At 34.0% G+C, this 72,089-nt stretch overlaps 4 protein-coding genes across 6 annotated transcripts; 2 read left to right on the forward strand and 2 right to left on the reverse strand.

The window, feature by feature from the left end:
- Window positions 1–20,663: 20,663 nt before the first annotated feature.
- LOC107956133 (auxin-induced in root cultures protein 12) lies at window positions 20,664–21,371 on the forward strand. Its single transcript, XM_016891869.1, has one exon. It carries the CDS (start codon window positions 20,664–20,666, stop codon window positions 21,369–21,371), a length of 708 nt encoding a protein of 235 aa, XP_016747358.1.
- Window positions 21,372–22,359: 988 nt separating this feature from the next.
- LOC107954597 (autophagy-related protein 3) lies at window positions 22,360–25,636 on the reverse strand. Of its 3 annotated transcripts, none has more exons than XM_016890199.2 (10): window positions 25,357–25,636; window positions 25,113–25,183; window positions 24,881–24,997; window positions 24,625–24,791; window positions 24,331–24,416; window positions 24,124–24,175; window positions 23,896–23,961; window positions 23,621–23,748; window positions 23,282–23,384; window positions 22,360–22,674 (listed from the first exon to the last, which is right to left on the reverse strand). In XM_016890199.2, the coding sequence occupies exons 1-9, from the start codon at window positions 25,515–25,517 to the stop codon at window positions 23,288–23,290; spliced, it is 945 nt and encodes a 314-aa protein (XP_016745688.1). In that variant the 5' UTR covers window positions 25,518–25,636; the 3' UTR covers window positions 22,360–22,674; window positions 23,282–23,287. The 3 variants fall into 3 exon arrangements, with proteins under 3 accessions (XP_016745688.1, XP_016745689.1, XP_016745690.1); XM_016890200.2 differs by having other exon boundaries at window positions 22,360–22,665; window positions 25,357–25,620; XM_016890201.2 differs by having other exon boundaries at window positions 22,657–22,851.
- A 10,319-nt stretch (window positions 25,637–35,955) lies between these two features.
- LOC107956728 (ethylene-responsive transcription factor ERF034) lies at window positions 35,956–37,199 on the reverse strand. The gene has a single exon (XM_016892279.2). The coding sequence runs from the start codon at window positions 36,901–36,903 to the stop codon at window positions 36,190–36,192; it is 714 nt and encodes a 237-aa protein (XP_016747768.1). The 5' UTR covers window positions 36,904–37,199; the 3' UTR covers window positions 35,956–36,189.
- A 7,499-nt stretch (window positions 37,200–44,698) lies between these two features.
- Window positions 44,699–46,153, forward strand: LOC121219162 (uncharacterized). The gene is made up of 3 exons (XM_041096848.1): window positions 44,699–44,770; window positions 45,281–45,460; window positions 45,656–46,153. Exons 1-3 carry the CDS (start codon window positions 44,699–44,701, stop codon window positions 46,151–46,153), a joined length of 750 nt encoding a protein of 249 aa, XP_040952782.1.
- The last annotated feature ends 25,936 nt before the right edge of the window (window positions 46,154–72,089 follow it).

Genomic DNA, 72,089 nt, shown 5'->3' on the forward strand with positions numbered 1-72,089 from the left:
TTGAAAATCATCATCATATAACATATTCATCAAACTATTTCAACTCATCAAGACTTTTATACATTAGGGTATACATTAAGACACTTATATACATGCCACAACCCTAGACCCAAAATGATCGCATAACTATTGATTTGGTGATAGTGTGAGCTTTGAGATGATCTAGCTTGATGAGTTCCGCAAGGTGACGATCTACAAGGAAAGGAAAACAAACAAGGTAAACATATAGGATGCTTGGTAAGTTCATATGTTTAGTACAAAACTTACCTTATTTTTACCTAACATTTATAAGTTATAAAAGCTTGGCAACATTTTGGCTAATCATGTCAATCAAAACACCAATATTGTAAGCACTGATTTATAATCAAAACATATGATAGCATAAGTGTTTAACATGCCAATTCATGTCACTTTAGGTAATTAATCTCAAAAACTCAATCCATCAAGGGATAATACAATCACATGCATGCCAAAGACATTACTCCAATCTTTTATTCATGCTCAATGCATTCAATATTTTTCCATTTGAAGACCAAGTTTATTTCATCCCATTTCAATTTTTCATTTCATAATTGTTTCGCTCAATGAACCCTAGTAAACAGACTTAGATACACAAGTGTCTATACTACACCAGTTGCTTGTCCGAGTTGGAATATATACATATCAGGTTACCCATCCAGGCTAAACCTTTATAACGACACATTAGGTTACTCATCTGAGCTAAACATGTTTAAAAAAACGGGTTTGGAAAACGTAACAGAAAATAGATTTGGGGAAAATTAGAGTTTTAAATTTTTTTTCCAAAAATAAGAACTTGGTTGTGATATCTAAAGTAATAAACACTTGATCAAAATTGTTCCTTTTCGATTCGTCTAGGAAGAACACTTCGACTGAGTAGTCTTCTCCTCTATCCTCAATCTCACGTTTGCTGAGTGTGAGTTCGCTTTGAATCAGAAAATTTTCCACAAAATTACCAGTGGGGAAATTTTGTAATTTTTCTAAAATTTTGGGTCAAGTTGTAAATAATAAAAATATCTCTAAAAATATTCTAAAATAATTTTTTCAGAGAATTTTCTCTCTACAACTTTCTCTTAAATTCAAATGTGTGAAAAATATTAACCTATGACTCTTTTTATATAAGGAGAGTTTAAAGAGTTCAACTATAATTAAATTTAATCACTTTAATATTAAATTAATATAATACTATTAAGATAAGTATTAAATTAAATTTAATATTAAATATATTAAAATAATATTATTTTTAGAATAGTTAATTTGAAATCAAATAATCTGGTAGATTCTCAGTAGGAGTGTGATTCCTCCATTGCTCAATCGTTGAAGGACCACCCGCTGGCCACCGAAATATCGCTGTCGGCACCGTCGTGTTAGGTGGTGCAAGTGCGACACCCTTACGACACCCCGAGTCGATTCGACTATTGTCGATTCAGTTCGGGCCAATGATGACCTGATTGGTTTGATCCAGCCACCAGTTAGACCATCGGCTTAGTTTCACATATTGGGCTAGTTCGACCAATTTTTGGGTCTCGGTCTCGGTTTTGGGTTCTCAGGCCCAAATTTTTTTACCTATTGGGCCAATTGTCTGACTTGAAAATTAATTTCCAAAAATATCATATTAATTTTAATTAATTTGATTATTTTAATTTTACTTGATCAAAATTAATTTTCCCAAAAATCACTTAGAATTTTCAAATTAATTTTTTAAGAAATTTCTTTAATCAAATTCTCTTGTTGAACAATTCTCACGACCGTCTAATTTAATTCCACATTAAATAAATCGACTCAATTAAATTATTTCCAAAGTCATAGAATTTTCTTCTAATTCAAATGCAGTCTGATCAAGCTTTTGTTGAGCTAGCAAAGGGACTAATAAGACATACAATTAGGCTCGAGTAATTGCATTATGTCCAGAAGCATCATTCTGATAATTCACAATTTACTTAATTATGGAGTCAATCCACAAGAAGAATTATGATTAAAAGCTCTTTATTGTATACTCTTTATGAAAGTAATTCATCCAATTGCTTTGTCCAATGATCTCGTCATGTGTGTGTTATCCTCATATGATATCTTTAATTTCTTTTAGTTAAATCTATTCACTCAATACAATCTTCTTTTACCTCATTGTCACCATTGTGTCTTCTTAATGATTAATATGAATCACTGACAACAAATAACTGTGATAAATTGCTCGTTCAAGAACCAGCAACCTGTGGCCACATTTCATATTTATCAATCCACACAATTCCAATGAGAGAGTATTGTTAACTCTTTAATCGAGCTATGAATTCCATTATTGCTAGTAAAACTATACCATACAAAAGTCATGTACCCAACATACCGGCTATGGGTTCGATCATCTTTAGAGCATAAGTTTCCGCTTATATCAAAGCGCATGAGTTACATACGCATGGTCAGTGACCAACTCAATATTTCGGTAAATCACGCCATGAACATCACAAGTGAATTAATTCACAAACGGATTCAAAATTAATTCAACTTGGGTCCAATATAATGTATCATTCTTCCAATGAGTACATCTATGTCTCTACCCGTGGAGTCAACTGCTTTGATAGCCAAGACTAGCTATCTCCCCAATTTGAATTGTAGGCGACATAATAATCCTTCTAAGTATTTGAACCAAATACTCATTTTGATTCTTTTATGAGATTACAAACTTTTTTAGATTATCTACTGAATTAAGTTATCTTTTTCGCAATATAAACGTTCTTTTGGTGCCACTTATCATCAGTTTGAACTTAGACAATCAATGAGCTAATATTTGTTTGTCACAATTTTGCTATGTATGCAAAACATGAAAGACAGAAACACAAAAAGACATAATAGTGAAATGTGAAATTAACTTTTATTTATTTATTCATCGTTCAAATACAAAGAAAACAATTATATGTTTACTACAATATGAGCACATTTCCCAACAAAACCTGTGTCACATAACACTTGAGAATCTGCAACAAATGTTGGACCTCAGTAACATATGTAATAAATCTTGTACATTCCACACAAGACCTTATTGATATGCTAATCGTATCTTAACCTTTACTAAGTTCATACAAGCACCTTTTACACATATAAACGTCACTTTTCAATTTAGTTTAATTCTAGTCTTTCATACCAATTCACAACTAATTATTCCACAACCAAACACACACATATATGTATTACAATTCAAACACATAACAATCTAAGTAAATAAATACCATATGAACTTACCTGATCAAAACATTAAAAATTTCAAAAGGGTTTTCTTTCTTTCAAAATTGACAAGAAGATGATGATGAGTGAAAAAGATGACAACCTTTTACATTATTTTTACTTATATAGTATGATTAAGAACTAATTAACTTGATTAATTAAACTAATCATGCTTTAATTAACATAATTAACCCTTTAATTAACAAAAGTGGAAGATGTCATCTTAAATCACTAAATATTATTGAAAAATGATTAATTTATCATTTTGAACCTTTGGTTTATTGCAATTTTAATCCCTAAGTCTTTGGTCAATTAAAAACTTATAGCGATTAGACTTTTATAATTTAATCATTGTACCTAAATTAAGTAATTAATAGATAAAAATTGATGGGTCAAACATCAATATATTTTTATACTAATCCTGTAAATATTCATATTTAATATTTACGATCTCGGTTTACGAAAATGGAGTTTCAAAATCGTCTTTTCTGGCACCACTAAAAATTGGGCTATTACAGTATGTATCGAAACTTGAGGCCATGTTTCAATACCTCATAGCTTATGTATTGATACCTTACCCTCAATTTGCGTTCTGAGGCTACTGACTTTGTATGTTCTGATACACTTAAGATAAGCATCAAAACTTGGTACTAAACTTGCATAGAATCAAATTTAAATATTTAAAAACACTTTGGCATAAACTCAAAAAACGTTTGAACACTACAAAATAGAGTAATTGAATGGAAGGGTAATTACTAGGATAGTAATTACACTCTCTTGTAATTATAAAAAATTGTAATCCTTTAAACATGTACGAAGTGTAATTACATCATAATTCCCTATGTCATGTTTGGTAGTACAAGTTGTAATTACACAGTTATATAATTTATATTTTTAAAAATATTAGTTATTATAAAAAAATATTAGTATGATAAAAATAATTTCTAAACAAGTACCAAAAATTAAAATCAAATCATCATATATATATTATGTTAGTTTAAGAAGTAGTTGATAATATAATTACTAATAAAAATAGCAAGAAAAACAAATATCAGATGCAATTTTATCGAATTGCTCTAGTGCATATTTGTTGGGTTATTCCCTATTTAATATTTAACTTATGCTCTTTATCATCATATGTTAGTCCTTGAATGAGTTCATCCTCATCTGAATTTGAACCCGCATCATTAAAATTATCAAGATATCCTTCTTCCATGTACTCTATGAAGTATGAATCATCCCAATTTCCCTTATGATTGAAGTTATAAAATATTCAACATGCTAGTATGATCCAACCTGGATTTTTATGTTATGCTAAGGTGATGTAGCTAATAGTAGAATTTCTTTTTAGATCAACAAGTGTCTTCTCAATCACTTTTTAAAGCCCTGGACATCTCAAATAAAAGAGTTCACGAGCTATCTAAGGTGTTTGTGTCTGACACTATTCTCTCAAATGATATCATACCCTACGATATGCTGTAAAAAAAATCTTTTTTATTTGCATAATTAGTATTGACCTTATAATATTTAAGTCCACAGTCCAAATAGTCTATAACTTTAATTATAAAAACTTATATAAACTTAATTTGGAGAAAGACTTATACTAAGTCAAATTCCTTTTTATAATATGTAAATTAAGTAAAAATAAAATAAAATAAAATAAAAATATATAATCTTTTTTAAAAAAAAATTTATAAGTTGTCTGAAACTTTCATAACATTTCTTATAAATAATATAATTTTTTCATAACTTTAGAAATTTAATTTTTTATAAATAAGTTATGATAAAAAAAACTATAACATTTTTTTATGAATAAGTATACTATTTTTATAATTGTTAAAATATGAACTTCGATAATGACAATGTAGAAAGATTGTAAAGAAAAAGAAAGAAAAATAGAACACATAGATTTTACGTGGAAACCCTTTCGGGAAAAACCATGGGTAGAGGAGAAGAAAATTCATTAATGTCAAATTCGAATGATTTGCAAGAGTTTTAACCACATCTATTTATAGGTTGAAAAAGCCTAATTCTAATCAATGAAAAATATATTATACTACTAAATCTTCTAGAAACAAAATATATTTGTTTAACTTGACTTGCAAGCAATCTCTTAGAATTTGGGTCACACGCTCTAACAATTTCCACCTTGACACGAATTCTCAACGAACAAGTTCTTCACCACGAACTCTCAACAAATAAGTTCTCCACCTCTTCCACGAAACCCCTTAAGGGTGTTATTCAACAATGAACACCAATTTACAACAAACAACCTTTTTACCCTTAGGAAGCTTCAGTAGATTCCATGTTCTATTCTTATGAAGCGATTCCATCTTTTCTTGCATGGCAAGCATCCACTTTCCTGAATATTCACAACTAACTGCCTTAGAATAAGTAGATGACTCTTGATTTGCATCTATACCTTCATCCATGTTTAAAGAATAAACAACTAGATCAGCCTCGGCGTACCTCTTTAGAGGTTTAATTTCTCTTCTAGGTCAGTTCTTAGCAATAGAATATTGTGGTGAAGAAGCAACTCTACTCTGAGTTTCTATACTAACATGAGGAGTAGACTCTATTGTAGATTCTGGATCAATCTATAGCTCCACTTACTTCACATGTATGCTTGGACTTTGCTGGCCTTTATTGGAAGAGTCTTTAAGAGATAGACAACATAACAGTTTCATAAAAAATAACATCTCTGCTAATCACAACTTTTCTATTTTCAGGACACCATAACTTATATCCTTTAACACCAGCCTTATAACCAAGAACGGTAAACAAGCATTTGACAACATACATTGAACCTTTTCTATGATCGATCTATTCATCCGTTCTGCAATGCTATTTTGTTATGGAGTATGACGAACTGTCAAGTGTTTCACGATCCCTTCTAATTTGCACAATTCATTAAACTTATCATAACAAAATACCAAGCCATTATCTATGCAGAGGTGTTCTATCTGTTTTCCTATCTGTTTCTCGATCATGGTTTTCCAAGCCTTAAACGTGAAAAACACATCACTTTTCTACTTTATGAAGAATGCCCAAAACTTTCTGGAAAAAATCATTAATGATCGTCAGCATATAATTAGCACCACCCCTCGAAAGCACTCTGATGGTCCCCAAAGATCAGAATGACTATAATCCAACATTCCTTTTGTGTTATGGATTCTTCTAATGAATCAAACTCTGATGCCCTAGATGCATATGTCAAAGTCTAGTAACATCATTATCTGACAAGGAAGAGGAAGTGACAGCTACACCACCAGTAACAGTTGAACCTTGCAAAACATATAAATTGGCAGTCTTTCTCAGCCCTTTCATCACAACGAGGGAACCTTTGCTAACATTTAGAACACTACTTTTAACTATGTACTTGTACCTCTTTGAATCAAGAGTACTCAACAAAATCAAATTCCTCTTCAATTTTGGTACATGTCGTACGACACTAAGTGTTCTGACGATTCCATCGAACATCTTAATTTTGATCGTGCCAGTACTTGTGATTTTACATGAAACATTATTTCTCAACAAAACAACACCTTCAAACACTGTTTCAAATGTTATAAATCAATCTTGATTGGGACTCATATGGAAGGTGCAATCAAAATCAAGGATCCACTCATCGCTCACTTTAGGGTTGTTGGCAAAAGCAACTAGGAGTTCACCATTACTGTAGTCTTCTACAACATCAGCTTCACCAGATTGTTCTGGCTGTTTTCTCTTTTGATTTGCCGCCTCCCTTTGGATCTTATTTTATAACTTATAGCACTCAAACTTAATGTGCACTTTCTTCTTGTAAAAGTTACATGTTTTACCTTTGTTTGAAAATCTCGATCTACCCTTAGATTTACCACAATGATTTCTTTCATGTGTCCTCTAACAATTATCATCAGTATTTTGTTCTTGTCTCCTACGAACAATGAGACCCTCTCCTTGATAGTTGGATCTAGACACAAGATGCTTCATCTTGTCATACGATGTTAATGAAGGATAGACTTCATCAACTGTGAGAGATTCGCATCTCTAAAGGTTGAATAAGACAGAGCAACAAACAAAATAGAATTAACCTTAAATCTTCTTTATCGTACTGAACTTCCATGGCCTCTAGGTCCGAGAGAATTCTTTAAACACAGTTAAGTGTTCGTGCACAGACGCACCTTCCTCTAAACGATGAGCATAAATGCGCTGCTTCATATGCAACTTGCTAGTTAGGGTTTTCAACATGCATAGCTGCTGCAGCTTTTCCCATAATGCAATGACGATCCTCTCCTTCATCACGTCCTGTAGAATTTCATTCGGAAGATGCAGATGTAATTGCGTTAAAGCATTTCAATCTTTACACTTCTTCCCTTCCTCCGTCAATGTCAAAGGCATCTTATCTACCCCTAGCAGAGCATCCTTCAAATCTATTTGCACAAGAATTGCTTGCATCTTTATCTACCACAACGAGAATCTAGTGTTGCAATCTAACAACAAAATATCATACTTCATTGTCTCCATTACTGTGATCGAGACAAGCAACAGAAAAAGCTTTGATACCAATTTATTAAAATCTGATCGTCGATAATAGAAATGTAGAAAGATTGCAAATCAAAAGAAAGAAAAATAAAACACACAGATTTTATGTGAAAGCCCTTTCAGGAAAAACCACAGGCAGAGGAGAAGAAAATTTACTAATGTCGAATTCGAATGATTATACAAGAGGAGTTTCAATCACATCTATTTATAGGTTGAAAAAGCCTAATGTTAATCAATGCAAAATATATTATACTACTAAATCTTCTAGAAAGAAAATATATTTTATTTAACTTGACTTGCAAGCAATCTCTTAGATTTTTTTAAAATTAACTTGCAAGTAATCTCTTAGAATTTGAGTCACACAACTCTAATAATAATATATAGCATGGACACATAAATAAGTTATATCCATATTTGGCCATAATTTTTTTATAAATAAATATATTATAACACTTTTATAACATGTAATTTATTTTTATAATAATTTTTTTTACCATAACATTAATTTTTTAGGATTTAAATAATATAGTTTTTTGTTATAACTTTATAAAATACACAAATTATTTTTGTAATATATTTTTTAGGATTTATAATATAATAATTTTTTCCATAATCATCCCAAACACTTATACATTTTCATCCTTATAATCTACTTTTTATAACTTGTATAAAAATAATTTACAAAAAAAATAGATTTGAGTGTAATTGCATTACTTCGATTATTACCCTCCAGTAAAGAATTGGAAAGTGTAACTAATGTACTCCAATTACATCCAATTCGAAGGGACCCATCAATTATAATGATTACTCAAACTTGACAAACTTTTGTTTGTAATTACAAGCAATTACACTCAAATCCAATTAATAGGTGGTTTTCTAAACGGCCAAAATACCAAAAAAGCCAATTTTTTTTAAATTTACCGAAATGGGCCCAGTATTTTATTATTTACCGGAATGAGCCCTTTTTCCCTAAATTGCGTCCACGTCAGCGCGATGTCAGGGGATATATCAATAAATCGCGTCCACGTCAACGCGATTTGCTAACATGGGAACAAAGCGCGGCCTTGAAAGCGCGATTTGTGTCCACGTCAGCAAAGCGTGCTGACGTGGACGCAGTTTCGCGGTGTTTCCCACGTTAGGTTTTTTAGGGTTTTTCAGATTTTTAGGGCTTCGGAGAGTAATTAATTAATTAATTAATTAAAATCACATGGATGGGAAGAATTTGTGAAATCGCACCCTCTTGGACGCGCTTTTGCTACAGTTGGTCCTGGAAGAAATAATTTCGAGTTGACGTTTCTGAGTAAATAGTATAAAATCGCTTCTACCAGGATGATTTATGAGAAGAATTTGTTAAATCGCACCCACGTGGACGCGCTTTTGCTACAGTAGGTCCTGAAAAAATTATTTCGAGTTGACGTTTCTGAGCAAATAGTATAAAAAATGCTTCAAGCAAGATGCTATTTGAGAAGAATTTCTGAAATTGCGGCCTCGTGGATGCGCTTTTGCTACAGTTAGTCTTGGAAGAAATAATTTTGAGTTGACGTTTCTGAGCAAATAGTATAAAATCGCTTCTACCAAGATGGTTTATGAGAAGAATTTATGAAATCGCACCCACGTGGACGCGATTTTGCTACAGTAGCATGTTTGGGCTGATGCTATAAATGAGGCAAAAAATGTTCTTAGAATGCATAAGTCACAGCAGAAACAATTTAGAGAGGCTAAGAAGGTTAGAGTTTCAAATATGAGTGAACGTATTAGTGTTGTTATTTACTACGATGGTGAGGTTTGCCACACCAAGAATGGTGTTGTTTTTCATCAGAGAATACGGTGCCACTGGTTTTTAACCAGAACATAAATTTGACAGAACTTCGTAAAAGAATTAGGCGTAAAATTTTCGGAACGACGCTAATGAAAGTTCTATCTATTACGTATCGATTTTGTTCTTCTGTTGATCCGGTGGCATATGACTCGTTCGACATAAAAGGTGCTCGTAGCTTGGAGGCAATGATGCAGACTCATCTTGCTAGTGGATCACCTTATATGTACAATTTACATCACCAAATGATGTATTTGCGACTGGTGTTCGAGATGTATACACGACCCCTAGCCGACACTCAGTTAGCGGGTTACAAAATACGGAACAACCCATGTTTGGTAGCGGTGCCGAATACACATCCCCTGCAAGACACTCTGTCGGTGGATGAGCATGTACGTTGGTGGCTTGATGTTTGATGCTGAAAATACGTACTGGGGAACGGCATCAAGTTCTAGTGGGTGGCAATCTACATCCAATTGGGGACGTTATCAAATGCCTTGAAGAAAGGATGATGTACTCCCTACGACGTCAACCGGTGAGGGGACCTCGTATGCTGCAGATGATTATGGGTTAGAAGATGACACCGATGTGGATCCACCTCGAGAGCCCGAGCTAGATGGTGCAGAAGTTGGCTTATTTTCTGAACTGGAGCCTATTCCAATAGAACTTGAAGATGCTAAAAGGAGTTCAGATGAAGAAGAAAATTCACGATTCAGAGTATACTCACCTCCAGCCTATATGTATAATGTCAATCTGTTTGCAAATGATGCGTTAGAGTTTCCAGATCTACCATACCGATTGCGTGATCGTACAAGTTCGGGGGCAGATTCTGGTGAATTTGGAGTTGGTAATCAGTTTACCAACAAAGATAGTTTTATTGGTGCTTTGAAACAACATAGCATAAAAAACGGCGTTAACTACCACGTCGTTAAATCCAAATCTGATAAGTTTGAGGCAAAGTGTGCGGTCTAAGATGACACATGTTCATGGAAAATCTACGCCTCGTTAAGGAAAAGGACAGGGTTGTGGGAGATTAAAAAGTACAAAGGTCCACATACATGTGCTGCAGGTACAGTATTGACGGTTTCTGAATAATACTTTTATTATGCAATGTTGCATTATTTAATGTACTCGGTTTATAGGTGTTCCACCAGATCATTTCAAGATGGATTCAGCTATGTTAGCTAGCTTGATACTGCCCACGGTTAAAGCAGATTCCAAGACTTCAGTGCCGGTGTTAATTGCCAATATTCGTAGCCAAATGGGGTACACGCCCTCTTACCGCAAGGCTTGGATAGCTAAGCAAAAGGCGTTGGAGAAGATGCATAGTGGGTGAGACGCCTCATATAATGAAATATGGTAGTGGTGTCAGGTGCTAGAGAGATACGTCCTAGGTGCCATAACAGACCTTGAAACGGAACATGCGTACTACAACGGCCGATTGCTACGTGGATGCCAAGTGTTCAAACGCCTATTTTAAACCTTTAAGCAATGCCGAGACGCATTTCCATACTGCAAGCTGTTGGTACAAATTGACGGTACCTTTATGTTCGGTAGGTATACTTATCAGCTATTGCTTGCAGTGGCACAGGATGACGGTGGGAGAATTCTTCCAATTGCATTTGCAATAACACCGGGGGAGTCGTCTGATGACTGAGATTTCTTTCTCTCTAGGTTAAGGAGGCATGTGTGCCCCCAACCTGATATCTGTGTTATTTCAGATCGAGGTGCCGGTATACTAGCTGCATTTGATCGACAGGGAAGCTTATGACAGTGCACACACCATAGATATTTCCTAAGACAGGTTGTTTCGAACTACTACAGGTAATATCCATCTAAGTGTGAATGACGACAAGTGACCAACATGGGTATTTAGTCTATATCTGTGTTATTTTGTTTGTCAATTTGAATTAGTTTTATTGGTAGAAGTGGTATAAATTATTCGCTATGATCTTCTATTGGCAGGGTATGAAATAAATAAAGACTGTTTTCACGAGATGTTGGCAATTTTACGTTTAATTAACGGAGAAGGGGCAGACTACCTTTGTAACATACGTTTCGAACAGTAGGCACAAGCATACGACGGTGGCCTACGATATGGCCATATGACGTCGAACCTGGCTGAATGCATAAATTCTGTTCTTAAAGGAACGTGCCATCTACCGATAACATCGGTTGTGCGAGAGACATATTTTTATTTGGCGGTGCTATTTCCAAAGCGAGCAGCAAATTATGCAGGCTAGATGCAGGGAGGCCATGTATGGTGCAGTAAAGTAGTTCAAGAAATTAACAAGGCCAAGGCGAGGGCAAACACCATGCATACAGTGTGTCACGATCGAGACAATTTATGGTTTCACGTGACAGAGTTTGACAGACCGCACCAAGGTGTTATTGGCAGGCAATATCGTGTACACTTGCGAAATAGGACTTATGACTGTGGGATGTTTGATGCACTTCGTTATCCATGCGCTCATGTTATTGCAGCTTGTCAGAATCTCCGTCTGGATCCGATGAGCTATGTGGACGAAGTATACAAATTAGAAAACATGTACAGCGTCTGGAGACACGTTTTCCCACCGGTCCCAGATGAATGTAAGTGGCCGCCCGTATCTCTTGCTCCTTTTAAGCTGTTACTGGATAGAGAATTGCGTCGTAAACCAAATGGTCGACCTTGCTCGACTAGAATACGTAACAATATGGATATCCGAGAAACAAGTAGTCAACAGAAGTTGTGCGGATGGTGTAGGAATTCAGGCCATACAAGCCGATCATGCCCTAATTGGAATAGTTGAATGTAATTGTGAATAAATTATAGTTTTTCAATTATTTATTGATAATTGTATTAATTGTTAGTAACTGTCAAAACATTTTTTCAAATCTAACATTATGTGAATGTAAAAATATTAACTGATAATTGTATTAATGGTTAGTAGAATTCTCAAATAATATCAAAATATTCAAAATATTTGTACAAATTAATTAAGCTCATGTTATTACATCAAATAATATCAAAATAACTCAAAAAAATTTCTATTTTATTACATCAAATAAACTTCTATTTTATTACATAAATAATATCAAAATAAATCAAAAAAAATTCTATTTTATTACATAAAATAATATCAAAATATTCAAAATATTTGTACAAATAAATTTAAATACGGCAATCAATGTCTATGCCCGGGGGTTCAGTACCACATGGCGGCCGTTGACGGTTACGCGCTGGATTCCTCCTTTGTCTAGCTTCCGGCAGCGGCTGTTGTTCCTCCGGTGGGGATTCTGGTTCTTCCGATACGACATCTAGTTGTCGGACTTGGGACGATGATCCATCTTCAAAGAATAGTGTATGTGGAGGTGTTTGCATCACGAATGGCGACGGTGTTTGAAACCCATACGTTGGTGGGGATTGGCAAAAATGAGAGCTCTCAGACATCCCCTCTTGCGATCTCTTATGCGCCACTGGCCTATATATCGACGGTCCACTCGGCATAACAGGAAATGGAGCTGAACCGGGCATTTGGCTCCAACCTGCCATAGGACTCGAAAAAGGATGCATATAAGGGTTAGGATATATATAAGGGCTAGGAAACGCACCTGGCATCATCTGAAAAGGCGGTTGCGTGGGTATCATCGGTTGAACTGTTGCGTCGGGTGACTGTATCGGTGCTCTCGTTGGGCCTGGTGATTGCATGGCCGCTGATGATGAGCCGGGTGAATGTCTGGGCCTCGTTGAGGAGCTGCATTCGTCGTCTTTTCGTCTTGGATTTAGAGGCCCGCGCATTTCCCTTTGGACACGTATTTGCTGCTGCCTCTCCTCTGACGTCAGTAAATACGGCTTGCCATGGATTCTAAACCATGGCATGTATTCCGGAACGCACGCTAACTCTGGAACGATGATTGGTTCCTGAGTAGGTATATATTCATACCGATCTTTCCACATTTCCATGTACTCGGACCAGTATCTTGGCCAATCCGTATTCAATTACCGAAGGTCGACTTTGTGTTAATCGTCAAACACCTCAGGATCTACGGGAATCAGTTGTCTACATCCAAACTGTCGTAGCACTCTGTCTGACTGGTGCGGCTCCACGGTTGCGTAGTTGATCAACACGACTTTTACGTGTCAAGCTAGTGGATTTTGTAAGAACTCATCCGGAATTACTGCTAGAATTATCGGATCCTCGTATGGTGTCCATTGAAACTATATGAACATTATAGAAATATTAGTTATATACATAATACTAAATACTAAATACTAATTACTAATTACCAATCAACTAGCAAATGATGAAAATATCAATTTTATTTAATACTTACACGTGCTTCCGACTGTTGGTTTAATAGAAGCCGTATATCTTCAAGTTTCGTAGGTAATCGAGCATGACTTGCCGGATGGTTCCACCTAATTAAATAAACTTTTAGCATACTTTTATTTTTAAATATCTACATAATAATTGTAAACTTTAATATAAAATTTACCTCGTTATGAGTGGGAATGTATATGGGTGGTCCACTCGAGGACGTAGAAATGGAAAGTGAAACTGTGCCCATGACTGCAGTAGTGACAGGCAGCCTTCGATTTTTGCTCTTCTCGGTCACGTCGCCCCGCACATCTCCCGATATAATGTGGCCAAGACGGCAGACCCCCAACTCAGTTCACCGGCTGCTCTAAAATCAACGATTTTCAGCAGTCGTCTTAGATGTACGCGGCTCCGTGACAAGTCCAGCATTAGATAACCTCTAATTAACTGAAGAATGTATGCCCGAGCATATCAGATTCTTTCTATTTCGGTTGAATCTTCATCCGGATTCGGGAATGTGTCTCGCAACCAGCCCATCTCGATCTTACCTCCGTCCATTTTCTCCGGAATAGCGCCTAGAAGCTCGTAGCACACCGCTGGCCAATCGCTAGATTGGGCAGACCCCATGACTGGGTACCCGTTCACCGGCAATCCCAATTACAGGCTGACGTATTCCAAAGTGACAGTGCACTCTCCACATGGAAGATGGAATGTGTGCGTCTCGGGTCTCCACCTCTCGATCAACGCACTGATTAGTTTCGGGTCCACCTTGCATCCCCGGCCTACCGTCGCCACGTGCCAAAAACCCGCTTCCCGCAGGTAGTTCTCTACCAATGGTGATGGAGGAGCATGCATATTCCGGATATTGCATTCCAATACCCGATCTACAGACTTTTATAACAAATAATAAATTAATAATTATCTAAAAATGAATAAATAAAAAATTCTTAAATAATATTTAAAAAATTATATTTAATGCTTACCATTTTCATTTGTTCCACCGATATGTGATGATTATCAAGACGAGTCAATTCTCCGACCATTGCTGAAATCGTACAAAATTTTACGGTATAAAATTTTTTTTAAAAAATAATTTTTTTTAAAATTCTTTAAAAATAGGGATTTAAGAGAAATTTAAGAAGAACTTGAGAGCAAATTGAAATTAAATATGGATTTGAAAGAAAATTTGAAGGAATTTGAGAGCAAATTGAGAGCAAATTGAGAGGAAATTTGAGAGAGGATTAGTTTGTGAAAAAAAACAAAGGGGTAGGGGTATTTATAATTTTTTTTTACCGTTGGGAGGGGGCAACGGTAAAAAATTTGACCGTTGCACTGTTCACGCGCGGGTCAGATCGCGGCCACGTCAGCACGCTTTGCTGACGTGGACACAAATCGCGCTCCAGAGGACGCGATTTGTTGCCATGTCAGCAAAGCGCGCAGACGTGGAAGCGATTTCCTAGAACGTCCCCTGACATCCCGCTGACATGGAAGCGATTTCCTGGAACGTCCCCTGACATCGCGCTGACGTGGACGCGATTTCAGGGAAAAGAGCCCATTCCAGTAAATAATAAATGCTGGGCCCATTTCGATAAATTTAAAAAAAATAGGTTTTTTTTTGGTAAATTGCCCTTTCTAAACACTACCTAAATGACTTAGTTAATAAAATTTATCTTAACTTTTGTTATATCAAAAGCTTGAGACGTCAAAACTAACAATCTTATTTATATATATATAACAAAAATTTAAGAGAAATTTGCATTTTAAAAATCCACCCCTAGATCAAATAGAAATTTTCATTCAAAACTTACTTGCATAAAATCAATTTTAAATAGTTAAAAACACTTTGACATAGACTTCAAAAACATTTAGATAAATTAAAATACATTTAAAATATGTGTTTTTTAAAGTATTTTATAAGTTTTTAAAATGCTTTAAAAATATTTAAACACTAAATAATTTATTTAATAAAATTTATATATCAAAAGTTTGGTAAAACTAACAATCTCCTCTTTTTTATATAACAAAAATTTACATTTAGAAAATCTACTCTTAAATCAGTTGGCATTTTCAAAACATAACTCTCTTTAATGAAATATTTTTAAAAAAAATGTCATCAAAAACATTAAATTTCAAGGAAAGATCTGACAAATAAACATACAGGAAATCCAATCAATGTATTTAAATAATAATATATCACTATTATGTGCCCCCTTATGAGCTCCACCACTAATTTCTTGGCACTGTTGGCAAAATAACGGGACTTTGCCATTAATTCCGTCCCTTTAATTTGTAAATACTCATAGCAATACTTCATTGACATTCGTGGCTGATTCTTTGCGATCATCAAGTGAATACACAATAACTTCCATGTCTTCCCTGTCTTTAGCGAGCAAGGAAGATAAATCTCACAATCCTTATCCAAGTTTCGGGCATGCTTTGAGCTCATGAAACTGATCATAAAGATGACCAAATGGGAGAAACAAAATACATAAAAATCACTGCAAGTACCTTGGGTGATCAAATCAGATGCAGAATAAATGAAAAAATGGGAAATTGAAGAGTTAGCAGTTGGAGGCTTTGAGTTATATTAGCAGTACACGGTTGAAGAAGAGAGTGAATGTGAGAAGTTCTTTAAAAACAAGCAAATGAGTTTTCTCAAGTGAAACTTTATTGTAAACATAAAAGTGACAATCAAGTATAACATGACATTGGAACCTTCTTTGTTCTCTCCCATTATGTTCCATAAATTGCTTCAGTAACTGGGTAGGTTCTAAAACTTGCTATCACAATGAGGCAACACCTACTGCAAAGGGCAGATTGAAACGGTAGTATTAAACCTCTTTACCATAAGATTGCCACTACAGCCATGAGAACCCATGGTCTTAGCCGAGATGCACCATGACTCAGAGACGATGGAGCTGCTATAAGAACAGTCAAGCAAATCGAAACACGATCCTGAGCACTTGATATTTTTCGGATTTTTTTTTATACCAGAAAAGGAGAAAAAAACAGGGAAAAGAAGGTTAAAGTCAAATAGGAAAGAAAAACGTTGCTGCTGATTCATATTTTTTTCCATTCAGACTACAGAATTTTTTCTATGTTTAGCAAGAAGTTAACGTTGTAAAAACGTTAATGTCATAAACTGTAATATGAAATAAGTTTACGCAGGTGTCAAAGGAATCATATGAGGGGCATAAAGAAAGGACAGGGAAGAGAGGGACACGATTTTTCTTTGCATTACTATCTTATCAATTAGGGTTTTTTACAAAAATATTATAAAAAAATAAAAATTAACCAAAATATTATAACTTTTTTTATTTACCAAAATATTACTTTTTTTTATTTACGAAAATATACCAAAAAAAACAAAAAAAACCTGCAAAAGCCTGCAAAAAGCTGACATCAGCCTGATCAGGCCAATCACATTGGCGGCACCAAATGTGCCAAAGTGATTGGTGGCACCAATGGTGCCAAAGGACTAAAATGTGGCTAATTTAAATGAGAATAGTTTATTAAATTAAAATAGAGTTATTAAATAAAAAAATGAGTTGAAGGGGAATAAAAAGAAAATAATAAATAAGGAGGGCTTATAAGGCAATTAGCCACATTTCAATTTTAGTGCGTACAGCAGCAATTCACTTTCAAAATTCAAAATGGTAAATTTGCATGTCATGTCCTTAAAACTACAAATGGTCACTTAATTAGAATTCTCTCATTTAATAACTCTATTTTAATTTAATAAACTATTAAGTATTTAATAACTCTATTTTAATTTTAAAAAATTAAGTATTACTTAATAGTTTATTAAATTAAAATAGAGTTATTAAATGAGAATAGTTTATTAAATTAAAATAGATTTATTAAATAAAAAAATGAGTTGAAGGGGAATAAAAAGAAAATAATAAATAAGGAGGGCTTATAAGGCAATTAGCCACATTTCAATTTTAGTGCGCACAGCAGCAATTCACTTTCAAAATTCAAAATGGTAAATTTGCATGTCAGGTCCTTAAAACTGCAAATTGTCACCTAATTAGAATTCTCTCATTTAATAACTCTATTTTAATTTAAAAAAATTAAGTATTACTTAATAGTTTATTAAATTAAAATAGAGTTATTAAATGAGAATAGTTTATTAAATTAAAATAGAGTTATTAAATAAAAAAATGAGTTGAAGGGAAATAAAAAGAAAATAATAAATAAGAAGGGCTTAGAAGGCAATTAGCCACATTTTAGTCCTTTGGCACCTTTGTTGCCGCCAATCACTTTCGCACCATTGATGCCTTAGAAGGCTGGTGTCAGCTTTTTGCAGGCTTTTGCAGGTTTTCTTCGTTTTTTTTGTATATTTTCGTAAATAATAAAAAAGTAATATTTTGGTAAATAAAAAAAGTTATAATATTTTGGTTAATTTTTAATTTTTTATAATATTTTTGTAAAAAACCCTATCAATTAACATTACAACTCTCACTCATATTACATCTCATCATGGGTTGGATTATTCGTTAAGATCCGAAAGGTCATTCAAAAGTGGAAAGGTTTAGACAATAATATAAGCTCAAAAAATGGGCTTGAACAAAAAGTAAAGCTCGTTTTTTAAATTGACCGAATCTCAGGTAGAATTTATTTAGTTTGGGTCTAATTAAAATTAACTATTTTGTTGTTGTTTCGCTATTATATTACTACTTTTTTGTTATTATGGTTTGGATATTGTATAATTCTTATTTTATTGTTAATTTTGCTACTATTTTAGAGATATTTGCTTGCTAAGTTACAATTATTTTAGCGTTATTTATTTTAATATTTTTAGTGTATTTAATGTATTATATTTTTTAAATTTATTTTTATATAAAAATAATTTTAAAAATTTTAATACAAGCGAGCTGAGTCGAGCTCGAGTTTAATATTTTCAATTTAGATCGAATTTAAAATAAAATTTTAAACCTATTTTTCGAACTAAACCGGGCCTGAGCCATGATGAACCCTAACTCATATACATTGACACTTTTACCATTTTCATATCAAATACACATTAGCATGGTGATTTGACGCTACCTTGAATTTAACATTGATGAGTGTTTAGGTACTCTTCCTAACAATGAAAAAACATACCCACATATTTATAATAATAAATAATATCATATTCTACAATATAAAAATAATGGAAAACTTTTAAGTTTATATATTCAATTTATCATAATATTAAAGAATTTTAATATCATTTAAATAAATATTTTTACTTTAATAGTAAAAACACAATACTTTTTAAATAAAATGTTAAAAGATTTCAATAAAAAAATTTAACCTCAATGTAAACTTGTTATACCCCTAATTCAGTAATGATACATGCTAGAATGAAGAATGGTCTGGAAAGAACCTTAGCAAGGACCCTCCACTTAGTGCGACTCATAAGTGTCCCTTTATCTCAAAGCCTTTATGGTGACCCTCCGTCTGAAGTCATTTGTGACCAACCATCTGTGAATCTCACTTAGGCCAGATGAAAGGCCACTTACTACAAGCAACAGTACTGTGCATGGCAAAAACTAACATACAATAGACCTGCCACCTAATTGACTGCACAGGCAGGTCTACGACTTGTATTGTCGATGACATGACACTACTTGACAAATGACCACCCTCTTATATACCCTGAAGCACGAGAAGTAAAGGGATTCACTTTCTCTCCTCCAAGGAAACCTTATCTCCCTAGCCTTTTCCTTCCTTCTTCCTCTCTTCTCTTTCTCCTTTAGCTTCCTATTCCGACTCTTCGTGTATCATCTGACCTTCCAATTACCACTATCTTCTCCTCCTAGTCTCCTCGTTATTAATTTCTTGTATCAACAAAACTAAATCGTAATCTACCCTAGAGGTGCTCATAGGCCGGACCAAGCCCAACAAAAAATTTAGGCCGGTTTGTTAGGCTCGAGTTTGGCCCGAAAATGGGCCTAAAATTTTGTCCAAATCTGACTCGGATAAAAATGCTAAAACCCGAGTATGACTTGGCCTACCTTTATTAATTTTTTATATTATTTTTAAATATATATAATACATCAAAAATACTATAAACATTAAAATAAATATTTCCCAACACATTGAGAATAAATTTTAAAAAATATGTATACTTAAATAACACTAAAATAAATGTAACTTAACAAGCAAATGTCTTTAAAATAATAACAAAATTAACAATGAAATAGGTGCTATACAATGTCCAAACAATAACAACAAAATAGTAGTAACATAATAGTAAAATAGTAGCAAAATAGTGAGAAAATAACAATAAAATAACATTAAAGCAACAAAAAAATAACAAATCGTTTTTATTCTTTTATGTATTTAGACAAAAATATTTTACTCGAAGCTTAACCCATTTTTCAAAGAACCTTATTTTTTTTATGCTTCGGGGCAATTCTACTCTACCCAGCACATACGTACCAAAATAAACCATAAAATCTTAAAAGATTTTCGCACTATAATTGGTGACAACTTTGAGATGTCATCATACTCCACTCACTTAAATAACCATGTGCAGCCTTTGCTATTAATAACTTTTCTTTTATCTCTGTTTCAACTTGTTCTCGCCTAATTCCATTCAGATTGTGCATGTGATCTACCCCTACTAAAACAAGCCCATCAACGTGGCATCAAACTATTTGGATTCATAACTATAAGCCCGACTTAAGATTCCAGTTTCACCCAATCTTTCTACCTTTATATATTCCTCCAAAATTCTCCAAACATGAACCATAATAATTGTCGTCTCCACTTTCTTTGTCATAAAATCAAAAGAGAAAATGGGGTCTCTGTTTTGTCCATCACTGATTGTATTCTTTTCCCTTTGGCTTACTTTGATCTCACCTTCACATTCAATCGACTGTTCGTCCCTGAAACTTCCCGGCGGCATAAGACACTACTCCAACTGCACAGAGCTTCCCACCCTAAACTCCACCCTCCATTTCACCTACAACGCCACAAACTCCTCCCTTTTCATTGCCTTCTCAGCTGCTCCCTCCAACGCCGACGGTTGGATAGCTTGGGCCGTCAACCCCACGGCCACAGGGATGGCAGGTTCCCAAGCCCTCCTTGCCTTCAAGAACAAAGGCTCCATGGTTGTTAAAACCTATAACATAAGCTCCTACAGATCTATTGTAGAAGGGAAGCTATCCTTCGACGTGTGGGACCTGGAAGCCGAGGCTACTAACGACGGAAAGATGGTTATATATGGTTCATTGAAAGTTGGAGGCAGCGTGGAGAAGCTGAACCAGGTTTGGCAAGTGGGACCAGGGGTGAGTGACGGTCACCCCATGAAGCATGAGTTTGGTAAAGCTAATCTGGGTTCTTGGGGAGACTTGAAGTTGGTGGAGAAAGTAAGTTCAGGTTCCTCATCCCCTGCGCCGTCACCGGTACCTCATAATGACTCGGGAGATGGGTCCAGGGCTAGAGAAATATATGCTGGATTCTGGATCTTGGCTTTGGTTTCCTGGCTGGTTTCCGTACTGTGATTTTGAAGTGTAATAAAAACCAGCATATTTTATTATTAAAACATATTTTATTGAAAAGAGAATCCAGGTTGACCTGTTGGAATCGCCTTTGCATTATTTACCTTGTTTCGTCGAAGACCAAGAGTGATATCACTCCATTTCTTTCTTTCTTTCTTTGCTAAAACAGTCAAATTACAAACTTTACAAAATATTACATCGGTATGTACTAAATTAAGAACAATAGCTAAACCATAATTCTCTTGCAAAATTACAAAGCTCTGAATAAATGATCCACGGCACATTTGAGTGACTCATTTATTTCTTTTCCTTGCTGCATGTGCGAGTGGTAAGCAATCCTGACATAGTTTCCATAAGAAGATGATGAGTTGCAGGGGAAAGATTTCAAAACTCAGTTTCATTGGAAAAATATACAAAAGCAGTTGTCACAGTCTCAAATCTAAGATTGGAAAATAGACAAAAGCGATTGCCACTGGAATCTTTTAAGTTTTGCAGATTACTCAGGATTGATCGTATGGTGAAATAGTAAAATTTATCCAAAGAAATATATAGAAAGGTTGCACACGGTGTATCATTACTTTCCTTCTTTTGTCATAATTTTTCTTTGTTTCATGTGAGGCTGAGTTGTTGGAAGAAAATCTTCGGATTCTTTTAGTTCTTTTTATTTAGTTATATTATTTACAGAAGAGGAGAATGTTTGCAATTGCATCATAAAATTAAGAGATTTGGGTTCATGCCAATGACATTCTTGCTCTCAACTCAAGAATTCCATTTTTTTGGTAAAGTTATAAATAAATGCTATAATAATGTCCATATCTTTTGAATGTTTCTGTTTGACCTCTGACTTCAGGATTTATTATACCCTCCATGTGTTTATTCAAAAGTTTTGATACACGCCAGGTGTTGTAAGTATGTCTTTTAGCTTGCTCTTTTGTACAAAAAACACAGTGTTGGCTCTTCTAGAAATCTCGTTAGCTTTGAGTACTAGCACTCAACAAAGTACTATTTTATTTATATCTAGCAACCAACCATACAGTAGTCTTACTGATTCACAATCCCCACTCAAGAATCATGTTTGTGACAAAATAACAATGTAGAAAGCTAAGTTTCAGTTTATTAACAGATGTATTTACAAGCGTGGCAGTCATTAATAGCTTATGAACAAACAGCGACACAATTATCTGTCATTCAGTGCTTGCAAGGATGGTTGACCACCCAGCGCTGACTGCAGACATTACAAGCAGCTTCAGGTATGCATCAGATAATAATCAACTAGCTCCAAATTGTCAATCTGTGCCTGCAAAGTCTGATAATATAGAAATCAGTTCAGTCAAGTAGCGTAAACTGTAGTGATATGAAGCTTTTTACAAGTATTATGGGTGTGGGTCTCGAATAGTACATGTAAAAGTGCAGGTTTCAGGTGGTACATAGACCCAAAATGAAAGAAAAAAGGGTGTTGCTAATCATCAGTCTCGAATGCAAACTGCACATGATACTATTGAGTAAATAGATAATTTAATCGTTAAAATATGTCATAGGGCTTGTATTCTTCACAAATTTGGAATTTAATCTTTTTATTTTTATTTTAATCTCTCTATTTTTAAGAAATTCAAGTCCAATTGTTAACTGTTATTTTTTTTTGTTAAATTTGTTGGTGTGACATTTTGAAATAAAAAAAAAAATACTCACTTGGTAGCAATGTAACTAAAAAAATGACATTGTAATAAATCTGAATTTAACAAAATAATTTTAACAAATTTAATAGTTGGACCTAAATTTTGAAATCTGAAAAGTGGAGGGACTAAGTTTCTAAAAGTAAAAGTACAGGGACTAAATTTCAAATTTATGAAGAGTACATGGACTTATGGCACATTTTAACCTAATTTACTAGAAAGCTAAGAAATGATGGTTACCTCTATTTAACTGCTGGAGCTACCAAGATCAAAGTCCATGGTGTAGTCATACTCAATTGTTGGAATTACAGAGGCTACAAATTTCAAGAACAAGAAAAGATACCTGCAATGGTCGAGTTGGAAAAAGGAACTCATGAGCAAAGTTTACAAGAGAAATGCCAGTAACATTAATAGCACAAAGAACCTAAAAGTACATGTATACTGTAATTGTAAGAGTAAGAAAACAATATGATCAGAGTTGTCGTAAATTTGTAATCACACTTGCACACATGTTTTATCAAAAGCTAAAAGGGTCAATTCACAGCAATTTAGCAGTAAAATGAGGGACCAAAGTTTTACTTATCAACTTCTGGTTCAACACCATGAGACATCAGCACATCAATGATCTTTTTCATCACAGCACCATGTCTGCATGGGTGTACAGACGCGTGTTTCCCAGGTAAGTGAGGATGGTCCTCGATAGTAACCTGTATCCAGGAATCAGCATGGGGTAAGACATTTTTCAAATTCTTAGGAGCATGAAGACAAAAATATGAGACAAGTAAACTGAATTCATACCCTAACTAAAACGAATGAAGTAAATATAAAATCTTAAATTGGCAAGTACAACATACAGTTTTGTGTGCATGGTCCTGACTAACATCCTCCAGCACAAGCTCTGGTTGCAAAAGCATCCTCGACTATGCCCAAATTAAGATGAGGGGATTGATTTGAGCCATATTGATTAGTTCAATTTTTGCTTTTAAATAAACAGAATGCAGTAAATGCAGGGGTTTCATGTTATTATTATATATGGCAAGGGAGAATTTGGGGGGAGGATGGCCCCATTCTCCAACACCTACCTCATCATACCCAGTAAGCCAGACCCTTGGAGTTTGATAGTATTTATCATACCTGCAAAGAAGATAAAGTTTAGCAAGTTTAAACTCTCACTAGATGTTTGGTTTGACATCAAGTTAATGAGTTATCAAGAGAAATGTTTAAGATTGAGAAGCGCATATTCTGACAAAAAATTCTAAGCAAGTTTGCTAGCACCAGGATTATCTTACGTTATGCTGACATCATAGGTTCGGGTCCGTAAAATATTGTCATCATCAGGCTCTTGAGCAACAAGATAATCTGATGGTAGAGTTGCCTGCATTGATCATAGGCGAATCAAATCAGTACTTAAATAACCTTCGAGGTTATCCATCAGGTATGCAGTGTCAAGGTAGTACAAGAAATTAGTTTATATGCTTTCAACTTTTATAGAAGGCTAATCTACACCAATTGGTTACAGAAAGAAAAGAAAAATAAAGCAATGAAAATCAATTTGCCTATCAGATAAGTTTCTCAGGATTTACTGCATCAGTCTCAATAGCATTGTCAGCTTCTTCATAGTCAGCCATGTCGGGTATATCTTCTTCATTTTCACCACTTCCAAAATATGAAGGTATTGACCTTACAGTCTCATTCTGCCTTATTTCTAAAGTCTCCATTGAAGGCAAGATTTCCTCCACATCATTTCTATCTGTCAGGAAGAGAAGTTGCATAAGAAGTCCAAATTTTCATCTTAGTTTCAAACAACTAAACAAGTGCAATCTCAAGGAAGAAGATAACCTTTAGGTCTCCCATGAGTCGCCAACCAACCATCATTGTCTTCATTATCAAGAAGAACCTCTCCTCCAGCAGCTTCATACTCTTGTTCCACCGATGCAGCCCTCTTCAGGCAAGGAACTAACCAGAAAATCACCAAATAAGATTGCTAGTAATGATCATGATACTAAATTCAAGAAAAAAACATTTGACAGAAAGAGAAAAGAAATTCAAGTAAAATGGTGGTCAATTTCACCATTCCTAGTAATCAAGTATTGCTTTTCGGGCGGTAAATAGGACTTCCTCTTGCTAGGCTCTCCTGATTCCCTAAAATTCACACCAGTCCACTGAATTAAACTATCGTACACTGAGTTACGCAGTCAAATTTAAATTTTAGCATAAAATAATCCATTAACATGGATATACAATATGAAAATCAGAATTGATTGGTACAACCATAGAAGCATAGAACTATCGAAAACACTTGGAGGAGAAAATACCAAGACCAGGTAGGGCATTTGGAGACGAGATTGTCGCCCGCGAGGATGAACTCGGAGACGCTCAAAACCCCTTTCTCTTTAAAAGCAGAGACGGTGCGGGGCCCTGTTATTCTCTCCACAGTTCCTTTGAATGCCTCGTGAATTTTCTGAGAAAGCACCATCTTTTACGATCAACCGAAACTCTAACGGTTCAGTCGAAGATTGAAGAATGAGTTGAAACCCTGGAGATCCTTATCGACGAGGTGGACAGCGAAAAGGATTGCCGAATGTATTTGACTATATGGGAAAAAAGCCAAATAAATAAATAAATAAAGGGTAAATTGCACCAACAATCACTCAATTTTGAGATAGTTGACAAAACAATCACTCTGATTTTAATTCAGTCACTCAAATTTTGAAAAATAACAAAACAGTCCTTTTAATCATTTTCCGTTACAAATGTAACGAAAAAGTGACATGGCAGTTGACGAATTCCTTGTTGTCATTAATCAGCCAGTTAGACGGTTAGCACTAATTTAAATAGCCCATTTTATCACCAGTTTAGGGTTTAGGCAGTAGAAGAAGATGAAGAGAAGAAGAAGAAGAAGAAGAAGAAGAAGAAGAAATGGAGATGTCAACCGTGATTTTGGTATGCTATTGTACAAACCAACCAAATTAAACACGTCTTGATCCAATGACAACCTAAGTAGGAGGTTTTTTGGGTGTAAGAAGTTTGGGAGTGGGTTTCGAAAACCATGTTGTTTTTTCACCTGGTTTGATCCACCATTGACACCCTACTCACGAATTGTGTTGTTAGGTCTTCTGAAAAATGTTAGTACATTGGAGGATGCAAGGAGGAGAGAGAGAAAACCATGGGTTTTGGTGCTACTATTTGTAATATTGTTGCTATTTTTTAAACCCTAAACCAGCTTATGTGATTGATGGTGTTGTTGTTGTTGTTAGCACTAAAAACCAACTTATATGGCTGCTGGTTTTGGGAGGGTATTCTTTCATGGCTGCTAAGGGTCCTAAATGTAATGGTTTGTAAAGGGTAGAAGTTTGCTTACAGACTTGAAAGTTGAAAGACTAATTGTAATGGGAGAGTATTCTCACACATTTGTATTTCATTTCATTTCATTTTCTGAATGTTTAATATTCTTTTAAGACTTGAAAGAGTATTTGGTTATTGTTTTTTATTTTCTTACATTGCATGGATCAATGCTCAAGAGATAAAACAAATAAAAAAAAGCCAAAAAAAATTGGTCAGCGTTAAACTTCTTTCATAATTTAAGGTCAAACTGTTTACAAAAAGAATGGCAAACTATTACCAAATTTGCCTACAATTCAATACAAATGAATAGATTTGAATTGTAGGCAAATTTAGAAAAAAAACTTAGTAACTATATGCCTAAGTTTAGATAACAGTAGCAATCATAGGTAAATTTACAAAAAATAATTTGCCTAAGGTAAGAAATCAGTAGCAGTAATAGGAAAATTTACACAAGTTTAAAAAGTTAACAAAATAAGCGTCCGGTTCACAATGTCATTGATGGGTCTATCACAGATGACTCTTGAGTAGAAGGCATCCATCTAACAGTGGTTGGTTTCCTCTTGAGTAGAATATGGTTGAAGAATTTTGTCATTGGGCTACGCATTTTGGTAAATGTGGAAAGACCATTAAAATTATTTTGTGACAATAAGTCAGCGGTGCTGTATTCCAACAACAATAGTAGTTCATCTAAGTTAAAGCATATTGAGATAAAGTTCCTAGTTGTGAAAGAAAGAGTGCAAAATGGACAAATATCCATAGAGCACATTGGGACAAACTCCATGATAGCGGATCCTCTCACAAAAGGTTTACCACCCAAGGTCTTTCATGAGCACACTGCTCATATGGGTGTTATATTATTTAAGGATATTATGGTTTAGTGGGAGTTTGTATTTTATTTGATTTATGTTTGTTTTCAGACATTTATGTATTTGGTTATTTTCTGAGCAGAAATGAAGTATTCAATTTATTCATTTTGTTTTGTTATTTTGATACTGACCTCACTTAAGTTTAAGGAGGACCAGTTGAAAATAGGCATGTTTTGGTTCACATTGCATGTAATTTCCATGCTACGCATCCATGATTGATTTATGTCATTTGACTATATTTGTATATGTGACCATTGATGAGTTTAGTCATGATTGATATGACAAAGACTGCTTTGATCCTATATGGATATAGTCGATGGACTAGATTGTTATAGAATATCTTTTAGATATGATAGTAAATTTTTGAGCTCATAAAATTATATAATGACATGTAATTATAGAGTAATTAATATATATGCAGTCAAAGTGAGAGATTGTTAGAAAATATGGACGTCACATACATAATAATAGTAATTACATGCTATTATTTACTATCATAAAATATTAGCCCAAATTAAAAGTGATTTAATTTTGTTAAGGTTTATTGGGCTTTAGTTATTAAATAAAGTATGGACCAAATATGTGTAAATACTCTAGTAACTAATTTCAAATTGATGATGGGCCGATTGGAAATTAGGGTTAATGTGCAAAAGTTATATATATTAGGGTTATGGTCCTCAAATTACACCTAAGTAACTTTTCTAATATCTCAACCTTAGAAAAGAGAGAGACACCTTCCTACTTGTGTGCTAATTTGGAAGATCAAAACCCTAAGATCCGTAGATTTCAAGAAATCGATGAATTCAGGTATGCTTCCACATCTAGTTTTGTTCTTGACTTGTTCTTGATGATTTGACATGATAGATCTCGGTTTACAGTTTTAAGTTTATATTAGATCTTGTTTTTACGGTCCTAACATTAGGAATTTAAATCTAACTTAAAAATACAAAAAAAATCACTATTGAAAACTCATCTGCCATTTTCTCTCTTTTAAGCACTCATTAATGAAAAATTCTAAGAATTAAGTCCAAACTTCATTCTAATCTGATTTCCACCATTCAAAGGATATTCTAAACTCATTACTAACACAAATCTAACTTGGAAACATCAAAAACCTAAAGAAATCTCAACTTTTTCTCACTAACACAAAAATCAAGAGCAAATTTGAGAAAATGGAAAATCATTGCAAATCCATTTAGGAAGATTAGAAAACCATAGATTAGAGTTAGAAAATTCATTAGCTTTCTGGATCTTTAGAAATCAAATAAAAAATCAAACAAAAACTGTTTCTCTCTCAACTTCCACACTCTTGCAAAAATGGAGAAAATATAAGAAAAAGTGAGAAAATACATTTTGATTTTTAAAATATTTACAATCTTAGTGGAAAATAAATCTACCTTTCAATCTAGAAATCAAACCCTTGCAAAATTATAGAAATATTTGAGAGAATTTAGTGAGAGACAATGTAGAGAAAACTTAATGCTCTTGCAAATAAAAAAACAAACTTGCAAATAAAAAAACAAACATAAACCCCATTCAAAAACTACCAAGGGCCATATTGCTATTGGGTCCTTGGTCAAATTACCTTTTAAAACCCCAAAACTTTAAAAATCTAACTTTTTCTAAATTATAAAATTTCAATAATTTTTAAAATTTTACAATTTAATCCATAGGCTATAATTACTAAACTCTCAATATTAACTAACTAATGATTCTAATTAATACCCATTTACTAATTAATAAACCTCTAATTCGTTATCATGCCTATTTTTGAAAACCTCTTGATTTTACTTCTTGGAATGGATGGGTTTAAGAAATTTGACCTAAAACCAAAATTTCCAATATTGACAAAATCAGGTCATTACACTATACGCATAAATAACCAAAACCATATTAGCTATATAACATCAATACAACTCAAACATGACCAAAAATACATATCATTAAGTCAATGTATATACATCTCACTACCAAGATTCAAAGGTAAGATATATAGAAACATTAAAAAATAGAGATAATTCTAATATGACACAACTTATAATATGCCCCCTCTTCATCGTTGAGATCAATAACCTATGCATAGAAAACAAACATTCTGCACATTAATCTTTCCTCAAAGCTTAGTGGCTCACACAAGCTCTAACGATACTATATATTAAGCAATGTCTATTAAAGACAATTGAAACACTAATACATGAATTGAACCACAATTCACATATTATAAAATCCCTTTTACCATATTCTTGCCATTTAACTATTTAACTTCTTTACTATATCTTATCAAGTAGTCATCTTAACTTTGGGCATACTTTTTTCTCTCATTAAATTATCTATGATCTTTTTATTTGCTTTTCCTCAACTTTAACTTGCTTTTATTAAATTAATCTTTAATTGTATCAAGTAGACTTGTAACTTTGGTTAGCTATGGTCCTTTGAACTTTATAAACATATAACTATGGTGCCATCCTTTCTTTGGTACACATGTGAACTCTTTAATTTGTAATAGGAGTTCATCAAGGATAAACTTTTTATACCTTTTAATTTCTTTAAACTATATAAGAATTTTAAGTAATCTTTACTATGCATTCTATGATTAACTTAAGGGAAGTTTAAATCTATCTTTATAACTATATGTCATTACCACTTTTGATCAAGTTTACATTTGACATCTTTTCTTTATGTTTTAACATTTTACGCCTAAGTAATATTGGAGAAAAAACTATATTAGATAGGTGGATCTATGTCCAACCAAACTCTCCAGATAGGAGAATAAACATTGTAAGCCAACCAACTCTTTAGAGGCATAGAGTACTGATATATGTGAACTGTAGCTGTAAACTATAACTAGAAGGCACATGAATTGCAAACTATAACAGTGAGGCACACAAAGTGTAATATAAATCTCTCTGAAACTCTTCAAGAGCGCAAAACGCTAACTTGTACAACTTTTCCATATAAAGACATAGTACCACTACTGTAATTCTATGACATGCCATATTTATCAAATAATGTCCTATCTGGTTTAGATGGGCATTAATAAGGATTGTAACATTAAATTTCCATTATACTTTTTGTTCATTTCAAATACATAACTATATCGTTCTTATGCTTTTAACTAGGATTACCTAATGACTTTTCAATCTCTACATATTCAAGCTTTTAAATATAATCTATACAATCTAATTCATCAATTAAACACACAATTCATTCTATATAACAACTCTTACCTTGTAGAAGCTATAACATATGCTTACTTTGTTCGTCCAATACTTGTAGTTTAACATTTTAACTCTTGAGCACAACTTATTTCTTTACCCATCATTTAGAATGCTTTTTCATGTTTAATTAAACTATCACTTATTAAAATCATGGTTCTTACTCAATTTAATTTCCTATACATCTAAACAGAATATAGTAGGTTAAAGTTTGTAGATTACAAACCAATTTTGCAAAGCTTTCAACTCTTGCTAGGCCTCAATCATCAACTATTTTGGCCTTGCCTTTGATGCTAAGCCCCTCACCAATTTTTTTAGCTTCAAAACCATACAAACAACAATTCATAGCAATAGTTACTATAGTTTCATATAAATTTACTTTTAGATACTATACTAAACTACCAAGAATTCTCAAACTTAAATGTGCTTCTCACCTCTCCTTTAGACCCTTGTTCAAATCATACCAAGGCTATACAAGCTTTTTGCTTACTAATTTTACTTCCAAAGGAATGAGATCTTTCTCTTATATAATTTTACTCTCTCAATTCCACTAGAACCCTAAGGATTTTTCTCAAATTGGCTATGAAAGTTCATTGTTGGCTATGAGATGCTTAAATGAACCAGACCAACTAACACACCAGAATGCTCGTATGAGCCAGACCAGCCAACACACCAGAGTACACTGTAATATAACACGATAGTCCGCAACAAATGCAGGACTTCAGTATATCCAGTGAATAGAGAATATACAAAAGTCATCTCCACTGCTTAGATCAATCCCATACCACGAACAAAATAACCTATTGGCATGCCACTCGTACTTTCTCCTAAGTTCATCGGTACAGAGTATTTCATCACAGAATAATTATTGAATAACTCACTATCTCATGTTCTGTTTATAAGTAGTAGTTTAACAACCCAACATTCAATATCAAAGTTCCTACAAAAAAAAAGTTAAATTGTACTGAAATTAAATCTAACGAACTTACCTAACTAATCTGCAGTAACAACCAAAGTACAAGGACTACTCAGCTACTTTGTCTTTTCCTCAATTATCAACACGGTCTTGATCAAGAATAATAATTTCATTCAATTAACTAATCCAAAAAAAATTAACTCATTTTATGCAATTAAGTCCTTTTTGAAATTTTACAAAATTACCCTCAATTTTTCACTTTTATAAAATTTAGTCCCTAAGCCCAAAACATGCAATTTAACCATTTTCTCTCACATTTAAACTTAACCAAATATGCAAGGGTCTCATTAAAGCTCATTTTTGAAAATATTTCACATCAAGTACAAGCTATTTTATCATTTTAATAATTTAGTCTTTAAACATTAAAATCATCCAAAATTACTTCACAAAATAGTCTTATCTAACAATCAAGCTTAATAATTTAACATAAAACTTCAAAAGCAACTCAATCTCATCAATGGCACAATTCAAAACATTTGACGATTTTACAAATTAGTCCTCGGGTTACCTAAATTAAGCTAACACGAGCTCAAAGACATAAAAATTACAAAAAATGAGTATCAAATACCTATCGAATATAAGAACCCTAACTAGCCGAAGCTCTCCTCTCTTTCAACAATGGTTTTTAGTTTAGAAAGTGTGAATGGAAGAAGATGACTAGAAATTTCTATCTTATTTTATTTTAATTTCATTGATAACCTAATTAATTGTACCCTTATTACTTCAATTATATGCCATTTACCATCCACTATGAAGAATAATGGTTTAATTACCATTCTAGACCTTCAATTCACCTCTTTATAGCTATTTGACCACCTTAATTTATAGCAAACAACTTTATCAGTTTTTATGATTTAGTTTTTTTACTTAATTAACTATCTAAACAATAAAATTTTTTAACCAAAATTTAATACGACAGTAATGACCTCATAAATATTAAATATTAAATATTAAATATTTAAAAACTGAAACGTCGGAGTTTAGAACCGAAACCACTGTTTTTTGATACTACTAAAAAACGAGCTGTTATAGTTGAAAGGAGAAAACCATGAAATTCTTTTTGTTTCTTTTCTTTTCTTGGATACACCAAATGGAGAGGACGATTTGAGAAGCTTCTCCATTTACCCCCACTTATTTTACTTCATTAAATATGATTACAATTCATCTATAATATATAAATAAAATCATGAGTTTGGAAAAAAACTGATGTAAAAAGTTGTGTTAATTTTTTTAAAAAAAATAGTTGTGTTTATTGATGTAAGATAGAATTATTATTTCAATAGAATTCTAATCATCTTAATTATCACTTGATTAATATTAGAGTTATATACCAATTAAATTTAGGCTTAGCTTTATAAATAGCATTCGATAATTATGCATATTTAATCAAGTAGCATAAAGAAAAATTACTAGTAAAAAATGAAGATTTTTAATGTTAATAAGTTAGAATTATAAAAAAAGAATGAAGAATTAAAACTATGGTTCTTCGAAGAGGCAATATCGAATTATATTTGAACAACAATAACGTTGGAGAGTGATTGAAGATTATATTAATTCATGATGAAGTAGTATGATATTATGATATTATTATTTTTAAATCTTCTATAAGTTTATGCTATGTGAAGCAAACACTTTTAAAATATTTTTTTTTATCTAATTGTTATTTGTTTGACGTAAGGGAAAAATATTTTGTGAGTTTGTTTTGAAAAGAAAGTCAAATTTTAGCAATTGTTTTTTAATCACTATTATTAAATACGTTTACTAATTTAATTTAAATATTTTTCCTATTTATAATGAACTTGTATTATCTACATGTTGTTTTAACTATTTTTGTCAAATTAACATTATAGTTTATTTATTTTATATAGTTCCAAATTTATATATTATTTAAAAATTAAGAAAAAATATTATTATCAATGATATTTAAAAATAATAAAAAATAAATTATTTAAAAATTAAATACATAAATTTACATGCAATGATAATATTAGAAACTAGTTATTATAAAATATCTAAGGGTGAAAAAATCCACCATAGTGTTGTTAGTGGTGTTGGATGGCCTAGATTAGTCAATCCCACTAACTTAATTAAGCTTTGGTGACTTTACTATCAAGATACTTGGGTATCACAACTTTAGTCCTTTTACATACCTATTTAATTCATCTCCTTCTTCTTACATTAGACACATCTATTTGTTATTTTTTTTATAGTTTAGTCCATAGGTCATTTTATCTAGTTGAATTTTGATCTAATTTTAACAAGTAAAATGCAAGATAATTATTAAGATGGCCGTTCATAGGAATCTAACTGGCTTGATTCTTGGTATAACATGAATTACAAGGTCAAAAATTCTTGTTTACTGCTCAGCCATGATTGGTGATTTTCAACAATTTTAAGCTATGACTTCAAATTTCTCAAAATCATATAAGAGTCTTTTCAGTAATTAAATTTGGTGTAATTTAAGATCATTATACATACCAAAGCATGTTTTTACTCATTTATCAAAAGGGTTTAGCATTGGCTGATATAAAGATCTGCAAGCCAAGTATGTTGTTTAGAATGGATTGGGTATGCATGTGAGTTTTCATGATGAAGTCCATAAACAAGAGCTAATATATCCCCCTGCAAATTCTACTAATCTTTTAAAGTTTTAATACATAAAGCTTCTTTCTCTCAAAGTATATATCACATGGTTGAAAGAAAAATCAGGTTAGAGGATTCTGTCTTTTTCTTCAACTTGTATCCCATTTGTGTATAGTTGGTACTCTCTCCTATTCATTTCTAGCTACCCTCTCCATTACACCCTAATCGTTAAAGTTTTAGTTCTTCATAATTAAGGAACTCTCGTCATTAGATTCTCCCTGTCATTTCTCACATGTTCCATGTTTCATTTTCTTATTCTCGACAAAATTTCCTGGCAGCTCTGGTTTGTATAACCTATGTGATTTTGGTCAAAGAGGGTGACCCAAAACAAATTTGTGATTTTTAATACATACCCAAAGATCATGATCATCCAAGTACATATAATCTTTATTTTAGTTTTCCCAATCTCGCTTTTAAATGATTAATTTAGGATTTTTGAGATAGAGTTAGAAATAATCTCTTTTCTCCTAAGATTCCTACCTGATTTAACTTCTTACCTTTGTCTTGTCCTTGTTACATTTGAAGATTTTGGGTATAATTAATGGAAAGCTAAACCCAGCTCTCGATGCTCACTTCTTAAAACAAAAAAAAAAATAATTTATATTAAAATTTTTATCAAAACTGCGTTTAAAAATATATATGATAAATAATAAAACGTAAAGTTTGAAACTAATATTAACACGTATGCAACAGTACGAAATTAAAATAAAAAAATTAGTTTAAATTATGAGCAAAATGAGATTTAAATAGATAAATACATCATATTAACAATATTAAATGTACTCCAATTGTTTATCGTGGTATTATCATTTTTCTTTAGTTAATATTGAGTTAACTTATGACACAAACTCAATTAACAGCATTATCAATATATATACAAACATTGAGGGTGAACCAATTTGTGTAATAACATTGAAATTTATAAAAATATTAAAATGAAACTTTGGTTGAAGTGGTAAAAAAAGATTCTATAGATGTTGGTAGCATCGGTTTAAATATCAACATTTGTAAATCTTTTATTAGTTTTTTAAAATATAAGAAAAGGACAACAATATCTTCATAATATATATGATGACACCAATTCAATTGTGAAATTATTAAAATATCTTTACTTTAAAGGGTAATCAATATTATTCTCGTACTTTTGTATCATCTTCAAATAAAATAACTTGAAAAAATTATTTGAGAATTGAACACAAGTCCAATAAATTCATATAAAATTTTTTTGTTACTCCACTAATAATCATTTACTAATAAATTTTTATAAATATATTTTTTAATATAAAATATTTTCGATCATCCATAATATGAGTATAATAAAATTTAGTTTTAATAATTTCCTAGTGTAGAATTAATTTGTGGTATTTAAATAATTCTCTGTTAAGCTTATGTTTTGTCTGGCTGAAGTGATATGAAATAGGAGATAATGAAGGGTGATATCATTTGTCACAAAGAAATAGTGAATTCAACTAATATATTGGGGCAAGTAGCCCCTATATTTTACCACATAATACCCTTTAGCAACCAAAGAAAAAAAAAATGAAGGATATTTTGAACTTCACAATAATTGTTGATATGGCATAATTCATATGCTGTAAGTTTGTCTGGGTTCTTCTAAATGTGTCCACACAACTTGGGAATCTATCTTGGATTCCATGGCATGTAAAAGTAGTGTCAGGCTAGCTCAATTATTCCCCCATATTCAATTTTGCCTGCTTTATATCACCAATTACGTAGGCCAATAAATCATTCACCATATGATGGTTTTGGCTCTTTGGGTCTTTTTCCAATCCATAGACACGGTATCTTTGATTTGCTTTTGTTGCTAATTACTTTATCACTTGGTCTCTTTATACTTTTAAGAGTCAATTGAGTCGAAACTTCCATTAAATAAACTATATGATATCTTAATATTGCAACCTGGCTCTTAGCTTTAAAGTTAAATAAGGCACTGAATATAGCAACGTGGCTTGTATTTGCTAAACAAAAGTTGGCCTTAAGTGTAGTTAACACTAATTACACTCACAAATATGGAATTCACTACTTTTAAATCGTTTATATTTATTTATGAAGATTCCATGTACCGAAATGATGTCGTCTCTCCTAGTAGTAATCCCAGACGAATGGCTCCTCAGTCCGGAACACAGCATCGACTGCACATATTTGCCATGCTGAAGAATAAGAGCAATCAATCATGAGATCAGGCAGATCAAACACCGTGTCGTCGTCATGGGTGAAGAGTGAAGTTGATGATTCTTGTAAGGTATCGGAGGCTGCTGAAGTGAATGATGAATGTGAAACAGGGATTTCTTCCTGGTTTGGTCCAGCTTCGTCTTCAATGGTGCATCGTCTTGTCTCCAGAAATGTTGAAGAAGCTGCTTGGGAAGCGGCTGCTTGGATGTCCTTGGGAGACGTACTTGCAGGGCGTGGAAGTTCCTTTGCAAGTTGAGGGAAATTAAGGTAAGCCTTGTGGCCTTTAATGGCCAGTGCGGCCACATCATGGGCTCGAGCAGCCATTTCAGCTGTGGAGTATGTTCCCAGCCATATTCTTGATTTCTTCCTTGGCTCTCGGATTTCAGACACCCATTTGCCCCAGCTTCGTATACGTACTCCCCGATATGTCGGATGCTTACTACCACCATCTTCACTAATCATGCCTCTTTTCTTCTTCCCATTACCATTCTCTTCCGAGTAATCTCCAGCTTTCTTCGACTCTTGAGGAGCTACACTGTTTTTTGAAGTTTTCTTGTTTTTCCGAAAACCCGGAAATGAAAATCCGGTGGAGGAAGAAGTGGAAGTGGAGGCGGTGGTAGACATGACGGAATAAGAACTAAGCAAAGTTTGTTATAACAGTGAGCATCATTCTCAATGTTGATATATATGTCTTTCCATGACAGATAGAGGCCTTGAGCGATTGGCATATAATAGTGGTCTAGGGGCTTATACAATTCTACAATGAATTCTGACTTTAAAAGAAAAATTAATGATGATATAAAGAAAAAACAATTAAAGGAGCCTGGGTCCATGCCATAACGCCATTTAAGATCAACTAATTTGTTACCCATGTGACCAATTAAAAAAAAAGAAAAAGTAAACTACACCCATGGCCATTTTTGCTTATCTCAAGTTACATTTTAGTCACATTTATTTGAAATGTTACATTTTAGCCACTTACATTATCATGTTGTAACATTTTAGTCATTGAGTCCTTAATTGCCGTTAATGGTATAATGGTAAGCTGACGTGGCACGTTAAATCATTATTTCAAACAAAAATTTTAGGTTAAATTATACAATTGATCCTCATATTTTTTTTATTTTGAGCAATTTAATTTTTTTTCTTTTATGTGCTATTAACTTTCCTCTTTCTGTTTTCTTTATTTTCCATTCTTTTTTGCTTCTCTTTCTGTTTTCCTACTTTTTCCATTTCCTTTAACGTATTATGAAGTCGAATTGACAATGAAGAAAAAAGTAGGAAGTCAAAAGAAATCATTGCCTATAACCAAAACCCATAAACCCATACCATCTGCTAACTATCAAAACCTTCCACCACCACTCATCATCTTCATTTCATCTACTAACACCTTCACCAAATAAATTCACATTCAAATCAATCAAGAGTCCAAGTAAACAACAATTAATAAGCCCCAAAAAACCACAGAGAGGTAAAATCGAGCCGATCTAATGGCCGGTGAGGGAGATTCGATCTCGGGTAGTCCAAAAGTTGGGGATTTTTTGAGATGTTTTCGAATGGAGGTCATCGTAGTGGTGAAGGTGCTAGTGGATAAAATGAAGATGATGGGTGGTGGTGGAGGGTTTTGATACTTAGCAGATGGTATGTGTTTATGGGTTTTGGTTATAGGAAATGATGGCTTTCGGCTTCCGACTTCTTGCTTATTTCTTCACTGCCAATTCAACTTCCTAATATGCTAAAATAAATGAAGAAGGTAGGAAAATTGAGGGAGAAGCAGAAGGAAATGAAAAATAAAGAAAATTAACTTGTTCAAAACGAAAATAATATGAGGACCATTTGTATAATTTAACCTAAAATTTTTGTTTGAAATGATGATTTAACGTGCTACATCAGCTTATCTTACACCGTTAAATTAATGACTTAGTGACTAAAATGTTACAACATAATAACGTAAGTGACTAAAATGTAACATTTCAAACATAAATGATTAAAGTATAACCTGAGATAAAAAAAAGTGACCATGAGTGTAGTTTACCCTTAAAAAAATGGTTGGAGTGAAACATCTTTGGGTTTGGCCTCTTCTTATGCCAGCTTCAACCTATAGTAAAATTCAGGGTTTGCCCATTTCTATTTTCTAAATGCAAAGCTTAAAATCATATTTATTGTCTTCAAAGGGTCCCAAAATTTCACATGTATGCCTTCTTTCTTTTGGTTTTCCGCTCTCGATTTTTTGTACTTCAATGAAGTGGCTTTGGGGAAATTAATACTCAGAAAAGTATACCTTAACTCGTTGACATGTCATCTCCGATACTATTTTCATACTTTGACCTGTCTGTTTATTTCGAAGGCTCAGTTCCTGTTTTGGTGAGAGTTCATTGAACACTACACGTTAGCGAATCTCCTTGTTTAGATTACGGCTTAATTAAATAAGTCTGCCTATGGAAATTTACGAATGTGATATGATGTGTGCAAATAAATAGATTTGTCAAACTGCTTTCTAAGATGCCATAGAAAAGCCAACATGTGGATTTTGTAATCAAGGAAGACGACAAGATGCGAATGATGCAAACATTAATTAGGAAAACTTTACTCCAACAAAGTTTACGTTTTCCTTTCTCCTTTTATCAAACAAATCAAGGTGTTTTGGAGATGAGTAAATGCCTTGGACATCACTAGGTTTTACTAGGGAAAGTATGTTTTAACGTCTATACTATACATAGGGTCCAAAAGCAATTATGAATACTCTAATCTGTTGCCCTGATTAAGGGCACTTGGACCACCCTATACTAAAAGACATTTCAGAACTTGAGACTTCTTTCTATAACTGTTTTCAAAAGGAGTCCTCTTGCCTCTTCTTTCATCAATCGCTCGAGCAAATGCAATACTCTGCATGTGTATCTCATGTGTCATTGCACAATCTAAGAATGAATAACCAATAGCCCTTTGGAGCTACCATGGAATATCTAGATTATAGAGTAAAGAAAATAGTTCATTTTCCAAATATCGTCCGATATATCTTCTTAAAGAGTTCACCTTTTTTTACTAAACTTTGAGCCATCCCATACTTAACCTTCTTGTATCGGCTAATCTCCATAAATTTTGGGTGTTAAATCCTATTTAAAAATTCTATTTCTTCATTAAAGTAACATTTAAAATGAGATACTATTATAGTGGGATCCTGTTAATTTTTTTAAATCAATGGTTGTTGTTAAAAGACAAAAATGAGAAGATTGTAGCTATTTGATTAAGCCATGTCAGAAAACTAGGAAATCATGTTGGTGACCTAGAACTTGAAAAATCAGTTGCCGAATCTGGAAATTAGTTTCTCTCAATCTTTACTGTGGAAACTGGTTGAATTGATTAAAGGGTCAACTCACATTTCTCATTGCAAAATCTTACTTGGCATGGTCAACGATGGATTGATATTTTTTTTCTCCATTTTTATTTATACCTTTGCTTTAAAAGAATTTCACGGGATCTCGCAGTAATGGGATCTTTAAATAGATGTCATCCTTCACTAAGCCAAATTATATATAAAAGTTAAAGAGAAATTTTGAAACTAAAAATTAAAATTAAAATTGTAAATGAAATATGAGTGTAGATACAGGAAATCAACAAGCAAGAGTTGGAGAAAAGGTAGTGGTGACTGGAAGGCCAGTCCACATGTGATAGGCGGAAAGTCAAAATATGAGGTTGAAGGAGGAGAAGGGAAGAGAGGAGAAGGTAGGGGATAAAAAAGGGAAATGTTTTGGGCTTTTTTTGGAGAAGAAGAAGAATCTCTAACTCTTTATGTTTTAGGGTATTTCTAGGGGGAGGTTCTTTGTCCGATAGTGTCATGTCACCAACAGTATGGGTGGTAGGTCGACCTACTTGGTCGTTTAGGTGGTAAGTCCTGTAACGCCCCAAAATTTTGAGAATTTAATTTGAAGAATCTACAGTAATTAATTTTTGTATCTCTGGTTCTGTGCTCTGCTTTTGTGTATAAGACCACACGGCTAGGGACACGGGTGTATGCCCAGGCCGTGTAACTCACTGTTTGTGGTACAAGATCACATAGGCAGGGACACGAGCTTGTTTCCAGGCCATGTAACTCACTGTTTATACTTCAAAACCACACGGGCAAGGCATATGGGCGTGTGACCTGGCTGTGTGGCATGTTATTGAGGCCTGAAACCTATTTTCGAGGTAAAAAATGTTACTAAACATTGATACCGGCCTCTTCAATTTAAAAATGATTGAAATTGATTATATGAGAATTTTCTAATACTCTAAGATTGATCTGTGAGCAACTTAGTTATACGTACACTATAATGCTTATTCTGGTATTGAACTGTCTTATTTAATTGTGTAATGAATTGGAATGATTGAATACATGATACGGGTATTTGTTTTCTGCATTGACATGGGTTAGAATATTGTGAAGGAGGAAGAATTTTGTTCTGAAATCGTGGCTATGCCACAATAAGTATAAATCTGATTCTGGCACTTGTCGCATACTGAACTAGCAGCTAAGCTGCGTTTCTGTAAAAGTGTCAATGAACACTTTAAGGTATGTAGGGTTGGTTGGGCATTGAATGTTCTTAATGGTGTGTTGGGATGGCTAAAGGTAGTGTGTAGCAGACAAGGATAGGAATATTGCATCTAAAACTGATTTGTTTAGCATATGAACTGAAATTGCATATATATGTAACTGATCTACTCTGAATCTGAACTGAAATTACTTCTGTATCGAACCGAATCTCTGAATTTGGAACTATTTTATAAATGATCATTAATTGAATAAATTCCGTTTACGCACTGAGTTTACAACTCATTTTGTTATTGGTTGGATTTCAGGTGGTTCCCAGTCTTAAACGAGTCGGCGCCGCTGGAGCTCAATCAAGCGTTTATCCTTCTTTAGGTAGTACTTTAGGAGTAAACTATAACATTATGACTTTGGAAGGCTATACAATTAATTAAATTTTATGATGAATATTATGTGATGCATGGTTTAGTCTTGTTGTGTTGTTTGTGTAGTAACTGATGATTGACGATGTAACTCACTAAACTTGGGCTAGATGTCTAGGCCGGGTTTAGGGTGTTACATTTAGTGGTATTAGAGCTAGGTTTGTCAACACTCGAACTGTGTCTGGGCTCATAATGTGTGAGAAAAATAGTTTAGTGATAACTTAGTATCTGAACTAATATGGAAACACTGAAACTTTAGTGAATGACCGCGTCTCCGACGCTAATCTTGTAAGTATTTCTATTCTGTTGTAAAGATTGTAATACCCAAAACTATTGTTTGATTAAATGTTTTGATGTAAACTGGTGAAATCATCCTGTTAGATGTCTAAACTGATCTGTGTACTCTGACATTGGAGCTAGTTGCCATAATGAGTTCACGCGATAGTCGTGGACGTGGTATTCGGGGGTGTCGAGGATGCCGAGGGGGAGCTCGAGTAGAGTAATCTTCTATGGGTAGTATGCCCAATCTGGAGACCAACGAGACTGTTGGTACTCCCATTGTAGAGACGGAGTTTCAGACTCTAATGGCTAGGGATGATGCACTGTCTCAGGCCATGATTCGAGTACTGGAGAGGGTTGCAGGGACTCATTCGGGATCGGGAGGCCGAAGGTCGGTCACTGAATGACTCCAGTCGAATGGGGCTAAATTATTCAAGGGCATCATAGGAGTCGCTCCTACTGTTGCTGAATATTGGCTCGAGGCTACTGAGCGTATTATCACAGATCTCGACTGTTGTCCCACTCAGAAATTAAGGGGTGCTGTGTCTCTACTCCCAGACGAAGCTTACCAATGGTGGTTGACAGTTGAATAAGATGCTTAGCCCGAACAGGTGAACTGGGATTATTTTAAGAATGCCTTCTTGGGTAAGTATGTGAGGGCGAGTTATGTTGAAGCTCGCCGACGCGAGTTTATAAGCCTAGTTTAGGGTGACCGATCTGTGGTTGAATATGAAGTATAGTTTCTGTGACTGAGTAGGTATACGCGAACTTTGGTAGTGTCCGACTACGACAAGTATGTGCAATTTGAGGAGGGATTGATATATGATATGTGGGTTTTTACAGTCCTAGTTGACAAAACAAAGATAGTGGAAGAAGTGAAGCGAACTGAGCGCGAGCGACATGATCGTGAGAAGGATCAGAATAAGATTAGGAGGGATTCGGGTCCCTCTAGTTCGGGTCAACGTCCTAAGAAGCGGGCGAGGTTTGATAGCCCTTTGAGAGTCGAGGCACCGACTATAGTGACTGAGATTCAGCTGTGTAGTGATTATGGAAAATGCCATCTAGGTGAGTGCTGGAAAAAAGTTAGGAGGATGCCTCCGTTGTGGGTCGATGGAGTATCGAATTAGGGATTGCCCCCGTCAACTAGATTCAGTGCCAGCTGTAGTACAGACTCCGACTCCAAATTCTATTCGACCTCTGAGAGAGGTTCAACAACCATTCAGAGGTTGTGGTACTGGTAGGGGTGGTAATGGATCTAGGAGAGGACAAAAAGCACCAAGTAAAGGTGCAGGTGAGGCTGAGGCTTGTCAGCCGATACTGTTTTATACGGTGAGACGCCGCAAGGAGAGCGACGATGCTGATGTCATTACAGGTACCTTCTTTATACATTCTGGTTCGTATTATGCTCTCATTGATATTGGCTCTACTCACTCGTACATAGCTAGTGTTGTTTCTGTAAATCTAGGTTTAACCGCTGAGAATACGTCTAGAGAGTTTTCTGTGATTAGTCCTTTGGGTTAGTCAGTTAGACTTGATAGAGTATACAGGTGGGTACCTCTAGAGCTCCAGGGTATGGTATTTCCAGCTAATTTAATGGAATTGCCCTTTAATAAGTTTGATTTAATTCCGGGAATGGATTGACTTGTTGAGTATTGGGTCAGTCTAGACTGTGCAACCAAGAAAGTTACTCTGAGATCGAATGAGAATGATGAAGTAGTAATGGTTGGTGAGTGTCGAGATTACCTTTCTAATGTAATCTCAGCTCTTGTAGCAGATAAGTTAGTCCGGAAAAGGTGCGAGGCATACCTTATGTATCTGGTTCTGTTCTCGCAAAACTTTTGATGGAAGATATCCGAACCATGAGGGAATTCCCAGATGCCTTTCCCGAGGAATTTCCCAAAGTACCTCCGGATAGAGAAGTGGAGTTTGGAATTGATCTATTATCAGGTACTACTCCGGTAACTATTGCGCCCTACCGCATGGCACCGAAAGAGTTGACCGAGCTAAAAGTGCTACTTCAGGAACTCCTTGATAGGGGATTCATTCGACCGAGTGTGTCTCCGTGGGGGGCGTCTGTGTTGTTTGTTAAGAAGAAAGATGGGTCGATGAGGGTGTACAAAGATTACCGGTAGTTAAACAAGTTGAAAATCAAGAATAATTACCAGTTACCAAGAATTGACGACTTGTTTGACCAGTTTCGAGGAGCATCCATTTTCTCCAAAATTGATTTGTGCTTCGGTTACCATCAGTTCAAAGTCAATGAGGCTGATGTGTACAAAACTATTGTCAGGACTTGTTATAGACATTACGAGTTCTTGGTGATGCTTTTTGGTTTAATGAATGCCTCGACGACTTTTATGGATTTAATGAATCGGGTGCTCCAATCGTACTTAGATAAATTTTTAGTGGTTTTTATCGATGATATCTTGATCTACTCTAAAATTGAAAATGAGCATGATGATTATTTTCGCATTGTACTCTAGATACTCCGAGAAAAATAGTTGTATTCCAAGTTTAGTAACTGCGAGTTTTGGTTGCAGGAAGTCACTTTTCTAGGTCATGTAGTGACGGTGGAGGGGATCCGAGTTGATACCAAGAACATAGAAGCTATTGTTGAGTAAAAACAACCAAAAAATGTATCTAAGCTTCGTAGTTTCCTAGGTTTCGCCGGTTACTATCGAAGGTTCGTCTAAGGATTTTCTCTAATTGCGTCACCTCTGACGAAGCTGCTACGTAAGAATGCTTCATTCGTGTGGTCTGAGGCACAACAGTCTAGTTTTGATAAACTCAAGTTTGTTCTGACACAAGCTCCTATCTTAGTTCAACCGAAATCAGGTCGGGAGTTTGTGCTGTACAAGGATGCTTCACATGTTGGGTTAGGATGTGTGCTTATGCAAGACGGTAAGGGGGTCGTGTATACGTCGCGACAACTTAAGACACACGAGGGTAACTACCCTACGCACGGTCTTGAGCTAGTTGCGGTTGTGTTTGTTCTGAAAAAATAGAGACACTATCTGATGGTGAAAGGTGTATTATTTATGCTGATCACAAGAGTCTCAAATATTTGCTAACCCAAAAAGAATTAAATCTTCAGTAGCACCGATGGGTTGAGTTACTTAAAGACTACGATTGCACGATAGAGTACCATCCGGGTAAGGCTAATGTGGTAGCTGATGCCCTTAGTCGTAGAGCGATGACTGATCTAAGAGCAATGTTAGCTTGTCTGAGTTTGGTTGAGGATGGAGGGATGTTGGCTGAATTGCAGGTAAAACCGATTTGGGTGGAGCAGATTTGAACTAAACAGTTGAGCGATAAGTCCTTAGTTCAATGTCTGTAACATGTTGATTCAAACAAGACTTTCGATTTTAGCTTGAATAACGATAATGTGCTATGCTTCAAAGGTCAGATTTGTATACCCAATGACAAGGAGTTAAGGCATTCAATCCTACAAGTGGCATATAATAGTCCTTATGCTATACATCCTGGTGGGAATAAAATGTATTGGGATATTTGAGAACTCTACCAGTGGCCCGGACTGAAACGGGAGATAGTCGCTTTTGTGTCCCACTATCTGACATGCCACTATTTGAGAACTCTTCCATCTAGGTTGCTTCAACCAGTTAAAATTCCTCAATGGAAGTGGGAGTGGATAATGATGGATTTTGTTAGTGGGTTGCCTTTAACCCTAACTAAGAAAGATTCAATTTGGGTTATCATTGATCGATTGACTAAATCAGCCCACTTCATACCCATTCGGACAGATTACTCCTTACAGCTGTTGGCTAAATTGTATATCGCCAAAATTATGAGACTACACAGAATTCCAGTCTCGATCATCTCTGATAGAGATCCGCGATTTACGTCTCGGTTCTGGAAGAAACTCCATGAGGCCTTAGGAACTCGACTTAATTTCAGCACTACGTATCACCCTCAGACCGATGGACAGTCAGAAAAGGTTATTTAGATCCTAGAGGATATGCTTCAGGGTTGCGTAATAGATTTCAAGGGTAGTTGGGAGGAATACCTACCGTTGGTGGAGTTTGCATACAATAACAACTTTCAGTTTAGTATTCAGATGGCACCCTACGAGGCTTTATATGGTCGTAAGTGCCATATTCCGTTATGTTGGATATAAATAAGTGAATGTCAGATTTTGGGCCCTGAGTTAGCTTCTAAAACTGAAAACACTGTGAGAGTAATTCGAGACTGTCTGAAAGCTGCATCTGATCAACAGAAGTCCTATGCTAATTTAGTAAGAAAATGCATCGAGTTTTCTGTTGGTGATCAAGTTTTCCTGAGAGTATTACCGTGGAAAAAGGTCTTCCGTTTCAGACGCAAGGGCAAGATAAGCCTGAGGTTTATTGGGCCTTATCGTATCTTAAAGCGTGTCAGACCCGTTGCATATCAGTTAGAATTACCACCGGAGCTGGATCGAATTCACGATGTGTTTCATGTCTCGATGCTGAGATGGTATCAATTAGATCCGTCACATATTATTACTGTCGACGAGATTGAATTGCGACTGGATTTAACATTCGAAGAGGAATTTGTCCAGATATTGGAATTTGATGTTAAAATGCTGAGGAAGAAAACCATTCCTCTAGTGAAAGTTTTGTGGCGGAACCACGGTACTGAGGAAGCCACGTGAGAATCGGAAGAATCAATTTGACGGCTGTATCCGTATCTGTTTGACTTAAGTAAAATTTCGAGGCTGAAATTTTTTTAGGGGGAGAGAGTTGTAACGGCCTAAAATTTTGAGAATTTAATTATGAGAATCTACGGTAATTAATTTCGATATCTCTGGTTTTATGCTCTGCTTTTGTGTTTAAGGTCTGAAGTTCGAATTGTATCGTTAAAAGTTTTGTTGTTTTAAAATCAGCCCATAATCATATGTTACCTGGTTAAGTTGAATTCAGTGTGAAACTGTGTAAAAAATGAGCTTGCTGGTTCTCTGGTTAAGCATTTATCTGTATTCTGTTAGGTCTCGTGTTCAAGTCCCGAAGGTTTCCAATAAGGAAAATTTTTGTCAAATGTTAGAAATCTGCTTGGAAGTTAGAAAATTAAATAACGATAGTTCCTTCTTCCTTATTTTTTTAATTTCTTCTTCTTCCTCATTTCTATCTTCTTTTTCTTCTTTTTTGTTTTCATTATTTTGCTAATCGGGTCATAGAGGAATACGAGATTAATGGAAATTCTATTATTAGTCACTAGTCAGAAGGCAATTGGGTAAGCAATTGTCAATGTAAGAGTCTTCGCGATGTTTCTTTGTTTCATAACTTGCTTTGAATGGAGTATTTTTGTGAGCTGCAAGAATTTCTGATTTAGAATCGTTTGTTTCTCCAGTAGGCGAGAATATTAACAGCAAGGAATAGCAACACAACAATTTCTGTGATTGTCGCTGAAGTTTTGGTAAGTTTTGGTTAGTTGAAGGTTTCGTGTCGAAACTTTTGACATAGGCATTAAGTGAGTAATCGGGGAATTCTATTGATTAAATGACTAAATTGTGTTATTGAACAATTGTTTTAGGCTTCGAGGATCTTTTGCATTGTTGTTACTTCGAAATCTCTCCAGGTGCGTATCGGAAACCTTAATTTCTGCAAGTTTCGATCATCAAAAATGATGGCTGTTGAGGCCATACGGCCTTGTGGCAGGCCGTGTGGTTGGCCATGTAACTCACTGTTCATCGATTTAGGGCCACAAGGGTAAGGCACACAGCTATGTGTCTAGGCCGTGTGTGGCCATATCAGTGCAGAGACCACAGATCCAGGGACACAGGGTGTGCCCAGGCCGTGTAACTCATTGTTTGTGGTATAAGACCACACGGCCAGAGACACGGGCGTGTGTCCAGGCCGTGTAACTCACTTTTTGTGGTACAAGATCACACAGATAGGGACACGGGCATGTGTCCAAGCTGTGTAACTTACTGTTTATGCTTCAAAACCACACGGGCAAGACACATGGGCGTGTGACCTGGCCGTGTGGCGAGTTATTAGGGCCTGAAACCTATTTTCGAGGTAAAAAATGTTACTAAACATTGATACTGGCCTTTTCAATGTACAAATGATTGAAATTGATTATATGAGAAATGTCTGATACTCTAAGATTGATTTATGAGCAACTTAGTTATACATACACTATAATATTTATTTTGGTATTGAACTGTCTTATTTAATTGTGTAATGAATTGGAATGACTGAATACATGATACGAGTATTTGTGTTCTGCATTAACATGGGTTGGAATATTGTGAAGGAGAAATAAATCTATTCAAAAATCGTGGCTATGCCACATTGAGTATAAATCTGATTTTGTCATTTGTTGCATATTGAACTAGCAGCTAAGCTGCGTTTCTATAAAAGTGTCAACGAACACTTTGAGGTGTGTAAGGTTAGTTGGGCATTGAATGTCCTTAATGGTGTGTTGGGATGACTAAGGGCAGTGTGTAACGGACGAGGATAGGAATATTTCATCTGAAACTGATCTGTATAGTATATGAACTGGAATTGCATATATATATAGCTGATCTGCTCTAAATTTGAACTGAAATTACTTCTGTACCGAACCGAATATCTAAATTTGGAACTACTTTATAAATGAGCATTACTTGAATAAATTCCTTTTACGCACTGAGTTCACAACTCATTTTGTTATTGGTTGGATTTTAAGTGCTTCCTAGGCTAAATCGGGTCGGCGACGCTGGAGCTCGGTCAAGCATTTATCCTTCTTTAAGTAGTACTTTAGGAGTAAACTATAATAGTATGGCTTTGGATGACTATACACTTAATTAACTTTTGTGATGAATATTGTGTGATGCATGATTTAGTCCTGTTGTGTTGTTTATGTGGTAACTGATGATTGACGATGTCACTCACTAAACTTGGGCTGGACGTCTAAGCCGGGTTTAGGGTGTTACAAGTCCATTGCATGTCAGTTGTCGCCATGCATTGTACTATATGGTTCTACTCTAAAATTCCCTTTACTGGGTTTGTTATGTGTTAGTGGTCTCCTAGTGGTCCCTATGAAGGTCCCGTAGCAGGTGGCTTGTTATAGATGGCCTCTTAGTTGGCTTAAGTAGGATTCACGAATGGTTAGACAAGAATAAATTCATAGATGGTCATTATAAAAGATATGAAATAGAGGTTAGACAAGAATAAATTCATAGATGGTTAGACAAGAATAAATTCACGAAATAGAGGGCCACCCATGGGTCACATCTATCAGGGGTGCATGGTTGCGCTCTTGCCAGGCCGTCTTTTGTTCTGCCACGTGTCATATCAAGGGTAGCGGGTATAACAATTGCTTGAGATTGAGGGGTAGGTTATAAAGTGGCCTATCTTGAGACTATTCAAACAGATTCATAACGAATGGTGCTTTCATCAAATAAATGAGAGAATGGGTCGACATTGTAACGAACCCAACCTGATCACCGGGTCCGAGCTACGAGATTCCACATTCATTGCTGGAGTAATTATGATCTCAATTGTTATTCAGTTCAACTATTAATATATACTATTAACTTTAATTTATAATTACAATATGTTATATAATTGACCATCGCCATACGTACAAACTTTTGGACTGAAAATACTGCAGCAAAACTATAATTAATAAAATAGTGGTGTCCACAAGTATACGGGTCAAATTGTAATATAGTAAAGTGTTACAATGAAACACTCTGGAAAGTATTTTGAGGATCGTACCCAAGGGAGGTTGAATTAAACTAAAATTCTCTTTTCTATAGTAACAGGGCTAAACAATAATAACCTAAAATTGTATTACGAAAAACCAAATTGAATTGAAGCAATTAAAATTGCATAAATTAATAAAGCTAAATAAGACAAGTTAACAATCGAAATTAACCCAATTAATTTAAGCAGAAGATTAACTCACATCAATTTTCCTAATTAACTTCAGAATTCGGGTTTTATCGAATTAGCTATTAACTAACCAGTTATTACCTTTCAGCCTCTAACTAATTAATTAATCAGCTAATACTAATTTATCGTTCGACCTCACTTTCTTGACCAAGATAAATTATGATTTACTTGGTAAACTTATCTTTCGACCTCGTTTATGCTAAATTACTTCTTAGGGTCTTCAATCCTAGGGTTTAATCACACATAATTTAAAACAACTAATTCAGAAACAAACCCTAATTATTTCGTTAATTATTCCCATATTCGATCGTTAATCTTCCTAAGGACATTAGCCCCTCATGGATCTAGATGCAATTATCCCTAATTTCATATTAAACAAGAAATGAAAATACTTAAATAAAAAAAGGGAATAAAGAAATTAATCCGTTTCGATATCGATTTGTGCGTGAAAGGCGAAATTCCTTTGATAGTTGCAAAGATAATGTCGATTGCAATTGAAAACCAAAAAGAAATTAATAAAAACTGAATAAACAAAAGCTTGGATCCAAATTGAATCCAAGTTAGAACAAAGGAAAAAAAATTCTATTTTTGATAAAAGGATTAAATTGAAATAAAACTAAAAATGAAAATAAATTCCTAAAAATCTAATCTAAAACGGCACACTCAACCAAAACCTCTTAAACTTAGGCTAAACATCAATATTTATAGCCAAAACTTTTGCCCTAACTAAGTCAATTAGAAGCTCTAAAGTTGAATAAGATGTGTTGTGCAGACGAAAACACCATTGACTTATTTTTGCATTTCATCCCTCTGGACTGGTGTTGTGACACTGTACTTCGTGGGTGACTTCCTAGGCTTCAAAGTGCGGTATTTTGCAACACCACATGTTGGTGCCGTGATGCTACTGTCGTCCTTCACATTCTTATCTTGAAAACAATATCCTATACACTAAGTCGACATATTAGTCCTTCCCTAGGCTCGTATTGGCCCATTAGGTCATTCTATAGCCAAAATATGTGTAAAAAGCGTATTTTACTAAAATTAAACATAAACTACTTAAAACGAAAAACATAACAAAATAATCTAAAATAACTAGAAAACAAGCTTGTTAAGTGTCGAATATCAAATTCCCTCACACTTAACTCATTGTTTGTCATCAAGCAAGAAAACAAAAAACAATAAGAAAACAAAATGACTAAACGGTGCTTGAGCATGCTTTATACACGAGATTAGTTCGGAACATTATAAATGAGGCAATATGATGAAACTTGTAATTCTAGCATGATATGTACGTGACTTCCAATTTTCAATATCTCACATGTTTGTTCACTAGGTTACAAAGCAAAAATAAATAAACAAATAAAGAATGTCAAGCATATTATTCCATCTAAACAAAATACACAAGTACACATTTATGTTTGGAGAATACAAGTGGCAAGAATTATCAGCATTTAGTTTAATTTTCATCCATAAGACATATCACTCAGGTCACATAGGACTTTTTGACTTGTAATGTTCTGCGGCTTAGGTTGGTTCGGAATTGAAGAACTGGCTATACAAAATGGTTTAAGCACGAAAATAATTTGACATATTATATTAATCCCAGTGCTACCCCAATTATATCATTTATCTCACCACCTTATATCCACTTCTCTCGCCTTCATTTTTTCTCCATTTTAAAGTCACCGTATAGTGTTAATGAGTATAATAAGCTTAGTGGATTTTTGTGCAAAAAAGAGTAGAAATTTTTCTTTTTATTCAAACTTCTCTATTTCACTCTCGTTTCAACCACTTTGCTTTTATCCGTTCTATTCTTTTATAACTTTCACTTTGTTTTTAACCATCATAATGCTTTTGTTCACTCGATATTTTCATTAACGCACGAGCTTGCAAGAATTATGCACTCATTACACTATACCGTTCCTTAGTGTTTACTCACAATTTTTCTTATTTTGAAACCTCCTTTATGTATCTACCTAAAAATCAATATCAATGGGTCGACGTCTAAGTTTGTGTTGGAACCAAAAAGAAAGGATCAAAATATTATATATTAGGCTCATGGTTTCCTTCACGGTTCATCAAGAAAATGGATTTAGGCCCAAAATAAGGTACTAGGGAATTTATGCATAGAGTTAGTTTTTGGCTCTAGTGGTGACCAAGCAATGCCTTAGGTAATTTGATACAATGATTCAATTAGCTGAATTTTAACATTCTGACAACCTATAATTCAATCAAACATATATGCTTTTTATGGACTTATTTTTCATTTGTTATACTTAACACACTTTCACCTATTTACAATTTAACAAAGTGAACGAATTAGTTTAATATTAAACAACCTAAAATCATTTACTATCAAGCTAAATCTATAGTTTATACATAAAATCTTATTTACATGCTCCTAACCAATCATTTGTATTCCTACAAGCTCCAGCACAAAGAAGCACGCAAAAATTAAAATTAACTACTAAAAAAAAACAAGTAATTAAAAAACTTCAAAAAAAATTTTGTTACCTCCCACACTTTATTTGGCACATTGTCCCTAATGTGCACTCAAAAGATAAGAGAAGAAACTACCCAATTTTAACTTGGAAGTGCCTTGAGAGTAGTCGGGTGGTCCTCCTCGTGCTAGTTTAGCTCCAAATTGTAGTGCCTTATAATGTGTGAGGTTTCTACACAAAATTAACACACAGTTTTTTAAATAAATCAATCTAAAAGATAAAAGAAAATAAAACCATCCAAATCAAAAATTAACTACGGTACCAAAATAAAATAAAATGCATATATGTAACGCATAGGTTTGTGCAAGTGTACACAGTCGTTATCAAGTAATAAGTAAGTATCGAGTTATCGTCTCTACATGGATTGTATTTGTGCTAAGTCACTTAATTTGTTAAATTATATTAACAATTTGGTAAGTAAAAACACAATATAGTTGAGAAGTGGTGATTAAAATATATTAAACTAAATGCAATGATCCCTAATGCAAATTATCCTAAGTATGCAAACTATATGAATGAAATAGATTTTAGTAAAATTAAACACAATTTTCAACAATTATAACATAAATAAACTAGGACAATTACTTTAATTAAACTCAATTTATTATCAACATGCTTAATAACATTCGGAAAAACATTCCATGGAAACTCGATTTTTCATGAGTTAGGAAACCACATTAGGTCCTTTCGGAATCCTTTACTTAGTAAATACACATTTTACTGATCCTTATTTACTAAGGGTTTCTTAGCATTCGTGTGAGGTAACAAAGACGTGTCAGGTTTAAAACAATTTAATCACACAAATCTAAAAACTATGCAGATAACAGAGCTTGGTCAGAGTTGTTATCCAACCACCAATTTAATCGGGTTAGGATCTAAATTGAGCATGCACATTTCAATTATGTGTCCATTAGTCGTCGTCTGGTCAGGATCGCTCAGCTAATTCAGGTGCATTTCAATAACGTATGATCGAATTACAGACTTGATTTTAATTGAAAACATGATCGATTGAGGCACAAACATTATAAGCATGAATCAAATAAATATTATTTAATCAAAGTAATCATTCTAGCTTAAATAAAATTAAGCTAACATTTTTTTAAACAAGAACAAGAACACATAGCAAACATCTTTATATTAAATTAAAGAAAAGGAGGATTAAACCCAATTCAGAGTGGCTGTCACCCAAGAATCTGATTGACGAGGCTCTTTCGTTCCTTTTCTTTGCTCCTTTGCTGATGGCTCTTCAAGGTGGCCGACCAAGGGTTCTTTAAGAGGATTAATTGCTAAAATCTCTATGAAGAGATGATGTTAGGCGTGGGAATGGAAAAGGCTAAGAGAATTTGGAGAAAATAGAGAATGATGCTTGAGGGATGATGAATGAAGGAATGAGAGGGTCTTATTTATAGGTGAGGCGAGGGGGATAGTTTATTAAAAATAGGAGTTTTCATCTTTTGAAGCATCTTCCATGGGTGGCTGGCCATAAATTGAGCAAGTTGAGCTGATTTTTCCTTGATTGTTGGTCAATTTGAGTGCCACAACAACTGGGACTGAGACTCGGTCAAGTGCAAATCTTCTGGTAAATCTCTAATTTATTCAACTTTTCAAGGACCTTGTGCAATTAAACCAAAGAGTGGTTTATGGACAGCCATGTGCAGCCGAAATTTGGGGTTGACTTGGTCTCCAATTTGGACGGTTTTGTAATCCAACAAAGCTATCAGACCTGTCAGAATAAATCAACAAGTTAGAGGACCAAAGAATAAAATTTATCCAATTTAATTAATTAATTAAAAACCCAAATTACTAATGAAATGTTTTAAAATGAATTATTAAATATAATTTTATATTTTATTACTTAATTTAATCATGCATGACCCACTTTATGTCTTAAAAAATATAATATATTCAAATTAATATAAAATATGCCATTTATTGCATGAAAACTATATAATAAAACATAAAATCACATTTTAATAATTTCTATGCCCTAATTTCATATTTTCACATATTTCATTAATTTATTAAACAATTACTTAGTTTTAACAACAGATTTAAGTAAAAAGGTGATAAATTACATAGGAAAAATCCTATATATTTTTTCGTTTATAATATAATAAAAAGAAACATCAAAATTAAATCACAAATTTAGTCAAAATCTGGTTCCGACTTTTCCATGTCTCCGCCGTTGTTAATTTTCTCCTTGTTGTTTTCTTCCGGATCCTTCTCCTTGTTGTTTTTCTCTTGTACTGTCCCATATTTAATTGGTGGGAGTTGTGCCATCCTTAGGCCGTGTGTCCTAGCATAATCCTCATATAAAACCCCTTTCTCTTTTATCCATCATACTTCCATTCAAAATCGAGAATATGGTTGCTATCCCGATTTTGTCGACTTTGTACAACCCTTTTTATTTTCCGAGATTGTAGGTCTTCTATTTATTGTGCTTTTTTTTATTCCATTTGATGACTTGTTTGTGATGCGATTTGAGGAGTTATTTATAAATGGAGTTTTCGATTGAATTCATTGTTGGGCGCAACAACAGTTCAAACCTGCCCATAGGGACCTTTTATTTTTTATATAGGGTTGTTACGAGATGCGAAAAGAGTAGCCCCAGTTTCTCTTCTTCAATGCAACGATTTATGCTCCTACATATCCATATTCCAACACAGAGCTTTTCCTTCTGCAAAATAGTATAGCATAGTAGCTAAAAAGGTGGTGATGATATAACCATTCACAGTAGGGTATATTTGAGTACAAATAAATTGCACCTACAACTTAGTCATAGAGATCATTGACTGCCACCAAACGTGCGAACGTCTGGATTAGAAATACTACAACAAAAAGATAAACAACATAGTAGTGGTGTCCGCAAGTATATGAGTCAAATTATAATATAGAAAAGTGTTACAACGAAACACTCCAGGAAGTATTTTGAGGATCGTACCTAAGGGAGGTTGAATTAAACTAAGATTAATTTTCTACACTAATAGAACTAAATAGTAATAATCTAAAATTATATTACAAAAAATCAAAATAAAAATAATTAATCAAAATAACATAAATTAACTAAAATTAAAGACAATTAATTTAACAATCGAAATTAATCCAATAAACTGGGTAGAAGATTAACTCACTTCAGTGTTCCTAATTAACTTCAGAACTTGGGTTTTATTGAATTAGCTATTAATTAACTAGTTTTTACCTCTTGGCCTCTAACTAATTAACTAACCGACCAATACATGCTTATCTCTCGACCCCCTTTTCTTGACGAGGATAAATTATGATTTCTTCGGTAAACTTATCTCTCGATCTTGTTTATCCTAATTACTTTCTACGGTTGTCAATCCTAGGGTTTAATCTCACATAATTCAAACCAACTAACTCGGATTCAAACCCTAATTCGTCCGTTAATTATTCCCACATCCGCTCGTTAATATCCTTAAGGAAACTAGCCACTCATGGATCTAGGTGTAATTATCCCTAATTTCATATTAAACATGCAAAGCAGAAAATTAAATAGAAAAATAGAATAAGAGAACAAATTCGTTTAGATGTCGATTTGCACCCAAAAGCCGGATTTACTTTGTCAGTCGCGAAGATAATCCCGATTTCAACTGAAAGAAAAAAGGAAATAAATAAAAATTATTTAATTAAATGCTTGGATCAAAATTGAATTCAATTTAAAGAAAAGAACAAATTCTGTTTATAACATAAAAAGAACTAAATTGAAATAAAAGAGAAACTAAAAATAAAAACCCTAAAACTAAACTAAGTAGCTCATTTGGTCAAGCCTTCTAAGGTGAGGCTAAACACACCTATTTATAACCAAATTTTTTTTACCTAATTAGGTTAATTACAACCCTAAAAAATGATAAATATTTATTATAAAAACTAAAACACCCTTGATTAAATTAGTATGATTCACTGTCTGGTGTTTGGACATTGCCTTTTGGGGTTACATTCCTTGGCTTCGAAGTTCGATGTTGTGACACCACAGCCCGGTGTTGCGACGCTGCCATAGTCTTTCACTTTCTAAGCCCAAAATCAGTATCCTACACACTCGAGTGGCTCGTTAGTTCATCCCTAGGCTTGTATTGGCCCATTAGGTCATCATATGGCTAAAAATTGTGTAAAAAATGCCAATTTTGTGGAAATTAAACATAAGTTAATAAAAACTAAAAACGCAATAAAAACATGTAAATGAGCTAGAAAAAAAACTCGTTAAGAGCTGAAAGGACTCTAATTTGCCACAATGAATTGTGGCAAATCAAACTCCCCCACACTTAAATTGTTACATGTTCTCAAGCAACAAAATAAAACACACAAAAGTACGAAAATAAAATAACTAAATGCCACTTAAGCATGTTGAATACAAGAGACTAATTTGGAACAATATAAACAAGACAATGTAATTAAACACATAATTCTAGCACGATATATAATTGACTTTCAATTTTCAATTTCAAACATGTTAGTTCACTAGGTTACAAGGTAAACAAATTCAAGAATGTTAAGCATAGTATTCCATCAAAACAAGTACACAAAATTTACATTTATGTTCGAATAATAAAAGTGGTCAGAAATGTCAATATTTAGTTTAATTTTCATCCATGAGTTGTATCGCTTAGGTCACATAGAACTTTTCAACGTGTAACGTTCTACGGCTTAGGTTGGTTCAAACTTGTAGAACTGACTTTACAAAATAGTTTAAGCACAAAAATAGTTTGACACATTATATTGACCCCAATACTACCCCAAATATACACCGTAGCTCACCACTTTATCTCAAATTCTCTCACTTTCCTTTTTTTTTCCATTTCCAAAGGTACAATATAGTATTCATGAGTACAATCATCTTAGCGAGTCTTTTGTGCAAAACTAAGTATTTTGTTTCTTTTTCTTTTCAACTTATTTTGCATTTGTTCACTCGAGAATTTCTCGCATGGCTTTGGCCTTTACAAAGTTTTTGTAAACTTGAATTTTCTTCATTCATGCACAACTTTGCAAGAATATTATACTAACTATACTATTATATCCCTCCGCGATGTATCTACCTAACCCTCAAAATTAATGGCCCGACATCTAAGTTCGTGTTGGAACCAAAAAGAAAAAGGATCAAGAAATTATGCATTAGGCTCCTGGTTTCATTTGAGGTTTGTAATAGTCTAATTTTTAATGGTATCGGAAACAGTGGTTTGAGACCACTAAATTCGACAAGTGAGCTTGTAAATTTTATTATATAGTGTTTATTAGTCGATTGTGAATTTAGGAAGGCTTATGAATTAGTGAATTATGCTTTAGAAATATTTATTAGATTAATTAGTTTTGAAAACGAGGTATCGAGACCTTGATTTTATAAACCGAGCTGTAAATATTTTTATAAATATTTACGGAGTGTCATTAAGGTAGTATTAAAGTTTCGTTGGAAAATTTTAACGTTTTGATAGTTAATTAACTAAAAAGGACTAAATTGAAAAAATGTGCAAAACTTGCTAATTAAAGAAATAGTGATTAAATGGCTTAATTAATGAACAAAGGAGGACTTAAGGAGAAATTATGCCAAAAATAAAGGTATGAGGCGGCATAAGTAGAAAAGAAAACAAAAATCATGTGATTAAAGGGCAAAATTATAAATTTTGTGAAATTAACTTAAATAAATTGAATTCTAAACTTTTCTAGGCTATTCTTCTTCTAATTTTTAGTCCAAAAATGCCATTGAAGGTTCTATAAGCTGGTTTTTCATATTTTTCATCATGTGAGTTCAATTATTGCTTTCCTCTTGAAATTTTATATTTTTGAGCTTTTAATTTCAATAGAAATTAATTTTAGGACCAAATTGTGAAAAAGATTAAATCTTAGGGTTTGGTATTAAAGTCTATTTATTAGAGACTGTGTAATAGCTTATAATATTTAGATAAAGTGTTAATTGAGAAAATTTATCTCATTTGATTAGTTAATTGGTGAGAGACTAAATTGTAAAAACTGTAAAAGTTAGGGTAATTGTTTATTAATTATATTGTATTTGACAGGGAAAAATGTATAATTTATATACAATTTAATTTATTATATTATATTAAATTCGGTAAGATCAATGTTTAACCTATTGAACTTACTAAGCTTCATTAAGCTTACTCGTGTTGTTTAATGTTCTTGTAAATTAATGTGTAGTCGGAAGATCGGATTAACACATCAAGCTACACTATCCAGTTTAATCCGATAGTTTTTGCAATGTAAATTTTGGTTTGTGTGGCATGTATAGGGTTGAATTGGCAATGATATAATTTGAAATGTGGTTGTGAATGATATATATATTGTATTTATATTTATGTAATTAGTAGTAGAATTTGATAAATCAATGAAATGAGTTAAATAGGTAGGTATAAGTAAATGAAATATTTGTGATGTTATGTCATGTTGAAAACATGTTTTAGTTTGTATGCTTGGTTGGGAAATGTTCATATTTAATTCGTAAAGTTTGGTAATGCTCTGTAACCCTGTTACAGTGACGGATAATGATTAGGGGTGTTACATTTAGTGGTATCAGAGCTTCGGTTTAGCCGATTCTCGAAATGAATGTAGTGTGTAAAATGTCTAGAAATACATGCCATATAAATCTGTGATTGTGATGTGTATGATCTGATCTAACCCTTATTTTTCTTATAGATTGTAAAGATGCCAGAAAAATTTGAACATGCTAAACATGATGAGGTCAATAGTAGAGTACAAACATCTGAGCATGAGACAAGTAGTAACGTCCCAATTTCTCTTGTTCAAAAACAAGAACTTAAAAATATGTTTTTTGGGTTTTTGAATCAATGGTTTAATGAATTTATGCAAGAAAGAAATCAGGCTCAACAACCTCCTCCCCCTACTGTACCGTTCAAAGTGCCTCCGTTAGCACTTCTACCTTCTCTGGTGATTGAATCCAGTAAATGTACTCCGATCGAAAAACTTAGAGAATATGGGGCCAAAGAATTTTGAGGTAGGTCAGATGATGATCCTGTCAAAACTGAGTACTGGCTTCAGAACACAATAAGAGTTTTTGAAGAAATGGATTGTTCCCTAGATGATTATTTGAGATGTGCTGTTACCTTACTAAAAGAGGAAGCATATAATTGGTGGATGACTATAGTGGCTGTGCCGAAAGAGAAAATCACTTAGGAATTCTTTTAGAGTGAATTTAAAAAGAAATATGTCGGCAAGAGATATTTGGATAAAAGGAAGAGGGAATTTCTTGACTTGCGATAAGGAAATCGGTCAGTAGCTGAATACGAGAGGGAATTTGTATACCTCAGCAGATATACCCGAGAAATTGTACCGGCCGAAGAAGAAATGTGTATTCAGTTTGAGGAATGACTGAATGATGCAATTAGAATGATGATTGGGGGCATAGAAATACGAGAATTTGTAATTTTTTCAGATCGTGCTCAAAAATTGGAAGAGGTATATAACAAAAAAAAAACAGTGAGACAGAAGGAATAAAGAATCTTACAAGAGAAGTTCCTCCAAGTCATTTCTAACAATTTCGGTTAAAAATTCTAGAGATGATTTTAGTCGAGCCACTCCAATGTCAAACGATCAAATAAGAATAAGGTGACTCAACAAGATTACAGGATGACTATTAGACCTAGGACTAGTGTGGGTAGTGTGCAAAATGTTCCTAAGCCCAAATGTAAATATTATAGAAAAAATCACTTCGGTGAATGTAAAGGCAAGGCAGGAGCTTGTTATAAATGTGGGGCCACCGATCATTTTATTTGAAATTACCCTCAGTTGTAAAGAGAGGAAGAAGAGTAGAAAGAGAAACAGATGGCCACTTCCCAAAGAAGTAAACGTTCGGGCAAAAATAGTGTCGTTGGGACTACTCGTTTGGGTGTGAGAGATTCTGTTGTCCGGTCAGAGGCTAGGGTACCTGCACGTACTTATGCTATCCGAGCAAGGGAGGAAGCTACGGCTCCGGACGTAATAGCTGGTACATTTTATCTTTTTGATGCTATTGTGTATGCATTGATTGACCCTAGATCCTCGCATTCTTATATTTGCATTGCATTAGTAACAGAAAAGAAAATGCCTATTGAATTTATTGATTATGATATTCAAGTCACTAATCCATTAGGCCAAAGTGTGATAGTTAATTTAGAGTGTCAAAATTGTCCACTAAAAGTAAAAGGCTATGAATTCCTTGCTGATTTAATGTTGCTACCTTTTCAGGAATTTGATGTTATTTTGGGAATGGATTGGTTGACAAATCATGATGCTGTAGTAAAAAGTAGAGAAAAATGGTTTAATTTGAAATGTCAGACAAGAGAAGTAATTTCAGTTGAGTTTGAGAATCTGAATGATACTGTTAAAATTATTTCAACTTTTTCTGCTCAGAGATTGTTGCGTTAAGGTAATGAGGCATTTTTAGCCTACATTCTTGATACTTGGAATTTTGAGTAAAGCTAGAACATTTATCAGTTGTTAATGAGTTTACTGATGTGTTTCCTAAGGAATTGTCGGGTTTACGACATGATTGTGAAATTGAGTTTGTAATTGATGTGATACCGGGAACAACTCCTATATCAGTGACACTATATCGTATGGCACCGACTGAGTTAAAAGAGTTAAAGACACAGTTGCAAGAATTATTAGACAAAGGGTTCATTAGACCGAGTATGTCTTCTTGGGGTGCACCTATCTTATTTGTGAAAAAGAAATTCTTTAAGACTATGTATAGACTACAGACAGTTGAATAAGGTCACAATTAAAAATAAATATCATTTTCCTTGTATTGACGATTTGTTTGACCATCTGAAAGATGCTGCAGTATTTTCAAAGATAGATATCAGATCTGGGTATTTTCAGTTGAAGGTTAAAGAGTGTGATGTACCGAAAACTGCTTTCAGAACTCGGTATGATCACTATGAGTTTCTGGTAATGCCATTTGGTTTGACCAATGCTCCTGCTACTTTTATGGATCTAATGAATTAGATTTTTCAACCTTATTTGGATAGATTTGTGGTTGTGTTTATTGATGATATGCTGATCTATTCCAAGACAAAATCCGAGCATGTACAACACTTGAGAACTGTGTTACAAATTTTGAGAGAAAAACAATTGTATGCAAATTTTAATAAATGTGAATTCTGGCTTCATGAGGTCAGATTTTTGGGTCATATTGTATCAGTCGAAGGGATTCGAGTGGAACCAAGTAAAGTATCTTCAGCGGTGAATTGATAAACTCCAAAGAATATAACAGAAGTGCGAAGTTTTCTAGGTTTAGCAGGATATTACCGCTTATTTATCAAGAACTTTTTGATGATTGCTTCACCGATGACTCGATTACTACCAAAAAATGTAGAATTTGTTTGGTCTGATGAGTGTCAACAGAGTTTTGATCAATTGAAGAAAATGCTAACAGAAGCTCCGGTTTTGACTCAGCCAGAATTGATGTACCATAAGTTGTTTACAGTGATGCGTCTTTAAATGGATTGGATTGTGTACTGATACAGTCGGGAAAAGTAGTGGCTTATGCTTCTCAGTAGTTAAAATAGCATGAGAAGAATTATCCTACACATGATCTTGAGTTGGCTGCAATTGTGTTTACTTTGAAAATCTAGGGACACTATTTATACGGCGAGAAATGTTATGTGTTTTCTGATCAGAAAAGTTTGAAATACTTGATGACTCAGAAAGAGCTGAATTTGAGATATAGAAGGTGGTTAGAGATACTAAAAGATTATGACTTGGTTATTGACTACCACCTAAGGAAGGCTAATGTGGTTGCAGATGCACTTAGTCAAAAATTGTCATTGTTTGCACTTCGAGCGATGAACGCTCATTTGTATCTTAATGAAGATGGTTCTGTATTAGCAGAATTGAGAACAAAACCTATGTTCGTTCAACAAATTTGGGAGTTACAAGATAATGATCCAAAATTGGTGTTGAAATGAGAAATGGTTCGGGACAAGTTGAGTTCAGAATATACTATTGATGATAATGGTATGTTGTGTTATTGCAATAGAATTTGTGTTCCAAATAATTCAGATTTGAAAAATGACATTCTTTCTAAAGCTCATAGTAGCATGTATTCCATTCATCTAAGTAGTACAAAAAATATTGTGATTTGAAAAAATGTATTGGTGGTTGGGTATGAAAAGGGAGATTTGTGAGTTTGTAGCAAAATGTTTGTTTTTTCAGCAAGTGAAAGTTGAACATCAGGTACCAATGGGTTTGTTACAACTTGTTATGATTCCTGAGTGGAAATGGGAGCATGTCATGATGGATTTTGTATCTGGATTACCTGTGACTCCGAGAAAGAAAGATTCAATCTGGGTGATTGTTGATAGATTGACTAAATCGACACATTTTATCCAGAACAAGCTTTTCGCTTGAGAAGTTAGTGGAATCGCACATATCATAGATTGTGAAGTTACATGGGGTTTGCATAACTATTATTTTAGATTGGGATCCGAGGTTTGCATCAAGATTTTGGAGTAAATTGCAAGAAGCTCTAGGTACAGAGCTAAATTTCAAAACTGCGTTTCATCCTCAGACTGACGGGAAGTCAGAACGAGTGATTCAGATTCTAGAAGATATGTTGAGGTGTTGCATACTAGAGTTTAGAGGTAGCTGGGAAACGTATTTACCATTAGCTGAATTTGCATATAACAATACTTATCAATCCAACATTAAAATGGCACCATTTGAAGCTATTTATGGAAAGAACTGTAAGACTCCGTTGTATTGGTCTGAATTGAGTGAATCCTAGCTAGTAGGAGTTGACTTAATCCGAGAAATTGAAGATAAATTTCAAATCATCCGGGACAGTTTACAGACTGCTTTTGACCGTTTGAAGTCATATGCAAATTTGAAAAGAAGAGAAATAGAATTTGATTTGGGTGATCGAGTGTTCTTAAAAGTTTCACCGTGGAAGAAAGTATTGCGGTTTGGTAGAAAAGGGAAACTGAGCCCAAGATTTATCGGACCATATGAGATTGTTGAAAGGATTGGCCCTGTGGCTTATCGGTTAGCTTTGCCTTTGGAACTTGATAAAATTCATAACGTGTTTCATGTATCGATGTTGAGACAGTATAGATCAGATCCTTCACACGTAATTCCTCACAGTGAAATTGAGCTTCAACCGGATATGAAGTACTCTAAAGAATCGGTAAAGATTTTAGCTCGAGAGGTTAAGGAATTACGGAATAAACGAGTTTCGCTAGTAAAAAATATTATGGCACCATCATGGTTCGGAGGAGGCTACTTGGGAAATAGCAGAATCGACGAGATCACAATATTCGAGTATATTCTCAAGTAACAAATTTCGAGGACAAAATTTCCTAAAAGGGGGAGAGTTGTAACAGTCCAATTTTTAGTGGTGTCGAAAACAGTGGTTCGAGACCACTAAATCTGACAAGTGATCTTGTAAATTTTATTATATAGTGTTTATGAGTCAATTGTGAATTTAGGAAGGCTTATGAATTAGTGAATTATGCTTTAGAAATACTTGTTAGATTAATTAGTTTTGAAAACGAGGTATCGAGACCTTGATTTTATAAATCGAGATATGAATATTTTTATAAATATTTATGGAGTGTCATTAAGGTAGTATTAATGTTTCGTTAGAAAATTTTAACGTTTCGATAGTTAATTAACTAAAAAGGACTAAATTGAAAAAGGTACAAAACTTGCTAATTAAAGAAATAGTGAATAAATGGCTTAATGAATGAACAAAGGAGGACTTAAGGAGTAATTATGCCAAAATAAAGGCATGAGGCTGCATAAGCAAAAAAGAAAACAAAAATCATGTGATTAAAGGGCAAAATTGTAAATTTTGTGAAATTAACTTAAATAAATTGAATTCTAAAATTTTCTAGGCTATTCTTCTTCTAATTTTCAATCCAAAAATTCCATTGAAGGTCCTCTAAACTGGTTTTTTCATAATTTTTCATCATGTGAGTTCAATCCTTGCCTTTCTCTTGAAATTTTCATGTTTTGGAGACTTTTACAATTAGGTCCAACTATCTAATTCATTAGTTTTTTATTCTATGGGTAATTTTGAAAGTTAGAATTTATGATTTCAGGATGTTTATGATGAATTAACATGGATTTTAAGTTTCAATTTTGTTATATGAAGATTTTATCAGGTAATTTCAATAGAAATCAATTTTAGGACCAAATTGTGAAAAAGATTAAATCTTAGGGTTTGGTATTAAAGTATATTTATTAAAGGCTTTGTAATATCTTATAATATGTAGATAAAGTGTTAATTGAGAAAAATTATCTCATTTGATGAGTTAATTGGTGATGGAGTAAATTGCAAAAATTGTAAAAGTTGGGGTAATTGTGTAATTTCAAAATTTGAAGGGCATAAATTGTGAAGTGGACTGAAATTGAAATATATGCTAATGAATGGAAAATTTTACATTCTAGATCAAGAGCTCATAGATCTACGAGAAAATGGGAAATTAGCCGAGTAGTCTCTAAACTACTACCAATTTTACAATCCAACCCAGGTAAGTTTATATGGTTAAACTTTATTGATTATTTGTTACTTTAGGAATGGTATAATATATTTATTCATATTTTTTTGTTGAAATTAAGAACGCAGGATTGAGTACGATCGTTCCCTGGCAAAGAATGAATTGACGGATGAGACCATTGTTGGACCATGTCAATGTTTAAATATAAGAGCATAGCTGGGTTATGACATTTTAATGAAAAGACCATAAATGGGTTATGAGACCTTGAATGTAAGACCATGGTTGGATCACGACAGTATATATACATGTGTAAGACCATAGCTGGGCTATGACATTCTGATGATAAGACCATAACTGGGTTATGGCACTACAAATGTAAGACCATGGCAGGGCCATGGCAATGCATGTGTAAGACCATAGTTTGACTATGGCACAAAAAGAACGATGTACTTATATCCGTAAGCCGTTCTTCAATTCAGTAAGAAATGGTAAGAGACTTATGTGATTGAATTGAAAGATTTATAGATTATTATTGATACTGATCTAAAGGAAGTGTGTTTCTTGATTATATTGTATTTGATAGGAAAAATGTATGATTTATCTACAATTTAATTTATTATATTATATTAAGTTCGGTAAGATCAATGTTTAACCTATTGAACTTACTAAGCTTCATTAATGTAACGCCCCAAAATTTCTAATTTTGTTATTGTGAAAATATGACTCAAATATCTGTCTACTTCAGTGGTTAAGTGTTTGGGTGTGTGTATGAGGTCTCAAGTTCAAGCCTTGACTTGGGCAAATTTTTGTATTTTTATGAATAAAGCCTTATCTCTAGTCAATAGAATTATAGTTAAAAGTTGGTAAAAATATATCAGAATGGGCCTACTGGTCTGGTGGCTAAGATGTGTGTTGGCGGGTGGGAGGTCTAGAGTTTAAGTCCCTGCGTGAGCAAGGGGATTATTTTTTGTTGCTTGGCCGTGTGGCGTGGTGGAGTCCTAGTCAAATTGAAATTTCGAGTAGTGGACTTGTGGGAGGTTAGGGAGAGAATTAAGGAGATGAGTTGCCAGATTCTTAGGCATTATCTTTTTGTTTAGTTTTTTTTTCAAATTTCGGACTCTTTTCCACCTTTCTGACATTTTCTCTCTTCTCCCCCACTCTCAATTTTTGGTTTTTCTTTTTTTTTTCTAAATATTAAATCCTTGCTGCTGAATTTCTTTTGAATTCCCCTTCCATTTTCTTTGTCTTTCTTCATTTTTCCCCTTTGTGCAAGCGTGCAATTATGTTGTACAGTAAGTTTTCGTTTTATTAAACTTGAATGTTACTCTGGATAAGGGATTAATGGGTGTTTTTTTGACTGTTTAGGAGTCGATCGTGAGGCTGGAATTAACATTCGTTGATTTGACTCGAAGTGGTGATCGTTTGGTAAGCGTATAGGGTATGCGTTTTCTTGTGTTGTTTGGGTGAGTGGTTTTGGCTTTGAATTCGTTCTTAACTTTTTTGAACTCTTCGTTAATGTGGAATGGTTATTTTTACAACAGCGAATTGTTTCGGTTGCTATCTCCCTAATGTTGAGTAGTGGTCGAATTGTGCGAAGTTAGATGGTTTTTGGTGATCTCGGGATTGCGTAAGCAGCGAAAACGATATAGGTGTGTACCTAAAATGCAGAAATGGGATTCGGCGAAAATTCAAAATTGCTTGCTGGCTAAGAATAAGAGAAATAAGAGAAAATGATGTGGAAAATTATAGAGAAAGGAAATAAGGGTGTTATAAACTCAGAAATCAACATTCTGCACTAAAATAGTTTTGGACAGCAACAATAGTCTAACTTTGAAAACTCATCAAAATTAGTGGAAATTGAGTTAGAGGTTGAATAAAATATGAAATTAAATTTTATTTAGTCTAGTTTCTCATGGAAGAAATAGTGTAAGCAATGGAATTGTAAATTATGAGATATAATAAAGTTTGTGAGACAAGGTCAGAATGAATTCGGCTTTTCCTATTCTGACTTTGGAAAAATCATCAAAAATTGTAAAAAAATAATTAGGGGCTTAAATTTATATTTTTAAATCCTTAAAAAGTCTATTTTCAAGAGAAACAAATAGAAACATCATCCGAATTCCGTACTAAGAGATAAATAATTTTTAGTAAGGAGAGGTTGAAGCTATCAAATAGCAGAATAATGGTAACTTTGAAGATTTTACTGTACTTATTTGATAAGCTATAAATTTTGTAAATTTTATGATAGAAATGTATTTGAGTTTAGTTTCAAAAACATCAAGCGGATCTTAATTTGAAATTGAGAGCCAAGACATACACCCTTAAACTGTTTTTCTCGAATTTAAGTATGAGGGTCAGAAACGGTATGTGTCTAAGAAAAGTATATTATATTTTTTCTAAGTTTTTTGTTGTATTTGGAGGCTCCTTGAAAGGATCATAGAACTATAGCCATGTCCAAAAAAAACTCAGACACAATTACTTTGAGAAAAATGAATGTCATTAGTACTTATTGCCATACCTTGCATACAACATCTTATAGGCCTTAAACAAGCTGGTCTCTATTTCCATACCCTGAAAAATAGGTTTAAGCAAGTATGTTATATGGAGATCACAGGCAAAACTAGTGCATTCACGAGGCTTTCTAGAAATAAATTGATAAGATAAGATTTAAACAGATCAACACTAGAGATATTTACTGCTTTAACTTACTGCATCAATAGTGGTTGATTTGCTGTAATGAATGATTATACATCATACTTAAGGTGGGCCGACTATTATTGCTTCTATAGCATTCTCTCAGGATAACCAAGCCACAGTATCACTTTGAGTATTATACATCATATATTGACAGTCAAGGTATTTCTTGCAATAAAGCTATACTAACATATCGTAGAACTGCAACACAGTACAGAAGTCAAACTAATAATCAAGGCACTAACCAATATGTTGCTTGATTGAGATCAATTACAGTGAATAAAAAATCTATAAAAGCATCAGGCAACCATAAAGAGGAAAGAAAAAATGAACAAATTAACCTAAATTGCTGATTAGAAGAGAAATAAAAGTCAAATTGATAAACACCTTGGCCAATTGTTGAGTCTGGATGATATTTATGCACCTCTGAAATACAGGCTGTGCAAATTAAGTGAACCCGGTACCTAATGCCTGAAAAAGTAAAATACATTAATCCTAATGTTTACTAAAATCATGTACAGTCATCTTGTCAAAAAGTTTATTGAAGAATACTATGAAGCATAGTTGACTGCAGATTAAAAAATCATGCAGATAAGACTGGCTCCAAAACTAATAAGAACTAGTAGTTTGTACACACTCCCATTTTCCAAGTTACATTGCACAAAAGAAGAAAAAGGCAAAAATCATTAAGCCATACGCAAAAGCTGAACAAGTAGCCTCTTGTGTCACGGACTTAGAGTTTTCCCACGCGATCCGTGCGGCCTTAGGCAGTTTCTCTGCTTAAAATGCCTAAGTCAGCCTAACTTGAAAAAAGAGGATTCAACAGCAAAAACGCCCAAGTCAAATTAACTCACAACAATAAAGGATTCAATAGAATTCCCTTAAGATTTTCACGAAGAACAGCAGAAGAATGAAGTAAGAATGAGCCTTGAAAGATGAACAAAAGCAAGAACACTTGAGAGAAAAGTTTGAGGGAATACTCTCAAAATTCTTATTAACAACTGAATGCCTTACAATTAGCAAAGAGGTCTCTATTTATAGTTGAGCCTCACAATACATCAATAGCTACTATTAAAAGTTGTATACAATTAGAACTCTAAGCTTACTTAACTAGCTCTATACAATTAGAACTCTAAGTTTCCATAATTATATCTTCTAGATCACTTCCCATTTTTACCAGGCTCTTGAGATGGGCTTTTAGTCTCTCCAAGCAACGGGCCAGTTTGATTGGGCCAAGTGACCTCCCCCAAATGCGATGATTCGCACAAGTTTGTCATGGTGGCGTGCTTCCATGCGCAACCCATGACACTTGCACCAGCTTGTTAGTATCTAATATTCTTCGCAGAAGACCCATAAGAGCTGCATCAAATTGCTCATAGCCTTTTTAATGACCACTATCCTAAAATAAATGAAACATGAGTGTCTTAAATCATAAATAAAATCCAAATCCATGGGTAAAATAAGAACAAGATGTACTAAGAACAAAATATTTCCATAAGAGGCAAAAAAATAAATTATTTGTTGGATACAAAGTTTAAGCAAGATTTACAGCCAAACAACATCAAAGTGGAAGCTGTGGTCTTAAAAAGAAACAACAAAAGCAACATCGTCCAACCATACCTGAACAATGTATTTGCTGAATCGAGAAAGTGTCCAACAAGAAATACCCCTTATGAGAGGAAACTTATCATCTAAAAGGGGAATTAAAAATGCCACAATCTGCAGACATAAATATGTTTTTCTATTAGTTCAATAGCATGGAAAAGAAAATAAAGAAAGAGCAAAGCAAAAGAAACAACGATAAACTATGGACCATAACTTGATTTAAGTAAAACAAATGCATATTATATATTCACAATTTTTAGGTCTTGAAATCGTGAAATACTTGCATCATTTTCCGCATCCTCAGAACCATGAAATCGTGACGTATGAAATCGAAGTTTTAGGTCCTGAAAATGGATACGATGCAAATGAAAAGGGTAAAAAAAAGATGAACAATTTTTAATGGAGAAACCAAAGAAAGTTCTTGAAAAATAAAAACCCAAATAAATTTTCCTTTGGGGCAGTTCGTTGATACAGTGACTTGAGGAAATAAAAAATTAGGAAGAAGAAGAAGAGATTTCTAGGGTGAGGAATGCTGATTTGGGGAAATTGGGGGGAAAAATAAAGGGAATCGGGGTAGGGGAGAAATTGTTTGGGAAAAATAAAATGGGGGAAAAAAAGAAGAGATTTCTAGGGTGAGGGGGATCGATTTTGGGAAAAAGAGGGAAAAAGAAAGATTTTGATTTGAAATTATGGGATAAAAAATATAATTAAAAAATGGCGCCATTTTGCAAAAAATATTTGTGGCGTTTGAAACAAAAATGCCACTATTGGCCTGAGCATTAGCTGCGTTTCTTTAAAAATGCCGGTAAATCTTCGAGTATTAGCGGCGCTTTTTTAGAAACGCCTCTAAAACCTTGAGCATTAGCGGTGCTTTTTTAAAAACGCTACTAAAGCCCTAAGCATTAGCGGCGCTTGTTAAAAAACGCCGCTAAAACCCTGAGCATTAGCGGCGCTTTTTAAAAAACGCCACTAAAACCCACGAAAACTAAAAAAATGACGTCGTTGGGCTTAAGTTTTTTTGCGGCACTTTTTGAAAAACGCCGCTAATGCTCATTTTTAGCGGTGTTTTCCAAAAAGCGCCGCTAATACTCAATCTTTAGCGGCGTTTTTTTAAAGCGCTGCTAATTCTTGATTTTTAGCGGCATTTTTTTAATCAAAATGCCACTAAAAACGCTTTTAAAAGCCTGTTTTGGTGTAGTGATTTAGCTAGCATGGGTTACATTAAGAATGGAACACACGACCAAGGTTAATTTGGGCCAAGTGGGCCACACGGGTACATACGGGCGTGTGGACCCATTTTTACCGAAATGTTTTTAAGGTTACACGGGTCGCCCAAGTCGACTGTGAACCTACTATAAGGTTTGTAAGCGCTACTTAGACCCCTAAATGTGTGAAATTGACTGAATGATATTTGTACTGAGCATGTTAATATCTGAAATGAATATATATACTGAAATTGCATAATAGCATATCATCCATGGTATGTTGCATTGCATTGGGTTGGGGGTTGATATTCGGAGGAAGTGTATGAAAGGCTTTAAGCCTAATTTACTGGTAGCTCAGCTGCAAACTACTGTTTTGTACCGTATTCGGTACTATTTGGAGTATAGGGATGGGTGGGTTGATTATATCCCCATATGGAGTGTAAGGTTGGACAGAGATGTTGTGTAGGGGCTAGATGGGTAGGATTATGCTACTGCATAACTGGTACTGCTACTTATATTGTGATGGGCTAAGGCCCTACTACATTTTTGACACTGTATTGAGATGGGCTAAGGCCCAAACTGTCACTGATACTGAAAAGGGCTTAGGCCCAAGACTGTTCAACTGTGCACTGTGAATACTGATTGTTTTTTTTTGTTTTTGCAGGATTACACATTGAGTTTACGTAAACTCACCCTTTTTATTTAATGTGCACAGGTAATCCCCAAAATTAGACGGTTCGATGCTACGGAGGACTCAACGGTTACCACAGTAATTTTTGGACTTCATAGTTTTCAATTTACATTTTATGATTTAACTATTATTGATTATTTGGGTTGTAATCTAAGGACCTTCTAGGACATTGGTTTTAAATTTTGGGTTTTTATTTATTTATTTTACTTTATGGATTTATACTTGTTGGTCGTAGGAAATTCGATTTTCAAAAAGTTAAAGTATTTTCTAAACGCATGATTACATAGACTATTTTAATAAAGCTTCCGCAACGAGGAATGTTTTAAAAGAAATGTTTTAAATGAATAAAGACGTCTTCCTAAGTTCTAATAAAAGTTTACTAAAGATAATAACATTGAATGTTTTCAACGTAACAACGAGGTTTCAAAAACACTATCGTGTGACATTGCCAGATATGGCCATAACGTCTAGGCTGGGTTTGGGGTGTTACAATTAAGCTTACTCGTGTTGTTTAATGTTCTTGTATATTAACGTGTAGTCGGAAGATCAGATCAATGCATCAGCCTACACTATCCAGTTTAATCCAATAGTTTTTACAATGTAAATTTTGGTTTTTTTGGCATGTATAGGGTTGAATTGGCAATGATATAATTTGAAATGTGGTTGTGAATGATATATATATTGTATGTATGTTTATGTAATTAGTAGTAGAATTTGATAAATCAATGAAATGAGTTAAATAGGTAGGTATAAGTAATATTTGTGATGTTATGTCATGTTGAGAACATGTTTTAGTTTGTATTGATTGCTTGGTTGGAAAATGTTTGTGTTTAATTCGTAAAGTTCAGTAATGCTCCGTAACCCTGTTGCAGTGACGGATAAGGGTTAGGGGTGTTACAAGGTTTATCAAGAAAATGAAATTAGGCTAAAATATTATGTACTAGGGAATTTACATATAGGACCGATTTTTTGGCTCTAGTAGTGACCAAACAATGCCTTAGGTCATCCTTAAATTTCTCAAATCATGGAATCAATTAACTAAAATTTAACATTCTAACACCTTAAAATTCAAACAAACATATATGTTTTTTATATACTTATTTGTCAATTGGTATACTTGACACACTTTCACCTATTTACAATGTAATAAAGTGAACTGAATATTTTAATACTAAACAACCTAAAATCAATTACTATCAAACTAAATTTACAATATAAATACAAAATCCTATTTACATGCTCCTAACCAATCACTTGTATTTTTACAAGCTCACGCACAAACAAGCACACCAAATTAAGATTAAACTATGAAAATAATTAAAATCAAGTAATAAAAAATTAAAAATTTTGATTTTTTTTTGAAAAATTCCATGTTACCCCCACCCTTTATTTGACACATTATCCTTAATGTGCACCCAACAGATGAGACAAGAGACTACCTGATTTAAGCGTTGAAGCTCCTCAAATGTAGTTGGCTTGTTCTTCTTGTGCCGGGTTAGCTTCGATTTGTAGTGCCGCCTAATTTGTGGGGTTTCTACACAGAATTA

This window comes from Gossypium hirsutum, chromosome D07, assembly GCF_007990345.1.
Source record: "Gossypium hirsutum isolate 1008001.06 chromosome D07, Gossypium_hirsutum_v2.1, whole genome shotgun sequence".
Classification (NCBI taxonomy): domain Eukaryota; kingdom Viridiplantae; phylum Streptophyta; class Magnoliopsida; order Malvales; family Malvaceae; genus Gossypium; species Gossypium hirsutum.

Coding starts and splice junctions, on each gene's coding strand:
- LOC107956728 (XM_016892279.2), bottom strand. CDS start 36,903: ATGTCTACCACCGCCTCCACTTCCACTTCTTCCTCCACCGGATTTTCA.
- LOC107956133 (XM_016891869.1), top strand. CDS start 20,664: ATGGGGTCTCTGTTTTGTCCATCACTGATTGTATTCTTTTCCCTTTGG.
- LOC121219162 (XM_041096848.1), top strand. CDS start 44,699: ATGACTGATCTAAGAGCAATGTTAGCTTGTCTGAGTTTGGTTGAGGAT. Junction 44,771..45,280: donor GGATGTTGGCTGAATTGCAG/GTAAAACCGATT, acceptor TACTCCTTACAG/CTGTTGGCTAAATTGTATAT. Junction 45,461..45,655: donor CCGATGGACAGTCAGAAAAG/GTTATTTAGATC, acceptor AGTGAATGTCAG/ATTTTGGGCCCTGAGTTAGC.
- LOC107954597 (XM_016890199.2), bottom strand. CDS start 25,517: ATGGTGCTTTCTCAGAAAATTCACGAGGCATTCAAAGGAACTGTGGAG. Junction 24,998..25,112: donor ATACTTGATTACTAGGAATG/GTGAAATTGACC, acceptor TTTTCTGGTTAG/TTCCTTGCCTGAAGAGGGCT. Junction 23,749..23,895: donor AGGACCATGCACACAAAACT/GTATGTTGTACT, acceptor TCCTGGATACAG/GTTACTATCGAGGACCATCC.